At 37.9% G+C, this 72,089-nt stretch overlaps 2 protein-coding genes and 1 long non-coding RNA gene across 4 annotated transcripts; 1 reads left to right on the top strand and 2 right to left on the bottom strand.

Moving 5' to 3' along the window:
* Positions 1-15,623: 15,623 nt before the first annotated feature.
* On the bottom strand, positions 15,624-16,375 carry LOC109217890. The gene is made up of 2 exons (XR_002066700.1): positions 15,948-16,375; positions 15,624-15,820 (listed from the first exon to the last, which is right to left on the bottom strand). It is a non-coding gene; the product is annotated as an uncharacterized LOC109217890 (long non-coding RNA).
* A 17,513-nt stretch (positions 16,376-33,888) lies between these two features.
* LOC109217891 (ras-related protein RABA1d) lies at positions 33,889-38,692 on the top strand. The gene is made up of 2 exons (XM_019382181.1): positions 33,889-34,284; positions 38,053-38,692. The coding sequence occupies exons 1-2, from the start codon at positions 34,064-34,066 to the stop codon at positions 38,483-38,485; spliced, it is 654 nt and encodes a 217-aa protein (XP_019237726.1). The 5' UTR covers positions 33,889-34,063; the 3' UTR covers positions 38,486-38,692.
* A 5,144-nt stretch (positions 38,693-43,836) lies between these two features.
* LOC109217892 (probable WRKY transcription factor 65) lies at positions 43,837-45,598 on the bottom strand. 2 transcript variants are annotated; one of them, XM_019382183.1, is made up of 3 exons: positions 45,276-45,598; positions 44,929-45,075; positions 43,837-44,812 (listed from the first exon to the last, which is right to left on the bottom strand). In XM_019382183.1, exons 1-3 carry the CDS (start codon positions 45,416-45,418, stop codon positions 44,206-44,208), a joined length of 897 nt encoding a protein of 298 aa, XP_019237728.1. In that variant the 5' UTR covers positions 45,419-45,598; the 3' UTR covers positions 43,837-44,205. The 2 variants fall into 2 exon arrangements, with proteins under 2 accessions (XP_019237728.1, XP_019237727.1); XM_019382182.1 differs by having other exon boundaries at positions 44,929-45,078; positions 45,276-45,596.
* Positions 45,599-72,089: the final 26,491 nt, after the last annotated feature.

Raw genomic sequence — 72,089 nt, 5'->3', positions numbered from 1 at the left:
AATTAAACGTGTGATCACGGCCTACTCCGCACTACTATTTAAGTAGCAAGAGAGGGTCGGAGCAGCTTTTACCCGATTTAGGGTCGGGATCGAATCCATAGAGAGCTAGAATTTGGAGTCGAGTATCAATCTAGTGTAGAATTGTGTATGTGTTCTTAATTGAACTTCTATTCATAATTGGGGTTTTTGTTTACTTCTACTATTATCAATCTACAAATGGTAATTGCAACTAAAGTATGCTAAGAGTTATAATGCTACGAGTTGTTCAAATAGGTTTAAAAGGCACTAGGGTAGTGACTACCGCCTAGGCGGTCAATTGACGGGTACTTGAATCTAAGGCATGCTTGACACGTTTGGGGAGTATGTTATAACCGTTGCACGACTTTACCCACTCTACACCTCTCGGTGGTTCGAGTGATATTGCCCGAATTGGCTTTCTCAAGACCAATTGGGTGTGCAAATTTGCACAAGCAACTAGGGTTCAATTCGGGTATTACTCTATCGAGGTTTAACCCTTTAATTGGGGCTATCAATCTCTTGAGTACACCCCAATTCATTGTTGGACCAATTTCGGAGACTTAGGCTCTCTTTCTCAAGAAGATCTCAAGTCAACTCAACACAAACTAGTGTTTGCAACCACTAATTCAGAAATTAACCATGAAATTGGTCCAAATAACAAACACCAATAGTCAAATTAGCCCTAAAATACAAGACCCGTCAATTACCCACACTAGTGTTGAGCCACAACCCTAGCTTAAGGGTCTAGCTACTCATAATTAAAGAAGAAAAATAATAAATAGATGAAGAAAAGCTCATAATAATTAATCACTAAGTTAAATACAAAGATTCAATGATTAAAAGTAGCTAAAATTGCCCAAAATGGCTTAGAAAGTCAAACCCACGAGCGCAGCTGCTTAATTACAATATCTGATACCCTAAAAATGGAAAAAGAAACTATTTATACTAGGCTGGAAAATTTGGACAAAAATGCCCCTGCGGGGTTAGTGCGGACCGCACAAAATGGACCGCGGTCCGCACTGGACTCTTGGCTTCAAAATCCAGCTCTCTGAATTCGGGCTCCGCGGACCGCACAGAATGGACTGCGGTCGCGGAGGCTTCTAGTGCGGTCCGCGTAAAATGGACTGCGGACCGCGGAAGCTTGAAACTCTAAAAATGTAACCTCTCTGATTCTTGGCTCTGCGGACCGCACTAAATCGACTGCGGCCGTATTGCCTTCTGTGCGGACCGCACAAAACCTTGTGCGGCCGCACTGTCTCTTAACTTGAAATTTAGCCTCTCTGAATCTCCTAGTGCGGACCGCACAAAGTGGTGTGCGGCCGCACTAGGCCTGTTTAGCCTGAGCTTGTCTTGTCCTTGGAACTTGTGCAAGTTTTACTCCGTTTGAGCTGATCTTTGACATCTCGTCACTTTGATGAACAAACTCGCAATCAAGCACAACTTGTGAGCCTTTTGGGACTATTTTGTATGAATTTCTAATCAAAGTATAAGCAAGAAGGAGTATAAAATGCGTCAAAATCCCTAGTTATCAATGTGTACTCGTGGATCCAGGTAGCTCGGCTAATATTGTCAGGTCGAGGGCGACAGAGCAACTCGGACTGCTTGACCAAACAATGCCCGCCTCTCGAGTCCTCAACGGATTCAACACGGAAAGCGAAACAACAAAAGGGAAAGCCACCCCACCAGTCAATATGGACGGCACAACCCAAAATACCGATATCTCCACCATCAAAGGAACTGAAGGATAAACAAACAGTGAAATAGTAACCGCGAGGCATGTTCTCGGTTGTACCCGAATGAGAAAACAAAGGATAGTACCGCGTCCTTGTAACAAACGATCAAAACATATCAGGGGCCGAAGCGCCGTCAGCACTAAGGTATGATCACCTCCCTTTGTCAATTACATCTTATACTAACCAAAGTGCAGGTCTCCGATCGAAACAGCTGAAGCGCTTTCCAACTCGAAGGCCTTAGGTTTCAAAAGCATGCGTTGCACTCTTTTTCTTAGATCAGGTTTTTATCCCCAAGAAAGGTTTTACCAGCAAGGTTTTTAACGAGGCAACATCTATATGCTACCTAAGGAAGACTCAACAAGTATTCAAGGATTCTCTCCAGTCAACCTCAAATACTGGTGGCATCCCCCTGGAAGGTCAGCTACTCGGAGAAGCCAAAATGCGCTAAATGGGGTCTCGATAGGAAAACAATATACCGGGCCAAACGATCGAACGAACCGTGCCCGCATAGAATAAATGAGCCCTCAACAGCAAAGAGATGTATACTTGTACCAAGTAATCAAAGAATACTTTCAAAAAAGCATTTTGCGCTTCAAAGAAGCTCGGTATTTCTGCCAAAACGGCTCCTCTATCAAAAACGTCCCGAACACTCAGGGACTGGCGTCGAAAAACTCAAGGTCACATGACCCCCGGGCCGGTAAACTCCAAAATTGTAAGGCCTCAATGAGGCAACACCAAGTGTACAAGTAATGGCTCCCGAGCCAAAAAAAAACCTCGATGACTCGAGGACTATCGCCATAGACTTATCAAAACCCGAGGCCATAAGACCGCATACGGCCAGCCTCGGTCTCATAAGACCTATATAAGGCAATAAAAATATCTGTAAGACCTCCAGCAAGGCATGAACCATACTTGTACCAAGTAAACAAAACTGTAAGACCTCAAAGACATGTAAAACTTGTAAGACCTTACTAAAGGCATAATCCCGATCTTAAAGTTAAGGCTATATATCGAACTTGTAAGACCCCTAAAAAGGTATACCCTCGATATAGATGCCGGAACTACTTCACTCGGGGACTGAAAGGCTCCGGCCAAACACAATGACTACGGTCACAAGGTTGTACCAGCCAAACTAACGCGACTCGGGGACACCCGAATGTCGCTATAAAATCACAGGCCTTCAATTACTTCAAACATACTTTGAAAAGAACCGGTTAAACAGGCTACCCTCGACACAGGCAAAAGAGCTTCGACCATGTCAGCTCCTAACTATAGGCTTCGAGATACTCAACCTTCGAGCCAAACCTCCCGAGGTGCTCGATCATCGCCATATAACGGCTCACAATCGAGGTTTTATCAAACCGTCGAAGATTCGGGAAAACACAACTTGAAAAGTCCTTAACGGGAAAAAATAAAGCCTATATTAGAGGTCGTACCGACCAATGCGTAAGAGCCACTGTCGCCAGCCCATATAAAAGGTCGTACCGACCCAAAGCGTAAGAGTCGCTGACGCTAGCTTACATTAAAAGGTCGTATCGGCCCGACGCGTAAGAGCCTAAGGGCCAGGTTTAAATTCAAAAACTTGAGGGTCAAATGAGCTCGAGTCGAAACCCGACTCGGAGACTGAACCCAAAACAGTTAACTAAGTATGCCTGAGGGCAAAAGCATAATAGCCTAAGACGCCAGCTTACATTAAAAGGTTATACCGACCAAAGCGCGTAAGAGCCTACGGGCCAGCCTAATAAGCCCTAGGGCCATACTATGAATCTAAGGATTCCTTTTAACTTGAAGACCAGTTCTTCTTGCGGATGGCTAACAAACATCGAAGGGTGCATGAAAAACGAAGTCGCAAGATTTCTTTATGTACACATATGTGAAAGAATACAAGCTCCATTTATAAAATACTTTGAAAGTACTATATACAAAATCAAAAAAGGAAAGGCCTAATCTACGTCCCTCTCGGGGACTACGACCCATCGGTCTCTTTCTTGTTATCTTCGGCATCGGATAGAAAGAACTTAGCGTCGTACTCGGCCGCCTTTGCCTGCTTTATCTCTTCCGAGAGTCAAAGCCCCAAACATGGATCTCCTCGAGGGTTTCCCTCCGAGATTTACACCGTGAATACTCCGAGCTTCTGCTCTCACGGTCGAGAGCCCTTCTCAGCTCAGCTCGAGCATCAGCAGCGTCCTTCAAATAGACTGCCACCTTCTGGTCAGCCTTAGTTGGGCTCATTACAGCTTCGGCCCTGGCATCTACGATCTCTGCCTTCATCTTTAAAATTTCCGACTCGAGCCTTGCAATCATGCTAGTTCGGACTAGGTTGTTCGCTCGAACATTTCGGAACTGCGCGTCAAGGGCGGAAGCCTTGGCCAAAGCATCCTTCTGGGCCTCAACCTGGGCTTTTAGCTCGTCGCGCTCACGCTTAATTTGGCCAAATTCGCCCCAAAGTCATTTTAGGTCCTCCGTTTTTCTCTGCAGCTGAAAAAGGAAAATATTAGCCTGCGAAAACAAAGGGTGGAGCATGCATTAGCTCAAAACAAAGGTTACCTGTCTTTCGAGACGATCCTCGTAGTTTCGATTTCGATCCGCATCATAGCGCAGGCGCGCCAGCTCGTCTTCCTCTTTCATAAAAAGAAGCCTAAGGGATTTCTCCCCATCCAAAGCTTTCTGCAGCTTGGCCTCACGGCGAAGCAGCTCGGATTTAAGCTTGTTAAAGGCCTGCAAAAGAAAGCTCGATAAGAAAGACGCGAAACTGAAAGGATCATATACCAGCTACCAAAACTTACCAAGGAGCTAAGCCGCTGAGCCTCAACAAAGGTCGAGCATACATCCGATGGCTTAGTTCCCCCCGAAATGCCTAGAGGGAGGCGCCATATGACCCTCATCCCTCGAAGTAACTTCGACGGGAACGGGAAATGTTTTCTCGAAAGCAGAGGCCTCCGAAGCAGGAAGATCGGCCGACTCGTCTCTTTTGAACCTCAGAGAAGGACTCGCCCCGCCGTGAGCATCCTCACACCTCGAAGACTCTTTCCGTTTATTATCGATCCTCAACCCCGAGGTCAACAATCTCTCCTCCTCCCCTAGGGGACACGGCTTCATCTCGGAAAAACCTCCAACACCTGCGACGGCAGAGTTAGTGCGCTAAAAACAAAGTATCTTTCTGAGGAAACAAGCCACTAAGCACCTACCATGATTTTTTGCCTCACATCTCCCCTTGGACAGGTCTCGCCATTTGCGCTTATCATAGGTCGAGCAAGCTGCCAGCTTACGAGACCATTCAGCCAGGTCAGGAACCTCGTTCGGCAGCCAAGGAATCGCGAAAGAGAATGAAATAAAAGAAAAAAATAATACATATATACGTCTTTACGCAGCCCGCCTCCACTATGGACAAAGCAATAAAATTACAAGTATGCCACTTACGTGCGAAATTCCATTTCTCAGGAAATGGCAAGAATTCTCCAGGGATAATATCGATTGTCCGTGCTCGAACAAACCAGCTCATCCACCCTCGATCCTCATTCTCTTCATCGTTAACGGCACGGGGCCGGGTGGATCAACGTCGCAGAGTAATCAAGCCCTGGTAATGTAGAGGCCGATATAGCCTAACTAGATGGCTAAGGGTGAATTCAAGTCCGGCCTTATCCGCAAAGTACCTTATCGTCAGCACTATCTTCCAAAGGGATGGGTGAACCTCCGCCAGGGTAACCTGATACCTCCTACTAAAATCAAGAACGACCCTGTCAGGGGAGCCTAACGTAAAAGGATACTTATACACATTCAAAAAACCCTCGACATGGGTCATAATGTTCTCCTCCGGGGATGGTACCTGCAATACCACTTCTTCTCCCCATCCGCTGTCTTTCCTAATCATCTCGAGGTATTCTTCCTCTATTGAGGAGACGAACCTCGATGCATGCTCCCGATTCCCTTGAGCGTTGGGAGGTCTCTCCGACGTAAAGTCTCTCCTCGAGACAAAGCACCTCGAGGTTCGCTCACCAGATACCGGCAGTGTACCACCGACCGAACGTGGAACGGAGGTAGAACTCTTCTCTCCTTGATGAACGGATTTCGATGTAGCAGCCATGGCTACGGTAAAATAGGAAGAGGGGGATGAAAATTTGGGCGAAGGCTCTAAGTTGAAATAACGAGAGAACTGGCACAAAGAACAAAAGTTCTATGAGAGGGATAGTTACCCAGAGTAGCAGAATCCCCAGTTAAGAAATGAGCGAATGCATATATAGAGGCAAACGGCGGTTGGTTTCCTATCCAGAAGACCAATTAGGTCTAGCCATGACAACACCACTTTTTGGGAAATGTACAAGTGGGACCACCTCGGGGGCCCCACTGTCGTGTCGCATGAACAATGCTGTCACGCGGTGCTCGAGGAATATTGAGACCGCGAGGGTCTGTACTATTATAAGCATAAACTCTGAAGAAGCCATCGACCTAAACTCGATATGGTGCCCGATCTCGAGAGTTCCGATTGCCCCCAAATATGAACTCCTAAGGGTCGACACCAAAGTTCCAAGACTGAATTTCGCATGATCGCTGAAAAATAAAGAATGCGAGGCTAGAAACAAAAAATCTTTTTCACATTACCAAAAATATGTTTGTACAGGGCACCTTTACAAGATTTGTTTTCCCCGGGAATACATGTACGAAAATAAAAGAAAAAAAAGGCGACACAAGCCTACTCTTCGTCGCCACTGCCCTCTGAGCCATCTCCAGGACCTTCATCCAAAGTGACTAAGAGTGCCAACTCTTCCTCCAAACCTCGGGCCTCTTCGATCTTAGCTGAGAGATCGGCACCTTCAACATTGGCTTCCTCTAAGGCTTGCCTCCTCGCCTTTGCGCGAACGTATGCGACAGTCCGAGTCAGCTTCTGCTCGGCCTCCTCCGATATCTCTCGGGCTAGCTAATTTGCAGTAGCGGCGTCTCTCAGATATGTAGCGGCATTCTCCTCGACCTCGGACTTGGCCGCAGATAGCGCAACAACCTCCTCTCGAGCATTTCGGAGAAGACCCTAGGTCGATTCCAACTCCGAGGACACAATCTCGTTTCGCCTCCTCAGCTCGAAAATCTCCGTATTCATAGCAGCAACTTCTTCCCGAAGTCACCCCGCGAGAATATCCTTATGCCCGATCTGCAAAGGAAAAGATAAGTCGGTAAACATCGAATTATGAGAATGGTGAACGAATTTATGAATAACAAGTTACCCGCTCCCTTATGAATAACAAGTTATCCTTATGCCAGCCTTTTCTCGGAGCGCTCCCTCCAAATTCGCCTGAAGCTCGTTTAACTCCTCCTCCTTCCGGGCAGAGGAGGCCTCCGACTCCTACAATCCCGAGGTGAGTTTCTCAAGCTCCTTCCCACGGCATGAAAGCTCATCTTGGAGCCTAGAGAAGGTGTGATCATACATCTTCTTGGCCTAAAACGAAACAGGAGAATCAGAAAAAACGAGGAAAGGTACTTGAGGCTAGAAAGGTGTACATAAAAGGCTATCACCTTCTGCTAGAACCTCTCCGCTTCCTCGATAGCGTTGGGAGCGTCGAGATCAATGTCCTCACTGACACCATCAACGCCATCAAGGAAGTTGCCAAGCTCATCTCCCCCTCCGAGAGGACCCTCCATGTTGGTAGCGTTTGGATCCTAAGCGTCCCTGTATTCCCCGGCGAATATTGAGGACCCAAATTAAGGCCACCCAAGGCTTAAGTATCGCCAAGGGGCAAATCCTGTCCCCGAAAAGCTCCAGGCCCGGACCTTTTGGAACCAGCAGCAATGGTTTCCTCGACAGGAACTGCACCACGTTCGACCAGGTGCTCAGGGACCGCGTTCGCACCCTCCTCGGGGGTCTCCACCACACGGGATCGACCCAAATCGACCGTTCCTGATTCAACGGCCTTCGGTCGGGATGCATGCGGGACGTCTGCGCCCGGCCTCGTCCTTTGTACCAAACGGTATTCATCATCATCGTCGTCTTCATCCCAGTACTGGAACTTGCTCCGAAACCTGAAGCCGAGGTCCGGGCAGCAGCTCGAGGCCTGCGTGATTTAGGCTTCCTTCCAAAGGAGAATCAGAAACCGCCTTTTTCTTCCTCTTCCTGCCCTTATCAAGCTGCGGAGCCTCTACCTCGCCGTCGGGAGGCAGTCTTTTCTGTACTCCTGCGCAGACATAGTGATCAAAATTTATCAGCACAGAGGATACGGGGAAGAAATATAGAAATATGATATAGGCGGCAAGAAGGATTTTACCATGATTCTTGGCCACCCACCGCATTTTTGCCAGGTCGGGCCAAGACTGCCCGAGAAATGGGAACGAAGCATCCAATTGCCTAATCCATCTCGGCAAATCCTGGACCACTTCGGGATACCAAACGGTAGTTGCATAGACGAAGGGGAGATCATTTTTTGGAAGGAAGGTAAGAAGACAATAAAGCATGTTCGAAGAAGGGGTACTTACGCTGCGTATTCCACTCCTCTGGGAATGGCATCCTTTCGGCCGGGATGATGTCCGAGGTTCTCACTCGGACAAATCTGCTCATCCAACCTCGATCCTTGTCCTCATCAATGCTCAAGAAAAATGGCTTCTTGGACCGAGGGTGCAGCTTAATCAAACCTCGATAAAGTCGAGGGCTATACAATATAATCAAATGGTCAAGGGTAAAGGTCGTACCCGCGACCTTGTTGGAAAAGTAACGAAGCATGTAGACTATCCTCCAAACAGATGGATAGATTTGGCCAAGCATCACTCGGTATTTGTCACAGAAGTCGAGGATAACCGGATCTATCGCCGGAGAAGAAGGGTCTAAGGAATCGACGGGACCCAAAGTGAACGGGCATGTATACACATAAAGGAAGCCAGCCTTGTGGTCTGTTATGCTCTCGTCGGAACGGGGGATCTCAACCAGCACTACCTCCTTCCACCGACAGTCTTTTTTCCTTTTCCTATATTGGTCACAACGCTAATATATCGGGACACGTGTTCGCATCGGCCCAGTGTAGACGAGGGTCTATCGACGAAAAAATTGTTTACCGTTTGAACTCGGTAGGGGTACGCTGTTCAACGGTGGGCATCACTTTGTGTTTGCCTTTGGATGTTCGAGACGAAGAGGCAGCATCCTCTTTTCGAGGCACCGTTTTGAGGTTCTAGCCATATGGTGGAAAGGGCCTTTCTGAGAAAGTAAGAAAGGAATCAAGAACGAAAGAAAAAGGAATGTGAAAGGGGATGGCCTTGGCCTTGAAAGCTTGAAGATGTTGTAAAAGTATGAATTATCAAACGACTGATGTATTTATAGAAGCCATATGGGCAGCGGAAAGGAAGAACCAATAGCGGTTCGTGGGCTTCTCGATAGTCGTATTGACGGCGACCATTGCACGGCTTTTGAGTTATGGCATTTAATGCTCTGGTAGGTTGACGTCATGATGATAACGCTTAAGGAGTAGGAGCTCAAAACCGTTTCCTCTCACTTTGCTCTAGGAAACGCGGGGACTATCTGTATACGGTAGAAATCGACAGGTCGATTTCACGATCATCAAGGCATCTCGAGGGTTCTCAGTGATCGACTTCGAGGTAGTGTAAGTTACGACCGACCTCGATGCAATGTAAATTAATGGTCTCGGTGGATCAATGTGAAGTTCCCTAGGAGCACGGCTAGAGCTGACAAAGTCTAGTAGGCTAGCTCTGACCCGTATCATGGCATTAAATGGATGTACCAGCCCCATATCTTTGTAATGAATGCATTTGTACCATGTTGGGATTCCCCCTCATATATAAAGGGGATCCTTGTCATTTTGTAGACATCTGTTGCTCAATACTAAATACACATGAACACTCTCTCTGCTCTCTAACATATTCTCTTGATCTCATTACTTCCATATATTGCTTATATTCGTTGTGTTCTATTTATTGTTCCTCATTTATTGCTTATTATTGGCCATAAAGAGCCGTCATTGAATCTATTATAACTGTTAGCCCCTCCATCGACTTGCCCACGGCAGGGTATAAGGCTCGACCTCGAGGCCCGAATAAACAAGCTCGAGGCCCCGCTCATCAGCCTATTGGTTTGGTTATCACCTTGTTTTCAAGCTATTATCTCATTTTTCTAATTTCTTACTTAACCTCTGCTGCCTAAACAACTAGCATAAAAATAGATCACGTATTTTTAGAAATACGAAATCAAATTTAATTGTAATTACCATTTTCACGGTAAACAAAATCAAATGCTTATTTTTCAAATTTAATTCATGATCCAGCTTCCTCCTATTTGACGAAGATTGATCTCGATAAGAAGGTATCTCTCCCAGCTCATCTTCACTCTGTGTCTCTGTCTATTGGGCTCGCTAGTTCAATCAATTGTGGCTTGGTAACGGATCTACAGTTGCTAGTTTTGGCACGGCAATTCAATTTCTTCAATATGATTTAACAAGTGTTTCTTCAAGATATATTGGTGGTGGATTCACAGGGGTACGATTCTTTGATGTGCTTGTGTCTTTAATGTCTTGCAATGAAACCAGAATTTGTGCTTTTTTCTTAAGATTTAGTTATAGAATTACTAGTATAGGATTTTGGCTTTGTAAGGCCTAGGGATTACCAGGCCTTTTTTTTTTTATTTCAAGGAGCGCTTTTTTTTTGTCATGATCTGGGTTGGCCCTTTAGGGAGAGGGGTGGAGGGGGCATGGAAGCTACACTTCACTTTAGAAGCAGGGAAGGATATGTGAGAGTTTGCCAATAGTTTTTCTTTTTTTTTAAACCGTTAAAAATGTCAACTTTTTGCATACATTAAGAACCATTTATGTTAAGTGGTATATATCAATGAATCAAAATAGTCCAACACCTATAAATTAATTGTCACGACCCAAAATCCACTAGTCGTGATGGCACCTAACCCAAGGTAAGCCAACTAATAACTATCCAATTTCAATATTGCTAATAAGTCAATTAAACAAAATAAGTTATCTGGATCTATTATATTTCCCAAGAACTGGTAGTACAAATCATGAGCTTCTAAGAATAGAGTTTACAAAGTTGATATGAAGAAAATACATCTTCTGTTTGAAAAGTACATAAACAGAATTTTATAATCTAAGGCTACGGTGAACAAGAGGCAGCTACAGCAGGAACGCAGGTACGCCTTCAAATCCAGCAACGATCGAACGCATCAGCAACGGCATTCAGAATCTGCACGCAATGTGTAGGAAGTGTAGTATAAGTACAACCGACTCCATGTTCAGCTTTTGCACAGTTTTCCAAAAATAGTTCCGTTTTTCAAGAATATCAGTGAAAAGCCAAATCCTTTATCGAAATCATCGAAAAATTATGAGATAGTTTGAAACCAGAAATTTTCCTAAAAAATTATTTCCCCAATAAATAAAAATGTTTCATTTCCTTTCCAAATAACAAGTGTGAAATACCACTCTATGCCCGCATATCAATGTGTGTAAAAAGTCATGAATAATGTGATACCGTACAGTATGAGGAAAATGTGTCTCTATGCATGTGTGTCATATATGCATGCCAATGCCATGTATCTCATAGATGAATCATGAACTCACACTCTCAGAGTACTCAACCTCAATGTATCACATTTTCCACTCATCATACTCAACCACTCGGTACTGTATATGGCTCATACGGCCCAGGGGAATCCATCCCAAAACATATACAACACTGACTAGAAGTCACTCAGTACCGAGGGAAAAAAGGGCAATCCAACCATGTGGAGAAATCCATCTCCAAGTATCAAGTACTTTGGACAAATCCATGTCCAGTGAAATCCATCCCTCAATAATATATAAATTCTCAACCACTCGGTACTGTATATGGCCCATGCGGTCCAGGGAAATCCATCCCGCAATATGTACAACACTGACTATAAGTCACCCAATACCGAGGAAAAAGGGCAATCCAACCCTGCGGAGAAATCCATCTCCAGATATCAAATACTTCGAACAAATCCATGTCCAGGGTAATTCATCCCTCAATAGTATCATCCGCGCTCACTGGGGGTGTGTAGACTCCGGAGGGGCTCCTTTATCCCAAGCGCTATAACAAGCCAATCATGGCATAAATCAATAAAACATGCTGAGGCGTGCAGCCCGATCCCATAACTGTCACTCATAGTCAGGCTCTCAGCCTCACTCAAACATCAATCTCTCAGTCTCATCCACGGGCTCACAATGTCATGAAAACTGACCCAGATTAATGATATGATGTATCAATAAGTAACAAGTGACACTGAGATATGATATGAATGCATGAATGTGACTGAGTACGAAATATCAATGAAATCAATGAGATGACAGCAAGAAACGACCACTAGGGGTCCCAACAATATCAGCATAAGGCCTAAACATGATATCTAGCATGATGTACAGCTTAATTACTTTATCACATGGTGAAAAATACAAATATCAACAAAGTGGGCCACTAAGCAGTGCCTTGGAAACAACAGAGTCACAACTCGCAGGGTGCACGCCCACACGCCCGTCACCTAGCATGCGCGTCACCTCAACACCAATCACATAACATATAATTCGGGGTTTTCATACCCTCAGCACTAAGTTTAGAAGAGTTACTTATCTTAAACAAGCCAATTCCGACACCGAGCAAGCCAAGAGATGCCCCAAGAATGCCATCACGCTCGTAGCGACCTCCAAACGGCCCAACACTAGCCAAAAGCAACACAAATACATCAGATAAGGTCCAAGAAAGCAATTACAAATGATAAAGCTCGAATCCTAAGTCAAATCCCAAATCTGGCCAAAAATCACACCCGGGACGACGCCTCGAAACTCGACAAAACTCATAAAATTCGACAACCCATTCAATTACAAGTCAAGCCATACTAGTTTCACTCAAATTCGACTCCAAATCGGTGTTCAAAACTCAAAAATTTATATTATGAAACTTTAGGCCAAAACCCCCAATTTCCTCTTTAAGTTCATCAACCAATTGCCAAAAATGAAGATAGATTCATGAAAAATAATCAAAGCTGAGTGTAGAACACTTACCCCAATCCTTGTGATGAAAATTGCTCCAAAAATCGCCTCAATCCGAGTCCCACATCTCAAAATATGAAGAAATAACCAAAACCTCGATTTTATAGCTTCTGCCCAGCAATTTCCGCATTTGCGGTAAAAATGCCGCATCTGCGACCTCCGCTTCTGCGGATAAAGAACTCGCATTTGCGAGAAAACCGCTTCTGCGATGGCCAGGACCGCACCTGCGGTCGCGCTTCTGCGCAAATACCTCCGCTTCTACGGACCTCCACCCCTCAGCGAAAACTCGCATATGCCATGCTTGGCTCACATCTGCGGCCATCGCACCTGCGGAATGTCAGTCGCAGGTGCGGAAACACCAGAACCAGTAGCTCCTCAGCAATGAAAACATGAAGAACAATGAGCTGAACCTCGTCCGAAACTCACCCGAGCCCCTCGGGACCACATCCAAACATACCAACAAGTCTAATAACATCACACAGTCCTACTCGATGCCTAAAAACACACATAACAACATCGAAACGATGAATCACACCTCAATTCAAAATAAATGAACTTGAAACTTTAAACTTCCACAACCGATGTCGAAACCTATCAAATCACGTTCGATTGACCTCAAATTTTGCACACAAGTCACATTTGACATAACGGACCTGCTCCAACTTCCGGAAACGAAATCCGACCACGATATCAAAAGGGCCACTCCCGGTCAAACATTCCAAAATTCCAACTTTCGCCATTTCAACCATATTCCACTACGGACCTCCAAATCACGATCCGGATGCGCTTGTAAGTCCAAAATCACCCAACGGAGCTAACGGAACCATCAGAAATCCAATGCGAGGTAAATTTCTAAAAAGTCAAAATTGGTCAAACTTTTCAAATTTAAAGCTTCAAGCTGAGAATCATTCTTCCAAATCAATTCCGAATAACCTGAAAACTAAAACCGACGATTGACATAAGTCATAATACATCATACGGATCTACTCATGCCCCCAAACAACCGAGCGAAGTACAAATGCTCAAAACGACTGGTCGGGTCGTTACATCAATTAAGGACCATTTTGATCATTTTATCGTCCATTTGACATGTCTAACTGGGGCTAAAATTTTGTCCTTCAATCCAATTCTGATGTCATTGCTATGTATCAGGTAATATGGCTGCATTATGGAAAATAGGAATAATATCCGAGCAAGAAAAAAGGTAACCAAAATTATACTATTTGAGTTTATAATAATGTTGAAGTTCAGTTCTGTCTGCAGGATTTTAACCTACGGGGTTGAACTTTAATGCTGAGGGTAAAAGAAATAGTGAAGCAGGAACTACATGTTTCACCAAAAGAAGGTATGTTTTGTTTATGAAAATGATCCGAGAAATTTACCATAGATCTGAGTGCAGTTCTTGGAAGTAGAAGACAAAACTAGAGAATGCAAGAGCTACTCGCTCTGTGAGTTGTGTTGTGACAACATGAGCTACTGGCTACTGCAGTCTAGGTACTAGGCACCAAGAAAAAATTGCCCTATTGTTAATGGCTTTTAACACTGAAGTTACCTAGTTTTACTACAAACAGATTCTATTTTTGTTTCTTTCAAAAGGTGAATGTACAGCTAGCGTAGAAAGATTTCTGAATGAATCAGAGGTATCAGAACTTCCCCAACTGCCAAAATAAATTGATGTGAAATCATCTATATTGAAGATTGAATTTCGGGTTGAATAGTTGGAGTATTAAGCTTGGCAAAGAAGTTTCGAATCTTCACAGAAGTAATAGTACTAGTTAAATTTTTTCTCATCTGCTTGAAGCTCGATCACCACAGAATATGGGGGTAAAAAATTCAAAAGTTGATTCAGTTGTCACATGCATATGTTGCCCCACGAGTATGAGTTGTCAATTTAATACAGGATAGTAGTAGGAAAAAAACAAGGTTGAGTTGAAAATTAAGATATGATACATGTAGGAAACAATAATGGAAAAGGTGAACTTTTGGCGAGAGAATGATTGCATAGTAACACTAGTTCTTTAATTTCTTCAATAGATACATGACAGCCATTGGCAAAATAGAGATGTTCACTTTTTAAAACTTAAGTCTTTCAATAAATATAAACGACAAAATGCAACAGAGTCGTGGAAAATTTTGCAAAGAAGCCATGAATCCTGATCTAGGAGTTATATCCAGTACACCCAGCACTTATTTGTCCGTTGGCGGAGAAGAGCTTTGGAACTCCAGAACATACATGTCTGTAGTAATTAATTGCTTTTATTTGTTACTTCTTGGAATTTCATGTGGAATAAGAGCCAAATTTCTTGTGGATTTAGCAAAAGCTATAATTTTAAATGCACCTTCATGTTGGCTCCCAGACAAAGCCTTTGCTTTTTTCCTTCGGGAAAAGGCATAAATATCCCTCTTAACTTGTTTTGCATTTGCTTGTACTTTGCGAGAGTTCTATTGAACAAAAGCTAGAATTTTAAATTCCCTTCATGTTAGCTCTAGTCAATGGCTTTTTTTTTTTTCAAAAAAGACCTAAATATTCCTCTAGACTTATCTTGGATTTGCAGTTACAATACTTATTTTTTTGAGGGTAATAGAACTTTCGCAAAGTACTTACAAGTGGGTTATTGCAAATATGAGAAAAGTTTAGGGGTTAGTTTCATAAAAGTTTGGGGAGCCCTTTTATGTTTTTTTTTTTTTTTTCGTGAGTGATAATGATAGTGTATAGACCAAATTGCTCGGGTAAAAGTGATGGAACAGTTCTACATGCTAAAAGTAGTCTAAATATCCCCACTTTAATACTTCTTTCTGGCTTTCCTTTTGTTCTTTTTAAAGCTTTATGCATGGAGAATCATAATTCCCATTTCCAACAAAATAAAAAAATAAATTAAGCAACGACATTGAAAAGTTAACCATTCATCTATTTAATAAATAATTACATAAACGCATGTACATTTTAAATTGGACAATAGTTAGAAATTAGAGACCCTCATTGCATTTTCTTAAACTCTATAAATCAAAGACCTCGCAGGATCACTTCTTGTGACATTGAGATCAAAATCTCTTTGGAGAACATAAGCACGCCTACAAATAGAAAATCAACCAAAAATTAATAGAAAATTATCAATCACAAGAAAGTTTTCTTCCCTCAAAAGATCAAAATTATAAAGAAAACTATTAATAAAGCTGAGAAGGGAAAGAAGATTCATACAATGAAGCAACGCCTTCTTATTTGATGTCTTTTCAAGACTTTATTTAACTTAGCAGTCATTTCTCTGTGTGAAAGAATTTGGGCAGCTGGTGAGCTCAACAACACATGACTTCTTTGAATTGGAGGAGACCACAAACCACTCTTTGAATAATCAAAATCAAACTCTGATAAATCAGAAAACTTTGAGAGCAGCCTTTCTGATACTGACTTAGATACCAACTGAATTTTCAATGGAGAGGAAATCATTGCAGTTTCATCTTGCCATGAACATGGAGAAGAGGAAGATAATGAGATTTCAGACATATTGGTGTGCATTTCTTTTGTTTTCTTTAATTCAAAGTGAGAGGTACATAAAAAGGAGACAAGATTTTAGAGAAGAATATAAAAAGGAATGATGCATGATAAAGACGTGTATGGACATATATGCAATAATGGAGAGGGGAAAAGGAGAAAGTGGACGTGGGTTGTATCATTATAAATAGGAATTTTTACCTCCTATAGCAAATGTTAGCACCTTATTTATTTTAAATAAATATCATTTAAAAAAATTATATTCTACAGATACCTTTTAATGTTTATAGCAAAATATCTAATTTTGGTTACCTCCTACTCCTAAGCCACTAAATGCGCTATTCAGTTACACTATTTTCTTTCTCTCTCTACTTTGATACATGCCATTCTCTTCCCCCATTCCCTGAAAATTTGCGTGGTATACCTATATCGAAGACTTCTCTGACTTTCTCTTTGTCTTAATTGTGGCAACACCAGCATTCACATCCTTAGGCACAACATCACCTCTGAATTCTGACCATGACGGCATAATTGCGGGCAACATCGCCACTTCAGGAAGACCCATGCCTAGAATAATTTAGGCGTCTGCTGCCGCTGGAAGCTTAAAGAATCGGAGTTTTATTATGGCAATAATTTGGTGAATCCAAACATGGTTGCCGGGAAGCTAAGGGCTGACCACGGCAGTTGGATTGCTGTTCACCACTTTCGAGGCAAGCGAAACTTTCAGTTTTTTTTTTACTGTACAGGATGCGTGGGAACAATGAGATTCAGGGTTTATGCTCGACGGCGGATTCGCTGGAAGTTAGGGTTTGTTTTTGAACAAATACGACATAGTTTGGGGCTGAGCAACTTGATTTTCTGCTAATATATTTCAATGTTTTTTCAACGTATCACGCTGTATTTTCATGTATTCATTGTCTTTTTTTTCATTGTAATTCAATGTATCTCGTTGAATTCCATGTATTTCATTGTATTCACTGTCTTTTTTCTATTATATTTCAATGTATCCTGCTGTATTCTATGTATTTCATTGTATTCACTGTCTCGCTATATGCCATGAATGTATTTATATGTTATTTTAATTAATATAATTTATGTATTCAGATGTATTATATAATTTTTCTGAAGATTGCTATATTTTTTGGGGTATTTTTCGGTTGAGAATCTTTTGTATAACTGAAAATACAAATTTTGTGTGTTATAATTGAGTTTGTTGAGTTATATTAGGAGTCTATTATGTTAATTGATTCACTTTCCGTTTAAAAACGGTGTAATCCCCTGTTTCACGCCGTGAATACAGTCGAATACAATAATCTGTCCAGCTGTAATCCCATGTTTCATGCCATGAATACAGTCGAATACACTCAAATACAACAACTGATTAGCTGGACTTCCCTGATTCACGCCTATTTTTGCTACTGTATTCATGAATACAGTAGCTTAAATACACCTAATATAGCAAATGGTATACATCTTAATACACTTAATACATCTTATAACAACATAAAACGTATCTACAATCCGTAATATAACAAATGGTATTTATAGATAGCTAATTACCACTAAAAGATAGTGCTTTATGAAAATTTCTCACAAAAATATGTTGAGGCTCATATTTGGTGTTACAATATCAATATGGTATATGGGCGTTGGACTTTGGTGTTTGGTGTAGAATTTTTACCAAGAATTAAAAAAATATAGCACTCGAAGATGCTAAGAAAATTTTCTGTCTGTACATTAAAAAAAAGGAATTAACCTTATAAATACAATATAATTTTCTGATAAAAGGGTTGTCCTAAACAGGCATTTGCACATAAATTAGTTGACAATCAGATTGATAATAAATAGGGAACATAAGGAATAGGAACCAATATTTTGACATCCACACAAAATTAGTGTTTACCTAACTCACGTATGATCTAACGAGTACAATCGTTATCAGTCATTAGTCTATTTCTTTTGGTTAAGCTATAGATAAGTCATTATCAACACATGTATATGTGTACGTACACATCAAGTTATGACAAATTAATTCCTATGTGTTAGAATTTCTCAACTTTCGTGGTCATAAATGATCTTTCACCCATTTATAATAACATACCTACAATTCGTGCCAAGAAACATTTGGTCTTTTTCCTCTGTGCTATATCTATCATAATTTTCTATGCATATCAATAAAGCAACTCACATGGGAGTTAACAATATATTAAAGTGATTGTACATATATACAGACAATACACAATTATATCATTCTGGCAGATCCAAGACTTAGCTATTTTTCTAATCCACATTAAAAGCTGGCTCCTAATTGCCACCTTATTTCTTCGTGCAATTATATTGGAGTTTCATGTTGTTTGCTTTGGCGTAAAACAAACTAACCTCTATAAGAAGTCTGTAATATTAATCCACTCGCGTACGTTGTTGATTATTATTGTGCTCTCGTATATATATGTAATGCATAATAACTAAATAACTTATGCGGTAATCTTTATGATAATTTTGTTAAGATGATCCCACAGTATGTTTTGAACTGAAATGTTTAGAGACTGCTCTTAGTCTTCTTGTTCTTGCACCATATGATAGATTTACCTCCATACTTTAACCTCTTGAGTGAACTCTCTTGTTTTCAAACATTTCTTTTTTTTTTTTTTGAGTAATTTCTTTTCTCATTTTGCTCTTGGATTGAATTTAAGGATTCGTTTGTCCATTAAAAACGATTTTTTTTAAAAAAAATTGTTTGTCCATGGAATTTTGCAAGTTTTTGAAAAAATTTCGAAAATGAGTTTTTCAACAAATAAAAATTCCCTACTCACAAAAATGTAATATTTTTTTAAGCGAAAAACATGTCCAAACATAATTTTAAATTCCAATACCAATTTTTAACTTTTCAACATATTATTTTGTTAAAAAAATATAATTTTTATGTCCAAATACCTACGGAGAAGGTTGAAATTGTCACTAACTTTCTAACATGCGTTCATTTCTATACTTTTGGATATATACTGATCTGACATGTGAGAAATAGTTTCCCATGTTAGAAATTCTAATAAAAAAGGTAAATGTCATTAAATGCACGTTGTAACTTATGGAAAATTGTGTAGCAAAAAGCTTGCCTTAAAGCAGGACAAAATGAAAAGATATTTTGCAGTGACAAAATCATAATGTGAAACTCTTTGTACACTGTCAAAGATTGTGAGTCAGTGCTACTAGAGTATTAATTATGAAGGTACTATTGATGAGACAACAAATAAATGTGACTGAATATAGGTGCAATCACCCTGTTTCATCTAATCCCAACTTACGATTTCCTAAAGTCAATTGTGAGAAAATTAAAACACTTCTTTAAAGTACTTCTAAAACTCTGAAACCAAGATATTTTTTAATTTTTTAATGACTTGCGTGTAGTTTTAACCATCTAAATATTATTTCCAAGTGTCGATTTTATGCCTTATACTACTGCGAGCTCTGGTCAACTTTTTCATAACAAGAAAAAGGACAAACATTTTCTACATAGTTCCTTATTTTTTTTCATCTCTTAAAACTTAGTGGAAATCTTCTCCATTTTTTATTTCTTCAAAATACTGTCTAGGCATTAAATTCAGTAAACAAGATTCTTTCGTGTTCTTTTTCCCCTTCTTATTTGGTCCTCTATATTGGACTTTCGCGGAAGTCTCCCCAAGAAATAGCGTGGAAATATTTTTAGTTCACCGCTTATAATTGAGGAATTTTCAGAAACCACTATTATTTAGTTGTAATTGTTGAAAAAATAATAGATAATATTGACAAGGAACAAGATGGAAAGAAAATAACTTAACGAAAAATACTGTCTCGTGGCAAGCCACTGCCTTCAAAGTGATTTCGGCCCGACTGGGTGCAAATCGTTAAGACCGGTCGCTCCCCAAGCTTCCACAGCACCTCCAAACACGTGCACTCGTGGCTAGAAGTTTGGAATTTGCACAAAACAATTGAACAGAATTCAGTTGAAGTGGAAAAGAAGATGAAGGTGTTTTTCCGTGTTAGATTATTCACAAAGAAGACTGCCTTGTTAGTAAACTGTATTTGTAAACTAATTCTGGAAAAACAAAGCAGAATAATATATAAAGAGAAAACGTAAAGAGATAGAAATCAATTCGAGCCCACTGAATTCATAGTGTTTCCTTAAGGAATTTAATCCCCTCCTAGTACCCAAGGTTATGGATTATTTCCTCCCAGGATAGAACGAATTACACACTGGTGTAGTGGTACTTCAAACCCCAGTGTTTCAGCGAACACAAAGTTCGGTAGCAAATCACACTTATTGTTGCTTTGTTTGATGTTAAAAGTATGCAGAAGAAGGAGGAGAAACTCAGAAAATCATATGAAAATTCTGAGCATAATAGTCTTGTATTTATAGCCAAAGTTGGGCTGGAATCTGAAGAGATGCAACTCTTCAGAATGGCTGTTTATGCAAAACGGCCACAGCATAAATGCCATAACATAAATGGCTATTTACTCAACAATAAAGAGGGAAAATAAAGAGGAAAAATTGAAGAGGGTAGTTAATTTTCTGTTACCAAAACAGAAAAATGGATTGGATTTAATATTATATTTATTTTAATATTAATATTATGTTATTAAAACAATTATTTAATAATATTTATGTTAATATTTTACTATTAACAAATAAACTTGGTCCAAAAAATTAATCAATCAATCATTTGACCAAATCCAAATCCAAATCCAAATCCGAAGCCGAGCCGAGCGAGCAGCGACGACGACGACGCGAGGCTTGCCTTCTTCTCAACTCTTTAAGAGCTAGAAGAAGAGCAATTGCTTATATACCCATAAAAAACTTCTTCCTCTTCCAATATGGGACAATGTCCCTTTGCCAAGGGGGGAAAACTTAAAATTTCACTCAAAAATTTCATTTCCCTCCATTTCCCATTCACCCTCTTTTAAGTATTTAATATACTTAAATACATAAAACCCCAACAATCCCCCACATGAATAGGGAATGGCTATATCAGGAAAACATGCATGAAAAACTGTGTGATTCGCAAGCAAGGATTAATTGCATCTGGATAAGTAGGTTTCCGTTTGAACTTTTCGTAGTGAACTTATGTCGGATATACTCGATCAATCAGTAGATTTGATATCTTTGAACCGTCGAAGTTTGGTGTATACCTAGACAACCATAAGTCACACAACCAACCCTTAACCGTCTTTGGTTCTCATTGTTGTGTTCGTTTCAGCCATGAACACAGCCTGGTTTCATAAGTGCGTAGAGAACTGGCCTTACAAAGTTCTCCTTGAAGCGGCTAACACTTCACACTTACATAGGTCATTCCTAAACGTGTCATCCCGTAGATACACTATTTGATATACCCTGTATCAAATTTAGAAATCATTAAAAAGCCTTAATGTTTTATCCTTGGTACTGAACATTGTCTCATCACGAGAATGTACCAAAAGTTTAGTTGACAATGTTGAACCGTCATTAATGACTTTGTTTGATCTCCTTGGACCTAGATCTTGGGATCTCCAGTCTTCTAGGTAGAGTTACCGCCACTATGACTTATTCTCGGCCACATTCTCATTCCCCTTGATGATTTCTCAACTACCTCTCTAGTTAGGCCTTTTGTAAGTGGATCCGACACATTATCACTTGACTTTACATAATCAATCGTGATAATTCCTCTAGAGAGTAATTGCCTAACGGATTTATATCTTCGTCGTATATGACGAGATTTACCGTTATACATAACGCTCCCAGCCCTTCTAATTGCCGCTTGACTATCGCAATATATGCATATTGATGCCAATGGTTTGGGCCAAAATGGAATATCTTCCAAGAAATTCCGGAGCCATTCAGCTTCTTCGTCGGCTTTATCTAAGGCTATGGATTCAGCCTCCATTGTAGAGCGGGAAATACAAGTTTGTTTGGACGACTTCCAAGATACCGCTCCTCCACCAATAGTGAATACATATCCACTTGTGGACTTGGAATCAGTTGATCCGGTGATCCAATTTGCATCACAGTATCCCTCAATGACTGCAGGATATTTATTGTAGTGCAAAGCAAAGTCCTGGGTATGTACTAAATACCCCAAAACTCGTTTCATAGCCATCCAATGAGATTGACCTGGATTGCTCGTATATCGATTCAATTTAATTATAGCACAAGCTATATCTGGTCGTGTACAATTCATGATGTACATTAAGCAACCCAACACACGAGCATAATCCAATTGTGATATGCTTTGGCCTTTGTTCTTTGCTAATGCAAGATTCACGTCAATTAGAGTCTTTGCAACTTTACAGCCCAAGTGCTTGAATTTTTCAAGTACTGTCTTAATATAATGAGATTGTGACAATGCCAGACCTTGAGAAGTCTTATGGATCTTAATTCTCATAATTATATCAGCAACTCCCAAGTCTTTCATATCAAACTTGCTAGTTAGCATGCTTAGTCGCATTTATGTTGGCAATGTCATTACTCATTATCAGCATATCATCCACATATAAGAAAACAATGACTATGTTATTTGGAACATTTTTAATGTACACACATTTATCACATTCATTTATTTTAAAACCATTTGACAACATTGTTTGGTCAAATTTCGCATGCCATTGTTTGGGTGCTTGTTTTAGTCCGTAAAGGGACTTAACAAGTCTACATACCTTCTTTTCTTTACCTGAAACCACAAACCCTTCAGGTTGTTCCATGTAAATTTCTTCCTCCAGCTCTCAATTTAAGAAGGCTGTCTTAACATCCATTGGATGAATTTCAAGACCATAAACTGCAGCTAACACTACTAACGTTCGTATGGATGTAATTCTTGTAACTAGAGAGTATGTATCGAAATAGTCAAGACCTTCTCGTTGTCTATACCCTTTGACCACAAGTCTTGCCTTAAATTTATCAATAGTGCCATCATCTTTCATTTTCCTCTTAAAGATCCATTTAGAACCCAACGGTTTATTTCCAGGAGAAGATCAACCAATTCCCATGTATGGTTGTTCAGTATGGATTCTATTTCACTATTAACTGCCTCTTTCCAAAACAACGATTCCGAAGAAGACATAGCTTCTTTAAATGTTTGAGGCTCATTTTCCAATAAGAAAGACACAAAATCTGGTCCAAATAAAGTAGACGTTCTTTGACGTTTACTACGTCTTGGATCCTTCTGGTTAAGTGTACTTTCTTTTGTTTCTTCCCGAGGTCGTTTAGATCATTCACCAATCGACTCACATTCCTTTTTATACGGATATATATTTTCAAAGAACTCAGCATTATCTGATTCTATAACTGTATTATTATGAATGTCGGGATTTTCTGATTTATGAACCAGAAATAGATATGCTTTACTATTAGTCGCATATCCTATGAAAACACAATCAACGATTTTCGGTCCTAATTTTACCCTTTTGGGTTTAGGAACTTGCACTTTTGCCAAACACCCCCACACTTTAAAATAATTCAAGTTGGGCTTCCTTCCTTTCCACTTTTCATATGGAATGGATTGTGCTTTGCTATGGGGTACTCGATTTAGTATTCGGCTAGCCGTAAGAACGGCTTCCCCCCACAAGTTCTGTGGAAAACCAAAACTTATCAATAATACGTTCATCATCTCCTTTAATGAACGATTCTTTCTTTTTGCAATCCCATTAGATTGGGGCGTGTAAGGGGCCGTTGTTTGATGAATAATTCCATATTCTAAACATATTTGTTCAAAAGGAGATTCTTATTCACCATCCTATCACTTCTTATCATTTTGATTTTCTTGTTAAGTTGCGTTTCAACTTTATTTTTGTATTGCTTGAATGCGTCTATTGCTTCATCTTTACTATTAAGTAAGTAAACATAGCAATATCGAGTACTATTGTCAATAAAAGTTATGAAATACTTCTTTCCACCGCGAGATGGTATTGACTTCATATCGCAAATATCTGTGTAAATTAAGTCTAAAGGATCTGAATTCCTTTCAACTGACTTATAAGGATGTTTAACGTACTTAGATTCCACACATATTTGACATGTTGATTTGTCGCATTCAAATTTAGGCAATACTTCCAAATTAATCATTTTTCGCAAGGTTTTATAATTGGCATGACCCAAACGTATATGCCATAATTCATTTTGACTCAAGTAAGTAAGACGAAGCTGAAATTTTATTATTATTTGGCAGAATAGCCTAAATGGCACTTATACTTGTGTCACTTTGTCATCCCGGTCCCCAAACTTAATGAAGTTTCATCTAGACACCTCTACTCGTTCAAAAGTAATATTTTAAACCCTTCTGACTGTGTGTGTTCCTCAATCGTCTTACTGTATTATCCACGTCAGATAAAAATATTCCATGTCATTATTTTTATTCACAAAAACTATTTTTGGAAAAGAAAAAGTTGAATCCTAAAGTTTTCTCTCACAAACACATTCATGCCTTTCTCTCTCTGAAAATCAGCCATTAGCAGGGACTGAGTTTCCTTGATTCAAGAAATGCAGGTGGGAAGTTTCAATTTGAGAGGATTGAAGGAATCAAACCCAGATTACAAGTTCTGGAGGAGCATACCGGAAGAAGAAAAGGCAAAAACATCTGGTGAATCAAAAGAATCAGAGCCAAGATTAGCCCACTTGAGCTTCCATGTCCATCCCACCAACACCCCAACAAGAACAACAATCCATATGAACCCCACAAACATCACTAGCTCTAACAATACCTCCCCAAAACTAAGTCTTTCTAAAATCTCAAGCACAGCCGCTACCAAAACCATAATAACAAGCAAAAAGAAGAAAAAGATACAATCCCCCATACCACCTTTGAGCACGGCGGCAAAAGAAAAAAGGAAAAGATGAGAGGGGAAAGGGGTAGAAGGAAAAGAAAACTTGAGATTGGAAGACGCTTGAATGCTTCTCGGTGTTAACCCCCCTTTATTTTTTCTTTTCTTTTTATTTTTTGGTATTTTTAATTAGAATCATAAACCTTTACTCGCTTCTTAAAGCGTGTAGTCACGCATTTTATCCAACTCAGCAAAGCAAATGCCACATAGGCTTGGTCAATGGTCAAAAGGGTTTAAAATATTGCTTTTGAACGAATAGAGGTGTCTAGATGAAACTTCATTAAGTTTGGGGACCGGGATGACAAAGTGGCACAAGTATAAGTGCCATTTAGGCTATTCTGCCTTATTATTTTCAACAACCATTACATTCAACTTGAAAAGGCCCTCAGTGAGGTAACCTTTTCCTACAAACATTTCGTTCTTACTTATTACAACCTTATCGGAAACAAAAACATATTTAAAACCATTCTTAACAAGAAGTCCAACAGAGACTAAATTTTTTCTAATCTCGGGAACATGAAGGATGTTGTTCAAAGTCACCACTTTGCCGGAAGTCATTTTGAGAAATATCTTCCCACATCCTTCAATCTTGGCCTTTGCAGCATTTCCCATAGAAAGCGTCTCATCGGGTCCAACAGGAGCATAAGTAGCAAAAGCTGCTCTAACCGCACAAACATGGCGAGTGGCTCCAGAATCAGTCCACCACTCTTTAGGATTGCCCACCAAGTTGCATTCGGAAAGCATGGCACATAAGTCATCAACATCATCATGCTTTTCAACCATGTTTGCTTGACCCCTCTTCTTGTCTTTCTTCGGAGCACGACACTCCGTAGATTTGTGTCCAGCTTTTCCACAGTTGTAGCAATTTCCACTAAACCGCTTCTTGCTTGGGTTGTATTTCGGTCCAGAAGCCTTCTTCCTCTTTTTGTTCTCTTCAACAATATTTGCTCCTATTATTGTTGAGTTTCCACGGCCTCTCTTTTCAGCAGCTTTGTTGTCCTCTTCGATTCTCAACCGAATAATGAGATCTTCAAGGGACATTTTCTTGCATTTGTGTTTCAAGTAGTTTTTGAAGTCCTTCCACAAAGGAGACAACTTCTCAATCATCGCTGCTACTTGGAATGCTTCATTGATGACAAGACCTTCAACAAGGAGATCGTGAATAATCACTTGCAATTCCTGGACTTTGGTAATAACAGACTTGCAATCTACCATTTTGTAGTCCAAAAACTTTGCAGCAACGAACTTCTTCAACCCGGCATCTTCGATTTTGTATTTCTTTCAAGCGCATTCCACAGTTCTTTTGACGTTTCCACACAACTGTAGACGTTATACAAAGCATCCTCCAGCCCGCTTAGAATATAATTCTTGCACAAAAAATCTGAATGCTTCCACGCCTCAATCACGAGAAAGCGTTCAGTTTCTGGAGTTTCATCGGGCAGCATAGGAACATCTTCCTTGATGAACTTCTGGAGACTTAGAGTAGTCAAATAGAACAACATCTTTTGCTGCCAGCGCTTGAAATCAATCCCGGAAAATTTTCCAGGTTTCTCCGTCGGTGCCAATGATGCCGGTGTTGTTCGGCTCGTCGAGGCATTGGAAGTCACCATTGGAACAGCTTGGTTCACATTATCATTAGTCATTTTTGTAAAAGAATGACACAAACGTTAAAATCACGTAGATTTTAATCTCCAATAGAGTACAAAATCACAAAGGTTTTACTCTCCAAAAACAGTAAGTACAAATACAGAAGATATATTAAATTCCTTAAGTTTGTTAGTAAACTGTATTTGTAAACTAATTCTGGAAAAACAAAGCAGAATAATCTATAAACAGAAAACGTAAAGAGATAGAAATCAATTCGAGCCCACTGAATTCACAGTGTTTCCTTAAGGAATTTAACCCCCTCCTAGTACCCAAGGTTATGGATTATTTCCTCCCAGGATAGAACGAATTACACACTGGTGTAGTGGTACTTCAAACCCCAGTGTTTCAGCGAACACAAAGTTCGGTAGCAAATCACACTTATTGTTGCTTTGTTTGATGTTAAAAGTATGCAGAAGAAGGAGGAGAAACTCAAAAAATCGTATGGAAATTCTGAGCAGAATAGTCTTGTATTTATAGCCAAAGTTGGGCTGGAATCTGAAGAGGTGAAACTCTTCAGAATGGCTGTTTATGCAAAACGGCCACAGCATAAATGCCATAACATAAATGGCTATTTACTCAACAATAAAGAGGGAAAATAAAGAATATTTATTTTAATATTAATATTCTGTTATTAAAATAATTATTTAATAACATTTTTATTAATATTTTACTATTAACAAATAAACTTAGTCCAAAAAATTAATCAATCAATCATTTGACCAAATCTGAAGCCGAAGCCGAAGCCGAGCCGAGCGAGCGACGACGACGACGACGCGAGGCTTGCCTTCTTCTCAACTCTTTAAGAGTTAGAAGAAGAGCAATTGCTTATATACCCATAAAAAACATCTTCCTCTTCCAATATGGGACAATGTCCCTTTGCCAAGGGGGGAAACTTAAAATTTCACTCAAAAATTTTATTTCCCTCCATTCCCTATTCACCCTCTTTTAAGTATTTAATATACTTAAATACATAAAACCCCAACATGCCTTTTGTAGGCAAAGCTGCTGAACAATTATAGATGAAGAAATTAATCTGTAGTTGTTACAGAAATTAAAATGGAGCCGTTACAAAATTAACTACAGCCGTTACAAGAATTAAATCATGGCTGTTACAAAGTAATAAATTGGACGTTACAAAATCCAATTCAAAGAGAAAGAATTTGGACATCTTCTAGTAAGCATGTATTTGGACACTTTTCTGGTAAGCTCAAAAAATAAAGAAATAATTTTAGCAAAATCAGATTTGGATTAGGCCTCACGTATATCTCACGCGCAGGGGGAGGGCAAATTGACCCGTTTTGCTTTCAGGACCAACTTCTGATGTGCGCGAGACCACTCCCTTTTACTAGCTCTTTACAAGCCCAGCAAAGAGTAATTCATTATAATGTGAAGAAAAATACTTTCCACAATCAATGAGGGACACTTTGTCTTTCACAAAAGACAAAGAAGTAAAGAAGAAAAATGGGACTACAAAAAAATCTTTGACTTTGCATTATAAAGTATAAATAACACCAACAGTTATTAACTTCATATAGCTACCATATACATAATTACTTCCTATAGCTACTATTCAGTTGTTATGGTAGTTTATTTGTTGTATTCGCGCTGCTATATTCATGAATACAACAACAAAAAGCGCCTAAAAATCAGGGTAGCCAGCTGTATGCGCATGTATTCACATGTATTCGCGCCATGTATTCATGAATACAACAGCAAAAAGCGCCTAAAATCAAGGCAGTCCAGCTTAAGCACATGTATTCACATGTATTCGTGCTGATGTATTCATGAATACAGTAGTAAAAAGCACATTAAATCAGGGCAGTCCAGCTGTACGCGAATGTATTCACATGTATTCACGCCATGTATTCATGAATACAGCAGCAAAAAAACCCTAAAATCACGGCAGCCCAGCTGTACGCGCATGTATTCGCGCTGTTGGATTCATGAATACAATAGTAAAAAGCGCCCTAAAATCAGGGCAATCCAGTTGTACGCGCATATATTCATGAATACAGTAACTATAATCACCTTAAAAATAGGTATGTAATAGCGTATTTCATGCCTTATTTCATGCCTCAATGGTAGTATATACCATAAATACTTATTTTTGCTACAAAATATAAAAGGTAACTATAGAAAATAATATTTAAAAATGATTTTTTGTTTATAATAAATAGGGTGTATACTTTTGCTATAGAAGGTAAAATTTCCTTTATAATTTGACCTCGTTAAGAAATTTTTTGGAAAATGACCTTTAGTCAGAATTTTAAAATACGCTTGTTAAATTTTTGAAACATCGAAAATCTTGATAATCATCATAACTTGCAAGAGTATGGAGACCATCATAATTTTGTGACGGTTACTATAACTTGCAAAATTATAGCAACCTTTAGGATTCTAATGAATTACCATAACACTTGCCCAATAATTTCTAATCAACATGTTTCAATAATCGAATTAAAAACTATTTTCTTACCAGAGCCAAAATTTAGATAGTGACACCAAATAATCGAAATTTTTTATTTTGTGTTTCACACAACTGGCACTAGTTGTGTGACGTCTCTTTTTTGTCTCACAATTGTATGGGTCCCAGAATTTTGTTGATCCAAATATGTAAGATATGGGTCTACAAATATGTGAGATAAAAAATGCCTCATACAACTATTGTGAGTTGTGTGAGACACAAAATAAAATCACTCCCAAATAATCCTATTTGTGTCATTTGCACTAGTCTCCGTCGAAGGAATTTTGATTGACAAAAAGAGCTTTATGCCTAGTTTTCTTGCAGAGACAAATCATTGTATGAAATCCTTTGCTCAGCAACCAAGATATTAAAATCATTACAATCAATTATGAGGTACCAGTGCGACAAGAATTGATGTATGTAATAGTTAAGGAAGTGAAACCATATTTTCTCGTATTAGTCATCATTGGATTCCACAAAAATCTCGGCCATAAAGCTTTATCTTATTTGTATTTAGAGTTAAAAAATCATTATGTGCAATAGTTAGGGATATATATTTGTATTTATCAGAGTAACTTCCAATAACCTTAAGATATCATTGTCCAAAAGTAGGGGTGGCAAAATGGTTAAAAGTAAACAGTTAACCATCCATATTATCCAGTAAAAATGGGTTGGATAATGAACTTTTTAAAAATGGGTCAACTATGGATAAGTACCATATTATCTATTTACAAAATGGATAACCAATGAGTCTTAACATTTACATTTGCAAAGTCTCAAATTGGGAGTTCCTCAAGTAAGGGAGACTAAGGATTCTCCCAAAAATGATCATATGCATAAAGTCATGGATAATATGTTTACCCATATTATCCGCCGGTTAACCCATATATTTGTATTAAATATTCGTCGGGTCGAATAATTTATCCGTTTTTTCATTACCTGTTTTCGACCCGAACCATATCCGGTCCGTCCCGCCCTGCCCGTTTGTCACTCCAATCCAAAAGGTATCAATAAATTATAGGGATTTTTACATTCCTATGCCATATAGTAAACTATATTACCCTAAATGTTCATGTTTAGTAAATTACCCTACCTACACAAGTTTTGTTTACAAAATATATACATTCCACCTTAAAAGGTTCCCAATCCATTATTAGTGCCTTCAATTAAGGGATTTAGTTACACCTTTCACCTTTTTTTTCCTCCTCTTCTCTTTTCTTATGTTTCCACTCATATGTCACAATTCAGTGGATCTTTAAAATATCTATGAATTTTTCTGGGTCAACTGACTTGGTCTATGTGTTCTTGTTTGACTTTATCTCAGCAGAGACTATTCAACTGTGCATATGCTATTGACTTATTAATGGAAGTCTCAATTGTCTATTGTCTACATGCTGACACCTATCTTTATCGTGCTCCCCACTTTCTTTTGCAAAGATTTGAAATTATTCCTAATCATCTTTATTGTCTTAATCTTTTTATTGGAATAGTCGAAAACATTAGAAAGTTTCCATTGCTTAACAGTGTATAGAGTCTACAGACATTCACCATCTTTAAGATCTATTTTTACAAGTACGATAAAGAAAATTCATTATGCTTGTTTATTTTAATTTCACATGTTATTGAGACTCCTTGTAATAGAAGACTGTTGTATTACCGCTAAATACAACTTAAATATAAATCTTATACAAAATTTATACAATATGTCTTTTGTATATTTTGTATCTGATTTATACATAGTAAAAACAAATTTCATACAACTAATTATATATTATACAACTTATCTACAATTTTCATACATTATTTCTACTCAGTTATATACAACTACAATATAATACCACTTAAATATAATTTTTATACAAATTTTATACAATATGTCTTTTGTATATTTTGTATCTAATTTATACATAGTAAAAACAAATTTCATACAACTAATTATATATCATACAATTTATCTACAACTTTCACATATTACTTCTACCTAGTTAAATACAACTACAATAACATACAACTTAAATACAAACTTTATACAATATGTCTTTTGTATATTTTGTATATGATTTATACATAGTAAAAATAAATTTCATACAACTAATTATATATTATACAACTTATCTACAAATTTTCTACAATTTTCGTACATTATTTGTACTCAGTTATATACAACTACAATATAATACCACTTAAATAGTTAAATGAATAAAAGAAAAATAAATAAACAACAGAATACAATTCTTCTACAATTTTTCTACAATTTTTTTACAATTTCTGCAATATAATGTATGTCATGTCTTCTTCTTCTTCTTCTTCTTCGAGTTTCAATATGAAATTCCGCCAAAACCAAGTCTAATATTCACCAAACCCCTCAAAATTGAGATATAAACTCCAAACCATATTCCCAATTATTTGCAACAACACCCAATCCTAACAAATAATAATTTTGAAAACCCAAATTCGAATTCAAAGCTTCAAAGCTTTTTAATGGCTGTCAATGGTGGAATTGCTGCTCTCTTTTCCTTTGCTTTATATTACTGAAATTTGAGATTGAGAGATAGAGAGAGATGTAGAAAGAATTCTCAATTCTTTGCAACAATATCCAATCCAAACAAACAATGTCTTTTGAAAACCCAAATTCGAATTCAAAGCTTCAAAGCTTTTTAATGATTGTCAATGGTGGAGGGGTTACAGATTTTCGCTGGTTTTAGAAGAGAAAATAGTGGGTGATTGAAGAGGAAATCGTGGGGTGTGGTTTGTACGTGGGTGAGAGGGTGAGATTTGGAGAGAGAAACTTGGGGGGGAGTGGGAATATACGGTAGAGTTAAATTATAAGACTAATTAATACCATTAAAACCCCTAAAATATACATAAATGGTAATTAGGTATATAAAAGGTAATTATATTAAAAGTTAAGCATGGAAGGTAATATAGTTTACTATATGGTATAGGAATGTAAAAAATTATATAAGGGATAAGGGTATTTTGAATAAATAAAAATTGTGTACCCTGTTAACCTACATGTAGTAGACTAGCAAAATCCTTCTTTAAACTTTACCAAAATATGTCACGGCAGATTATAACGTAAAAACAAAATACAACCGTGAAGGTCATGTAAAAGTAAAAGGCAAAATACCTTACCACCCCCTAAACTTGTCACAAATTATTAGTTATAGCCTTAAATTATTCGTGGTCTTAATTACCCCCCTCAACTAGGCCCTTTGAGAGCCATTACCCCCTAGACGCTGATGTGGTAAATTGTGTAGGTGCACTCACCTGCCACGTGGATTTTTCTGTATATGTGACATTTTTTTGAAAAATCAAATATATTTTTACCTTTTTAAGTATGTTACTTTTTTATTGCTAAAAAAAATGTTTCCATAGAGTAAGTTATTTCTTGCAATTGTTCAATCTTTTTATTTCTTCTTTTGATGCAATGACTATTTATTTCAACTGTGTATTTTTACTTTTTCGGGTAAAATATGTAAAAAGTTTATTTTTGAGCAACCATAATTTAGAGCTATATAAAAAATTATAGCCAAAATAATTAATTTCAAACTATGTATTTTTATAACTTTCTAGATGCCTTGACTATTTATTTCAACTGTATAAATCTTTATTTTCAAGTCAAATTTAAAAGAATTTGCCACATTAGCGTCCAGGGGGTAATGGTTCTCTAAAGGCCTAGTTGAGGGGGGTAATTAAGACCACGAATAGTTTAAGGCGGTAACTAATAATTCATGACAAATTTAGGGGGGTGATAAGGTATTTTGCCAAAGTAAAACAATTGAAAGGATTAAATAAAGGAAAATTACACATAAGGCCGCTCGGTATTTTACAAATCGAGCCCAATAGTAATTGGAATTGAGCTTTCCTGCAACGAAGCCTGCCAAACTTGAACTGAAAGCCCATTCTAAGAGCCCAAATATGTCGATTTGGCAAGTTTGTAATTGCACTTGAGGTCTTCAAAGTTGGTTTCATCATTGAGGTTTTAACTTAGACTTGAAGTGTTGAAAACTAATTACCATTAACTAGGCAATCTAGATTTTAATCCAGACTTAAAGATTGTAATCCAAATGTAGCTAATCCTTATGCTTAACTTATTATATAGCAAAACAAGCCAATCTAAGCTATACCATCCTGTGAATTGAGTTTTCTCTCAATGTTTCACTTGCAGACTTGCTATTAACTTGTCATCTTTTAAGTTTCTCTTTACTTTTTTAAGAAATAAATTGAATCACGTATGAAATGAATACAGTTCAATTCTAAAGCGCTTCAAATTGAGAGTCCAATCCTCAACTGTTTTTGCTTTTCTTAACCATTTTTCTCTTTACCTTTTTGTATAGTAAACCGTACATTATCCTTTTAATACTTAAGTGGTATTCAAAAAGTTGAGGGATGTAGGTGCAAAATATTCTTTTCTTCCGTTACAAAAATTTCTCTTAACGTTAATTACTTCTATCAATTAAATGTTGATAATTTTAAACGACAAAATATCACCTTTTTATCTTCAATTTTCAAACATGTTTAGTACACCCCATAAAATGTGGGAGTCATAATCAGACCATTCTCGATTAAAAGACAATACTACCCCCATATCTTAGCTAAATTACCTGAAATAGTCAACCACATGACCTAAATTTCCACAGTCTAAAGGGGCTCTTCTGTCTTTTCGAAGTTCCGCCTTTCAAAAAGTTCCCTTTTCCTATATTTGCTCTGTGGATTTGGAAGCCAGAGCTTAATAGACATACGTCTCCCCAGATTCCTTCTCCACCAAAAAGGGTCAAAAAATTACACTGCTAATTGGAAAAAGAAAAGGGTAAGGGAAAAAAAGAGAGAAAAGATTGGATACTAAAGTTTACAGTGGTTTGAGGCATTCACATTTCGAGAGTAAGTAATGGGTGGGTACAGAACTGAAGATGACTATGACTACCTATTCAAGGTGGTATTGATAGGTGATTCAGGTGTTGGCAAGTCCAACTTGCTTTCAAGATTCACAAGGAATGAGTTTAGCCTTGAGTCGAAATCTACTATTGGTGTTGAGTTTGCTACCAAAAGCTTAACTGTTGATACTAAAGTCATCAAGGCTCAAATTTGGGACACTGCTGGCCAAGAAAGGTACTATTTTGATTCTTTTTTAATGTCTTGCATTGAATTCTTCTCTGATCTGATGTATCTTGGGCATTTCTAGTGTGTGTGTGTATTTAGATTTGGGAAAGACATGTGCTTTATGTTCAAGAATTGCAAAGCCCTGATCTGAATTTTACTTTATGTTCAAGAATTGCAAAGCCCTGATCTGAATTTTGTTGACATTAGCTTTTAGTGATTGGTTTGGGCAATGTGAGTATGATATGCTATCTCTGTGTTGTGCTTTACTGGTTTAAATGTAGGAATTTCAAATAGATCTGGTGTATATTGGATTTTTGATCTGGAGTGGTGGGGTGTTTTGATATTTTGATGTTTGCTTTAGATTGGAGGTAGATCTTCCCTAGATGTATTGGATGTACTGCCACATCTTGCTTTCTTAGTTTTACACTCAATTGACTTCCTTTCTATGGTAAAATTTCCGTGTGTGTACACACAATTGTTGGACCACCGTGACTGTTGCCCAAAAAGGAAGCGTCAAATTTATCACCTTTATGATAAATTCTTCTATGCTACACTTTAGTGAACTTGCAAATGTTTCAGACTTTTTTGCTTTAAAATTTTCTCTTCATTCTGTGAGCTCATTCATATATAGCTGGCGTCAAGTTAAATGCAGTGCAGTGCCCATTATTGCATTGCAATCATAGGATGTTTGTGACTGATGTATTCATGGAACATGTCCAAGATACGACAACTTTTTTGAAAGGTAGTAATAGCTGATTAGTACCTTTTTATTAGAAGAATTTTAGTAACAATCTCACCAGGCATGTACCACGATTTATTAGCCATGTGCAGCTGCATTCTGATGCTTTGGTATAGGCATGGAAGATTGTGTCATGCTATTAATTTTGGTATAAATGGTAGTTTCTGTATTGGTAATGGCAAAAAGGTTGAATTTAAGTAGACCAGTTTCCAAGCTATGTTCAACGGTAGTGTTCTGTGGGAAGATGAAAGTGTTAGTCTCTCAGTCCCATTTTATATGACACCATTATTCTTGCACGATCAAACATTTTTGTTACTAAGACTTTCTCAAACTTTCCCTACAGTTTTAATCTTAAAAAGCTGTTCGTAATAGATGGCTGAATGAACATGTTTATTATCATGCTAAATGTATCCTTTGAATCAACTTCTCTAAAGTTTTCTTCATTGGATCCTTCTAAAAAGGTTTTTTTTTCCTTAGAAAAGAAAAAGCATAGAATCAAGACAATCGAACTAATCATTCTTTTATGCGGGTATTTTGACCTCCAACAACTTTCCACTCTCTAACTCAACAACTCATTTAGAATCTGATACCTCTGATTCCAGATGGTGTGAAAAGGCACAGCGGGATAGCTTTACATGCTACTTTCATCTTGGCCGATCCTCCTCATCTACCGCCTTGCATAGTGCACGTATGTGTTGACTCCTACATCAACAAATACGTGCCCTCTGATTCCAAATTTCCTTTTCGTCAACACAAAATATTCGCTAACATTAATTATTGACATAAAGAGAAATGAGAGGGCTAAAAACAATTGTCACAAATGTTGTGACAGATGGATAACAAAAAAAGAATTAGAGGGCTGAAACAGAGGGATTGATTCAAAGGATTGTCTCCAAAAATTATTTGTTTCTGATATCAGTTTGACATAGAGTTTACTACTTTAGCTGTGGGTGGGGTGGATGGGGTTACCTTGCTAGATATTGTGGTGGCATCACAGATTTGGTGGTTCAAGTGTCATATTTAGGATAAGGACATCGTGATGCTATTCTAATTTTTTTGCATGTGTTTGGATGATGAGCCTATTGTCTGACTATCTTGTTCTTTTTCCCCTTTTCTTTCGTTAGGTAATGGATAACCTGATAATTACAATCACAAATAATATGAAGGAGAAAGTGATATGTTTTTTTTTTAAATTTTTTTTTATCTGTTCTGATTTCTTCCTTGTGATAAGGGAGGGTGGGGGAATGGAGGGGGTGGTTGGAACGGAATGCTGATACAAATTAGATTACGCAGTGCGTTTAGTAACATGAATCTCCGTTGTTTCAAGGACTTCTACTAATTCTAGTCCTAGATCTGTCCATTATTGTTGAAGATTTCTAGCTTATTAGAAAATGAAATAGATGTCTAGGTTAGTTATTTGTTTATTGCAGAACTCAACTAGTTGCAATTTACCTGGCATCAAGAGGGACATATTATTCCCTGTAATTATGCTTGAGGTTGAATGTGTCAGTTATTATCGGGATGAAGCTCATATGAAATCGAATATAGAAATGGTGATTTGATTATTGGCCTAGATTTATATAATTGGGGTGGAGTTGATAGAAATAGAATATAGAAATGGTTATTTGATTATTTGCTCATAATTGATATTCTGTTAATCTCACTTTGCCAATTCCTGATTTCACACTTTTAATTGGACATTTCGGTTGCTACTCTAGTCTCTAATTTATTCACATATTATGTGTTTTCATTTTTCACTTCCCCAACATTGTTGTAAGCTTATACAGTTCTTAGTTTACTAGAGGCATGTTTGGTTGACTGATTGTTAGTTATACTCTTCTACCAGTCAAGAAATAGCACATGTGGATGCCATGACCAGTAGTTTAACCTAACCTAAAATGAGAAAAGGGAGCTTTGTTAAGTATTTCCCGCTTTTTCCCCTCATCTTTCCATTGCCAGCCTAGCGAGTCTCAAGAGCTAAATCCCATGATACTGAGAACCACCTTCAAGCTTTGGCCGCTATCAGTATTGTAACCGAAGATGCAAGAACTATCTACTATCTAGTACCAACTTTTATGTATGTAAAGGATCTAGGTAACCTTTGTTGTTGCTCACTTGTGCACTGCACTCTTAACAACTTTTAATGGTTTAAATTCTGTGGACTATTCAGATCATAAATTTATGTGATGCTTTCTCTATCAAGCCAACCTTCCAATCACTAATATGATGTTCTTCTTCCAGTATTGCTAGTTTAATCTATAAGATGACATCTTAAACTCCATGTTCAGTCAAGCCTAATAAAATCCTATAAAATGGATGTATGGAGTATTATGTTTAATTCTCTCTCTCTCTCTCTCTCTCTCTCGTACTATAGGAAAGCAATTCCTTTTTTTCCATCTAGTCATGAGATTTCTGCCCATTTTTGTTTGTCATATGGCTAACAGTCATCATTAGAGATGGACATGTACTCTGCTAAATAATACTCTGTTTCAGAACCATTTTAGATTGTAAAGCCATGGGATCAGCCACTAAAGCTTGCATCAGTGTTAGCTGCCTATATCACACCCCCTTGCGTGAACGCGGGATATTTCGTGCACCGGGCTGCCCTTTTTCTCTTAGATGTAAAGCGGTCCATCAGGTTCAATTTTTCTTTTTTCTTTTATTTGGGTAAGGAGGGTGGCAAAAAGGGGCAAGAGATGCAATTTTTTTTGTCTATTACAGTGGATATATTAGAGGATTTGAAACTATATGAGATTGTGCTCAACTTATTTTCTGATGCCTCAAAAAAGGACTGGGAAATATATATTGGCCCTAGAATTATCATGTTGCCTTTTCATCAAAAATATAAATAAAAGCATCATTTTGTCATCAATAGTTGCATAATGTGATTCCCGTTCCAAGTGATGTCATTACATGTTTACTGACAAGGTTTTTCTTGTTAGTAACTTAGACTAAGCTACATTTGTCTTCTACATTATTTGGCAATGTTTCTTTAACGCTCACAGAAATGGTAACGGTTGTATTTCTCTGTTCTGTAGGTACCGCGCCATCACCAGTGCCTACTACAGAGGTGCTGTAGGTGCTTTGCTTGTCTATGATGTCACTCGACATTCCACATTTGAGAGTGTTGAGAGATGGCTTAAGGAGCTGAGAGATCATACTGATCCCAACATCGTTGTCATGCTTGTCGGAAACAAATCTGATCTGCGACATCTGGTTGCAGTCTCAACTGAGGATGGGAAGTCTTTTGCGGAAAAGGAATCCCTCTACTTCATGGAAACTTCTGCCCTCGAAGCTACCAATGTCGATAATGCATTTGCTGAAGTTCTCACTCAAATCTACCATGTTGTTAGCAGAAAGGCGATGGAGAATGGTGAGAATGGAAATGCAAACGTCCCTTCCCAAGGAGAAAAGATTGATATAGGTAAAGAAGTATCTGATGTCAAGAAAACTGGTTGCTGTTCAACCTAGAGGTAATCTGTGCTGCTATTTCCCGTTCTAGGTAAACTGATAGTGTAAAATTTTCAAGACTACCTTTATGTTTTGATCACAAGAGCTGCCTTTTAAGTTGGTTGGTACTAAGGAATGTCAATGTTAGAAAACCTTGTCTAATGGAACACTTGTGTAGACCTCTTATGGCTTTAACTTACTGAATCATTCTTTTTCTCTTTTCAATTACTTGAATTCTACATATCTTGACTATTTTAAAAGTACTTATTTCATCATAAATTTAGAGACACGTATTACTCACTGATCATAATTTTCTTACTTAAGAGTATGCTTTCAAAATTTAACGCACCTACATGCCAAATACTTTACCCTTGTAAAGGGAAACTTTCTTGACTATACCAATTGACTTGAGCTATTAATCTGACTCGAAAATTTTAAAATTTCTATTGCATCTAGCGATAGGTATCAATTGTTATTTGTTACATAAGCGAAATCCTGGCAGAAAGGACCTTTGAAAAACAATTTATTAGTTTAGAAATTCGAAGGCAACTTATTACTTGTCGCAATCAGATTAGACATAAGACCTTAATCAAACTTTGGGAGGATGTCTCTATGAACAATCTGTGCATATAGTGTCAATGTCATTTTTAGCTGAATCCAACTCCAATTTCTTATTAGCCTGCTTGGTCAAAAGCGTTTTTTGTTTTTTGTTGCCAAAAGTGCTTTCTTTTTTTTGGGCCAAAAATGTTTTTTTTCTTTCTAAAGTTGAGATATTTTGCCAAGCTTTTAGAAGAAAAGTAGTGTTTTTGAGTAGAAATAGAAGTAGTTTTGAGAAGCAAAAAAATAAAGTTTCTTTTCAAAAATACTTTTTTGAAAATGACTTCCGAATAAATATACTAAGAAGTACTTTTTAAAAGTTTAGTCAAACTCTAATTGCTGCTCAAGAATGCTTTTCAAATTAATTAGCCAAACACAAACTGTTTCTCACCATAAATATTCTTTTAAAAAGCATTTTTGAGAAATTACTTTTCAAAATAAGTTAAATTTAGAAGCTTGGTCAAATATGCTAGTACATTATTTAGGGAAAAAAAGAAAAGAAATGAAGAAATGGATAAATTGGACAGCAAAAATCAACTTCTACTTTTGAAATGTAGAAAGATGACCAGTTGCAGAATATACCTACTACCTAGTACTAGACACTACCTATATTCTAATAGGAGAGTAAATCAACATATAATTGTCGAGAGCTTATTTATATGGTAAACAATTTGATTAATAATTGGAGACTTATGGATTGGTATTTTGATCTTAGCATAGCAGGACAACTTTAAATCTTATACACTAATGATGTCAACACGTAATTTGACCGACTTTTTATCCTCCATTTGTCTTTAGTTGCGATACATATTTAGTGTCAACACATTTTAACGAGTAAAAATTGTGTGGGGTAGCCACTTTTTAAAGTGGTATTTACTTTATCCGTATTTTTAATGCTGAGCAAAAGTAGCCACTAGTCTATTAAAATTAATATGAAAAGGCAGTATTACCTTTTCCTTCCCAAACGGAAATACGCCATTTTCAGATCCATTCCTTACAGCTCCACTTCTCCTTCTGCAATGGCGTTCTGGGGTCCGTATGAGTGTTTCCATTATTTTCATATATGAAACCCAATTTTGAACAGAAGAAACGAAATGCATTAATCATATAAATTTTATAAGCCTCTCATTTTCTTTTGTGTCTGCTTTCAGGAGTTGAATTGCTTGGTTTTACTCATAATAATCACAGCGTGGGAAGACGTAACTTTTGGTTTTCTAAAAGAAGTGACTTTTAAATTTTCTTAAACGACAGATAATTTGGAAAAATATGGTAAAAAGCCAAAAAGTTGAGGACAAAGATAATTGTGTTAAGGACATGTAGTCCTGAAGTCCTAAAGTTAAATTCAAAAGTTAAGGACATGGTCCTGAACATTAGAGTTTCAAGTTCAAAAGTTAAGGAAATGTAGTCCTGAATTCCAAAGTTAAGTTCAATAGTTAAGGACACAAGTTCAAAAGTTAAGGACAGACAGTCCTTAACTTACAGTTACAAGTTCTGAAGTTAAGGACAGGCAGTCCTTAACTTATAGTTACAAGTTCAAAAGTTAAGGACAGACAGTCCTTAACTTACAGTTACAAGTTCAAAAGTTAAGGACAATAGGTCCTTAACTTTGATTTTCAAGTTCAAAAGTTAAGGACAGACAGTACTTAACTTACAGTTACACGTTCAAAAGTTAAGGACAAGCAGTCCTTAACTTACAGTTACAAGTTCAAAAGTTAAGGACGTTTGGTCCTGAAGTTTGAGTTCCAAGTTCAAAAGTTAAGGACATGTAGCCTTGAAGTCCTAAACTTAGAGTTGCAAGTTCAAAAGTTAAGGACATGTAGTCCTGAAGTCCTGAACTTAGAGTTCCAAGTTCAAAAGTTAAGGACATGTAGTCCTGAAGTCCTGAAGTTAACAGCTTGTTTGGATGGTTGTCACCTATCGTATTGTATCGTATTGTTACTTTAAATATAATGTTTGTTTTGATTGTTACTTAAATTTTATTGTATCGTATCATTAAATCCGTCGTTATGTTACGATGAAATGTGCCACTTTATGTAACGATCGATTTGGTGTGGTCGCGTCGTTTCCTTGTGTTTTTCTCTCAATCTCACCCTTCATTATTATTAAATAATTTTATTTTATCATTTACCCTACCTTTTTATATACCGTATCATAATTTTTCTTTATAATATTGCAAGTTTATTCATCATATCACAGGTGCGTGATACCATGAAACGACGCCAAAATGACACAATCCATCCAAATATTGTATTCATCAAACGATACAGTACAATAAATACAATACGATACGATACATTATGAAACGATACGTAACAACCATCCAAACAAGCTGCAAGTACAAAAGTTAAGGACATGAGCAGAAGGGTATTTTCGTCCGGGCAATTAAAGTTTATTAAAGCAGTGGCTAAAGACTAAAGACATTTTAAACAGTGGCTTAAAAGTAAATACATGTATTATTAGTTGCCAACCGTGCACTTCCCCCTTTTAACGAAGCACATCGAAATATAGCCGACAAATATATAATATATGTAAATAATCCATACGCTCTTCAATTTATTTTCTTGTAGTGGTTACTAAAAATAATTGGTCTAAAATACTTGTCATTTTAGAACAAAATAAAAGTAGTTATTTTTTCCTACCTTTATCCTTACTCTAATAAATGCAGTATTAATTAATGTAGTGAAATTAAGAATAGTATTAATTGAGATCAAAAAATAAATAAGGAAATTTAGTTAAATTATCCTTTGTATTTAATATTTTCTTAAGGGGTGTGCAAAAGAAAAACATAACAACTAAGTAATATGGATCGGAGGGAGTATATAATATGGTATACTGTATGTAATTACTAGTTTATACTAATCTATGTGAAGATCCTTTTTCAATTTTTGAAATATGTTCTTTTTATGTTGACGGGGGATAAAGTTTAAAATCATTCAAATTATGGTAGGGCCTTTTACCAAATTTGATTCAACAAAAGCTTTATATGACTGCCAAAACAAAAAAGAGATCAAGTGCAGATCGACTTTTAGCAAGCTTTCACTTTAGGTCATACATTTAAATATATTTATACTTGGCATTTTCGACAAAGTTAATTTATCATAAACAAGAGATAAGATAGCAGAAGCAACAGATAAAGATTCTTAATCTCATCAATGACGTTAATACTACATATTTTCATGTGACGCCATGACTTGCACGTACAACATGTGGGGACACGTATCACTCAAAAAGTTCATTAAAAGCTCTAAGACAACTTGATAACATATTTAAAGAGCAAATATAAAATCCCTAATCGCTACCCAATACCAAATTACCAATAAATTACAATTTTAATATCCTATTATTTACAAATAATGTTAGGGCAATTTGGGTCCCTCATTTAAGCCTCTTCACCTACTCAATATTTTATTTGTTTTAGTCATGATTAACTAACCCTTAATTAATAATTCCTGTATTAGCTAGCTAAGATAAGTTAAGTTGATTCGAAATCATGTGCAACTACCATTATACAAGGAACTTGATGATCATAATCATATGTAACCAATCAAAATTATTGTGGGACAACCCCTATTCAGCCGTGTACAGCTATCATTGGTTAAAAGGTCAAAACTTTGGTTCATTTTGAATTTTGGGGCAGCCAGCTAGTAAAGTTTGTAATTATGAGTCACAACAAATTTATGAAAAGTTATTAATTCGTCCAAATTTGCAAGTTTACATTTAAAATTAAATGTATATATGGACTTTCGGAAATGAGACGTGCCTCACTTTGCTTGCATTAAAGGAATTAAAAAAGAAACTACTACTATAATAAATAGGGTTATTCAATCTGTTTTTGTCTTCTTGTTCTTTTTCAACTAGTGTTTGGGTAAGCTCTACTCAAATTTTTTGCCAGCTTTCTCATTTCCTTTGTAAGAATGGATCAAGGGATTGGATAGCTAAACCAAATTAACTATGATATATTAAACATACTTGTTCAGTATTATATATATCACATGTTTACCACTATTTTCTATTGCATAACCACAATTATATAACAAGTTAATGACTACCGGCTTGTAAGGCTTAAGCAAAGGTTATGTCACATGATGCCATGTTGGTTTAATAGGATCTGACTAGAAGAAATTTTTTTTGACATTCACTTTAGTAATAGATGTATTATCCAAAATTAACAGACTATAGTACGTTACTTCTTTAGATACAAGAACTTAAAATTTTGCCAATTACTCTATGATTATGAAAACATACAACGAATTAGTAAAATCTAGGCTGTTTTCCAGTTTGACATAATACCATATCTAATGGTTGATATATATACTAACAACTGAGGAAAAAAAAGAAAAATCTACGCTTAATATTTGCTGGGAGCTAGGTTAAGATATTTATCACCAAAATTTACAGTTTAATGGAATTAGTGGAAGTATCTCCCACATAATAGGTAGTATGAGTTTAATTATTCTTCGTTTCCTTTTGTTGATCTCTAATGTAATACTCCATCCGATCCACTTTAAATGATTTTTTGACGGTTTTTTCACATATTAAGAAATTCACCTTTTAGCATTGATTAATAATATAATCGACCATATGAACCTTAATTTATTCATTGAAAATACAAAAAATACTCCTAGACTCTTTACTCCAATGACAATTTTGGAAAAAAGAATTTAATTCTTTCTTGATATTTAAAAAAATTAAATATTGTAGACCATAATAAAATGCCAAAAAATTACTTAAAGTGAAGTGGAGGGAGTAGTGAAAATACAAAAGAAAAGAAGAAATAAAAAGGGAAAAAGGTAGATCGTGATTGGCAAAATTCCCAAGACAAACAATAGCATATCTCTTCCTTCTCACTTAAAGTAAAGAGGAATCGATAGGAATTTAGCCGTTGAATATGAAACGGCCGGCAATGATGCTAATTACAATAAGATTGAGACAAAGCCCTCTCTATTGGACAACTTTTATTTTACTATACTACAAAACCTACACTGAAATCTAAGAAAAAGTTAAAAAATATTAAAAAGCAATAAAACCAAATTGCTTTGGTATCTTATGGCGCACGACGCGCAATTTCCTAATGAATTAAAAGAGTTAAAAATATCTTCCTCAAGTAAAGACAAATGTAGAGAAGTGACACGTGTCCTATGATCTCAGCCCGTGGTTCCACACCAAGATGACAAACTCAAGCTATGTCGCCGGCGTTCCTCGTCCCTCTCCATCATTCCACGGCCAAACACCCTTGAACATTCCGGCAACTCTCCGAGATCGGCGAAAAGTGAATCATCTTCTTCTCTCATTAAAGTTGATGACGTGTCAATATCAGTAACTTCGACTTCTGTTAAAATAGGACTTTCTAGCATGGTAGTAGAGGTACACTCAAAATCCGAAAACCATCCAAATTCATTGCAACTAATAAGAGATGATTCACCAAGATTGGTAAATTTTTCGTCCGAATTTGGCTCCGATTGGCTTTCAAAATTGCTCGTGTCTTTTTCACGCTCAAAGTCTGAAACTGCAATATTGGTAGCTGTTATTATTGTTGTTGTTGCGGTTAGTGACGCTAATGTTTTCGTCTTCGTCTTTGCATTATTGGTACATGATGTAGTGGTAGTTGTACGTTGATTATTCCTAGAAGCCGGCCAAGGGTGGTTATGTTCACAAGAATACGTCACCACTAACATGTTAGGGTCTGCACGGCTCCTTTCAACTTGTTTTCTTGCTGGACATCCCTTTGAACTACTGCATCTGTAATATCCTCTGTAATTATCATAAACATTCAATCAATTTCAGACAATTCAGTCCTAAAAGTTTCTCAAATTACGAGAAATTTCCATAACCAATTACTAAAAGGAAAATTCAATTAACTAACTAACCTAGGATAGGGAGAGCCTTTGATGGGCTTTTGTCCATATTTCCTCCATGCCCAAGAATCAGATGGTGGCATGCTTATTTCACCCTTCATTTTTGAACCTTCAACTTCTTTAATTGGCACTGATACCACTCTCTTTTGTATGGATCTTCTGCTGCAATTCAAAGAAATTAATATGTTGTGAGCACATCATATACTTCTCATGCACGCACATGCTTGAAATATCACTAAAATCTCTTAAGCTGGAGTGGTATTTTCCACCAAAACAAGTTAGGTGAAAGAGAAAAAAAAATGAAGAACTCCATCTAAATTCATGGAAAAAAAAGAAGAAAGAAGGTATATAAGACTGACCTTCTTTTAGGGGACGAAGTAGAAGTCATCATCTTATTATCATTGAACATGTCGGAACGCGGCGAATCGAGGCTGTTTTCCGGCGAATTCTCGGAATCTTCTTGCTCATGAGATAGAAAAATGTTATTGAATCTTCCATCCATGTCTATATTGAATTGAAGTACTTTTTCTTTTTGTCTCTTTTGGTCCTAAGTTTTGTAATTTATATATACAGAAGCTGTTGATATTTATGGAAGATAAGAGAGAGATTTCATGGGAACAGGAAAATGGAGGAAGAGAAGCGAATAGTATAAAAAGGGAGAGATAGGGTAGAGGTAATTGTTTATAGAGGACGTGCAAGCAAATGTGAAACTAATCCAAAGGCCAATTATAATATTACAATTTGAAAACGACCTTAACGTTTGTTTTATCGTTATTCTAATCCTATTATTTTATTTATGGGCGCCACCAATTTTGGACTATATGGCTAATGGCTAGATGTCTAAATTTTCATAACTTAGTCCTCATACCATGTTTTTATTTTTCACTTAAAATGATCTGTACACTTTGTTGATTACGCATTGACACCAAACAACAAAAAAACCCTGTTCATATTAACATGGACACCAAGGAAAAGAAAAGGGGGAAGAGAAAGTCTATTTAAGTTTAGAATTGCACCAATGTAGATTTTGATACCTTTATCAAAGCCTCATTGGGTTCACATGCATGTTCGAAATGCATAATGCGACGTACTTTAAAAAAAATGGTTTAAGCACTTGGTATCCGGTACCTATCGGTCAGATTAATAGGTTTGCGTCGTGTAGGGCCCAATAAAAAGAAGTACTAGCTATCAATAGTTCATCTATTCTCCGAAATTATTGATTAAGGATAAATAAATTTCTATCATCCCACCACATTCTTTAAATAAATCTCACTTGCCATTTTGGATGGTGCAAAATCAGACAATTTGAGGAACTTTTTTCTCTTGAAAATGAAACTAAGGAAATTAATCTATTAATTAGATAGTTTATCTAGATTATCAGGAGGGCCCAAGCCTAGTGTCAGCTCAATTCTAGCTTACTATGTGTCTACGGTAAAAATCAAGAATACCCGATTTTACGGGCTCGAGGGTATGTCTCGAAAGTAAGCCGATATCGAAACAAGTTTGGGCTCAGAGAATATGAAGACTAAGGGATCGAGATCAGGCTAAATCGACACCGCAGTAACAGGATCGCGAGATATCCGCGATCGACCACCGATCTCGGTGAGAATCTCGGGACAAATAGAATCAGTAACGGTTAATGATATCAATCATGTATTTTACTTCCGCAATTAGAGTCATACACTATTTAGGATTCCTCTGCTATATAAAGAGGAATCATGTTCATTTGTAGAGGAGGATATCATCACCATTATCATCATACACGAATTATCTCTCACGTTACTACTGAGAAATACAAGCACTCTGCTCTTTTACTTACTCTTAATTCCTGGCTGTTCTTACTGTTCATATTGTTCGTACGATTCTTGTTACTCTTACTGTTCTTGGCACTTGATCTCGAGTCTAATCCAGATCGGGGTCAGTATCTTGCAATTACACGGGTTTGATCCATTTAAATCGTCTAATTCCTTTATTTATCTAGCTATAATTGGCATTGAATTAGATCACATATCCTTATAACTACATTACAAGTTTAATTGTTACTCGTATTTTGAGGTAAACAGTTTGGCGCCCACCGTGGGGCTAAGGATTATATTGATTGTTCAGTGTTAATTCTGGTATAACACATTATTTTACGCTTGTTTCTTGTCAAGTATTTTGTTTTCAGGATAAATCATGTCAAACTCACAAAACAAAGCTACTCATGGTGACAACGGTCTCGGACTCCACGGATAGAACGAGAATATTATAGCTCCAGGAATCGAGGTGCCACAAGCTAACCTCGAAGGAGCACCGCCCATCAACTCGGTCGATGTCGGTTTGCATATTGCTCTAAATATGAACTTAGGCGGGGACACCGATGGAAGCGTACGCAGAGAGGGTCGAACTAATGGTTCGAGGTACTCAAGGCAGGGGAGACTAAGGTGTCAATCTCCAAGTTATATTTGAAATGTTGCAAGCCCAACAGAATGCCATAGCACAGTTGCAAAATCAGCACATGGCACCGAATAGGGTCAAACAAGAGGCTACTCGCCATACCAAGCCAGTGCCCGAAAGATCAGGTGACAATACTTCGACAACTGACTCTGCTATAATGAGAGTGCTCGAGGAGCTTACTAAGAGAATAGAGTCGGGAGAAAAGAAAATCGAGGCTAACGGCAAGAAGGTGGAGACCTTTCTCGAGTCGATCAGATTCCGAGGGCACCACCGATCTTAAAAGGAATGGACTCCAAAAAGTTTGTGCAAAAACCATTCCCTCCGAGTGCAGCTCCAAAGCCCATACCAAAGAAGTTCAGGATGCCCTACCTAAATACAACGGGACCTCGGACCCCAATGAGCTCATTACCTCTTATACATGTGCCATAAATTGAAATGATTTGGAAGACGATGAAATCAAATCTGTACTGCTGAAGAAATTCGGGGAGACTCTATCAAAGGGTGCCTTAATATGGTATCATAACTTACCCTCTAATTTTATTGATTCATTTGCTATGCTTGCAGATTCTTTTGTAAAGGCACACGCCGGAGCCACAAAAATTGCAACAAGGAAGTCGGACCTTTTCAAGGTAAGGAAGAAAAATATCGAGATGCTCAGAGAATTCGTATCTCGGTTCCAAGCGGAGAGAATAGATTTGCCTCCGGTCACCGAACTGGGTTGTTCAAGCTTTCACTCAAGGTCTCAACACTCAGAGTTCCATAGCTTCAAAGCGGTTGAAGCAAAGGTTAATCGAGTACCCGTCTGTCACTTGGGCCGACGTACATAATCGGTATCAGTCAAAGATTAGGGTCGAGGATGATCAACTGGGGACTCCTTCGGTGTCCGTTTTATCCTAGCAGGTCCTTGAATAGGACCAAAAGGGACATCGATCGAGGGCCGAGGTCGAATAGAGATCGATATCAACCGTACAACGGAGATCATAGAGGCAGCGGATCCGGGTAAAGCTTCGCACGAAATGAGAGGAGAAATGATCGAAGTCGAAATTCACGGGGGCTTAATGCCGAGGAAGATCACGTTAAGTATCCAAAATCCAAATAAAGGTACGACCCCAATCCAATCCTTTCTATTTTTTCGACTAACACATGCAGGATATCGACAAGGATCGGCACGAGCTTTGGATCTTAAAGAACGTGTTGCACTCTTTTTCCCTTAGACCGGTTTTTGTCCCAAATGGGTTTTTCCGGCGAGGTTTTTAACGAGGCAACCATTGTTCGTGCTAACTTAGTGCAATTCAACAGTATCCGGGGTTCCCTACAATAAGCCTCGAGTACTGGGGGCATTACCCTCGAATATCTACTTTGTTGCAAGGAAATCACTTCGTGACAGCGGGGTCTCGATAAGAAAATGTTGTAAGGGTCAAACGATCAGATAAACCGTGTGCGTATAGGTTATTCGGATCCTAACATCAAACATGCGCGCATGTATAATCATCTATTGAGAGAAGTATTTTACTTCGAGTCCGAGCAAATCTTCACTCGATCATAAGAGCCCAAGGGCTATCTTAACCCAAGTGCAAGCATACTTCGGACACTCGGGGACTACCTACTCGAGCTATCTAAGTTCGAAATCATAAGACCTCAAAGAGGCACCCTCCAATATACAGGTCAAGGCCATCACACTCGGGGACTAACATTTCGAACAAGTTCGAAATGTTATCGGGAAACAAGCTCAAGAGACATACCCGAAGGCTACGACCATATTAAAGACTACAGTCATATAAAAGGGCTACGACCGAAATAATATGGCTCGGAGACGTCCGACATCCACCATAAAATAAAGGCTTTCAAACACTTCAAAAAACCAGTTAAATAAGGCTACCCTCGGCAAAACAAATGAAAAAGGGCTTCGATAAAATCATCCCTCGAATAATTTAAAGGCTTCAATAATATCATCCTTCGAAAAAGCCTCAAGAGGTTTTAAATTATCTCAACACAAACGAGTTAAGGAAAAATTGGGTTCCGATCGTTGAACCCTCCAAAACCCAACGGGTACAAAAAATACATGCTAAGGCATATTTTTTTACCAAGTATTTTAGCCGAAAAGAGGGAAAAATTATAGTCATTTTTAGAGGCCGAATTGGCCCAACTTAAAGAGCCTAAGGGCCGACCTTAAAGAGCCTAAGGGCTGACCTAAAAGAGCCTAAGGGCCGATCTAAAGAGCCTAAGGGCCAATATAAAAAAGCCTAAGGGCTAACATTACTTCAAGTTCGAGCAAATTCTCACTCGATCATAAAAGCCCAAGGGCTATCCCAACCCGAGCTCGAGCAAACTCTCACTCGGGGACTATCTATAAAGCCTAAAAGCTACTTAAACTCTAGTTCAAATGGTCATTCGGGGTCCATCGATCTCGGTCGATAGAACAAAGCACGGAGTATGGATTTCTTCAAAGGTCTCCCTCTAAGACCGACTGTAACGACCCGAACGGTCATTTTGAGCTCTAGCGCGTCGTTCAGCGGTTTGAGGCCCTGAGTAGCTTCACTTCAGGTATTATGACTTGTACGCATGATCGGAATTGGATTCCGGGAAGTTTGGAGTTGATTTGGAGAGAGAATTCTCATTTCAGAAGCTTTAAGTTGGAAGAATTGACGATTTCGAACTTGGGCGTATGTCCGGATCGGGTTTTGGAAGACCCGGGAACGTTTCGGCACATATTGTGGAAGTTAGCATTTTTGGAAGAATTTTATAAGTTTGGGTTGAAGTGCATTTCCGTGTTATCGATGTCCGTTTGGGATTTTGAGTCTGGGAATAGCTCCATATGGTGATTCTGGTGTTGGGAGCGCGATCGGAAGTGAATTCAGAGGTCCGTGGGTCATTTTGGAGTCATTTGGCTAAAGTTAGAAATTTGAAGGTTTTTGAGAAGTTTGACCGAAAGTGGACTTTTTGATATCGGGCTCGGATTCTGATTCCGGAAGTTGGAGTAGGTCCGTAATGTCGAATATGACTTGTGTGCAAAATTTGAGGTCAATCGGACGTGATTTGATAGGTTTAAACATCAAAAGTAGAAGTTTGAAATTTGAACGTTCATTAAGCTTGAATTGGAGTGCGATTCATGGTTTTAGCGTTGTTTGATGTGATTTGAGGCTTCGAGCAGGTCCGTGTTATGTTATGGGACTGAGTTGTGTGATTGGACGGGGTCCCGGGGGCCTCGGGTGTGTTCGAGTTGTATTGCGTTTTTATTTGATGTTTCAACGTCGTTTCTTTGGGAATAAAGGATACCACATTAAGCAAATGAGCTCCAAATTTAGTTTTTATTGAACCTTTAGATCCGTATCGTAATTACGGAGCCATAGCAAAAAGAATCATCGAATTTGGACATCGAATGAGGAAGTTATGCTCATTTTTGTGTCGGAAAAAAACTGCTAGTTCTGGTGTGGTCGCAATTGCGAACATTTCCATCGCAATTGCGATGCCCAGTTTGCAACTGCGTACTTTTTTTGCAAATACGACCTTTTCCAGCCCTTCCTTGTCCACAATTAAGAAGGCTTTCTTCGCTTTTGCGAGGGTTCGCAATTGCGAACCCTGGAACGCAAATGCGACATCTGCAGCTTGTTTTCAGCTGTGTAACTCGGGTTTTTGCTTCATTTTATCATATTTTGAACCCTAGGTCCAAGAGTGGGTGATTTTGAGAGAGGATTTTCGTATCAAATCATTGGTTAAGTGCTTGTGATTATACTTTAGATTTAACATCAAAATTCATGAGAATCTAAAGGAAAATTTGGGATTTTAAAGAAAAACCTAGAAATTGAGATTTTTGGATTTTGACCATGATTTTGGGCATGGAATTGAGAATAAATTATATATTCGAGTTCGTGAGGTCATGGGTAGACTTTATCTTCAATAAATTTCGGAATTCGGGCACGTGGGCAATTCTGTTAACTTTTCGATCAGGGTTAGGAATTGTTGTAAATTGGACTATAATGAGTAATTGAATATATATTAATGGGTTTATATAATTATTGGCTAGTTCTGGAGCATTTTGCATCGATTTGAGTCTTCAGAAGGGCGTGGAATGCCGGTTATGGAACTTCGGAGCGAGGTGAGTCTCCTTTCTAACCTTGTAAGAGGGAATTAACCCCATAGGTGAACCAAATTAATATATGCCTCTATTTGTGGGGGCTACGTACGCACGAGGTGACGAGAGTCCGTACGTAGCTACTAGCTATGCCTATGTCTAGGTAGGTTTAGGTTTACACCATGCCTTGTTGATATTGTTGTTGATTTATGTTTATTGTTTGCCTTGAGAAGAAGCGGTATCGAGTTTGCTTAGTATATCTCTTGAAAAGAGTTGAAATTGAGGAATTTGAGTTCTTAAAAGTTTTTATTTGAACTTCGTATTTTTGAAAAGAATTGAAGGAATATTATAATAGCTTAAGAAATCTATGTGTAACCGTGTCACATGTATGTTTTGCGAGAGGGATAATTTCCTTAATAAGCTACAAGCTGAATTTTCCTTATTTTGAAAAGAATCAAGAAAGAGATATGATTTTAATGTTAAATTTATATTTGACCGCGTCGCAAGTATGATCCGCGAGCGGGGTGATACCTTAAATTTATATTTTACCGCGTCGCACGTACGATTCACGAGCGGGGTATTCTCTTCTACTACTCTTATGGGATCAGGCCGTACGCCTCGGCAGGATTTATGTACCAAACTCTCATGGGAGCGGTCCATTCGCCTCGGCAGGTTAATAGATGCATCTATGGTTCGCGCCGTTCGATCCTCGGCAGTGCACATTTTACTTTTATGTTGGATCGGACCGTACGCCTCGGCATTTCCTATATATATATATATATATATATATATATATATATATATATATATATATACATACACACACACATCATTCTTATGGGACTCGTGCTTAACACTTGGCTAGCAGCCAGCGTACCTGAGGATCTTTCCCTGATTTGAAATTGTAACAACCATTTTATGAAAGCCACTATACCTTTATGTATATGTTCCGGTTACAGAGGGAACATGCTAGTTGAGAGCTTGAGTATAGTCGTAAAGAAGGGAATTGTTTCACGTATTTTATACATGTTTGTTTAATATGTTTACTCTGCTTCATATTTATTCACTTCTTTACTCTATTTGATGTCAAGTGTCGAAGTCGACCTTTCGTCACTACCTCTTCGAGGTTAGGCGGGATACTTACTGGGTACACGTTATTTTTGTACTCATGCTACACTTGTTGTGCATTTTTGTTGCACATGCACATGTTTGTCTTGTGCTTAGTTCGGCGCAACGGCATGGTTGATACGGAGACTGGGTGAGCTGCATTTCTCGAGACGGTCCACAGCCAGCAAAGTCTCCTTCAAAGTAGTGTATTGTATTTCCTTTACTGTCCAATTTGTATTCCGGACGGTTAGTGTATTACATTGTTCCCTAGAAATTGCTCATGCACTTGTGACACCGGGTTTTGGGATGACTAAGGGATTATTCAGTATTTAGGTTTGTTAAAGACATCATTATTTATTCAGTGGAATTCTTTATTAATTGTTTAATATTTAAAAAGGAATGATTTCAAAATAGTAAAACGAGAAATTTCTAGTTATTTGGTGTTGGCTTGCCTGACAGTGGTGTCCGGCGCCATCACGATCCTTAGTGGATTTTGGATCGTGACATCGACACTTGGTGCGCTCCTTAGCCCGAACCTAAGCGGTTTCCATTTGCGGTACAATTTTAGATGTTTTGGCCATTTTGTTTTCGTGAGCAAGGAAAAATAGAAAGTGGAATATTTGGTATTTCGGGAGAACAAGCAAAGAAGCCTGAAGACTCAAATTCGTTTCTTATTTCATTCTAAGAAACGCGGGGACTATCTGTATATGGTAAAAATCGAGGATACCCGATTTTACGAGTTCGAGTGTATGTCTCGAGAGTAAGTCGATATCGAAGCATGTTCGGGCTCAGAGAATATGAAGACTAAGGGATCGAGATCAGGCTAAATCGACACCGCAGTAACAGGATCGCGAGATATCCGCGATCGACCACCGATCTCGGCGAGAATCTCGGGACCGATGGAACCATTAACGGTTAATGATATCAATCATATATTGTACTTCCGAAATTAGAGTCATACCCTATGTAGGATTCCGCTGCTATATAATTAGGAATCCTGTTCATTTGTAGAGGAGGATATAATCACCATTATCATCATACACGAATTATCTCTTACGTTACTACTGAGAAATACAAGCACTCTGCTCTTTTACTTACTCTTAATTCCTGGCTGTTCTTACTGTTCATATTGTTCGTACTATTCTTGTTACTCTTACTGTTCTTGGCACTTGATCTCGAGTCTAATCCAGATCGGGGTCAATAACATGCAATTACACGGGTTTGATCTAATTAAATCGTCTAATTCCTTTATTTATCTAGCTATTTATCAATTGACATTGAGTTTTATCAGATATTCTTATTACCACATTACAAATTTAATTGTTACTCGTATTTCGAGGTAAACACTATGTCATATTAATGATTTTGAGTTTAAAAGAGTGGTCCATATTGGATTAGTTCAACAAGAAATTTCGATGCATTGAAGAAGAAAGAAAGATAAGATCAAATGCATTTCTTAATTAATCTAATTATTCACTCTGAATTACTTAAGATAATTAGTAGCTTAGTACTATACATATTGATTAGATTATTTAATTTGTCCGTATCCATGTCAACGTCATGCTTTTTGGATAGCATAAACTATTTGCAATAAACTAAAATATTCATAAACGCTATCCTTGATATTTGCAGCTATGAGAAAAAATATTACTAAGTTATTACCATTTTGCAGTTTAAACTGTAAATCCAATTTCACATAAGGAGTATAAACTGAGGACAAAATTAAACCTTTCTTTGAATTAACAAAAAGGATTAATTCTTTTCTAATAAAATGTTTATTATTTGCATAGATCTATAACTTATATATATCGTAAAAGCTGGCATCAGACAATTGACATCAAATTGAGGTTTCATTAATTAAACTGCAAGCATCAAAAAAACCTGTAATGGTATTAAGAATCACATGGTTGCTTGAAGAGAGAGAATCAAAATTCAATGCGTAATCATGGAACCGAATTTAAGAATCATTTTTGGGTTTCTTATTGTCTGCCTATTTTCCACATGACTAATTCACTTTGTTGCCTTAATTTATAGTCTGTTCTTGAGTAAAGGTAAGATTAGCTTGCAGATTATGGTGGAACAGTGACGTTGTAGATCTAAAGATATTAGAATTTTTTAGGTAAATTACAACTCATATGGAAGAAAAATGAAAATCTCCTAACAGCTAAGGTGTTCCAATGTTCATATACCACAAATGCATGTCAAAAACTGAAAAAAGAATAAAATTAAAGAAAATGAATTGAAGTCAAATTTCCCTCCTATTGAATCCCTTCGTTTCAAGAATTAAAAGATAGATTGATAGTATTAAACTTTTCTATATTTTAATTTATGAAAATCTCAGCAATCAAACATAGGCATCAGATGGTAAGTAGCATTAATTAAACTAATATGATGAAGTATGATAATGTAAAGCATCTAGAGTGAATCAAAGTGCTTATAATATTAATTATTGCAGACAAAGAGTTACGTAACAATGCCTTATTGGATGACTTTATTTAATGCTTCTCTTCTTCTGACTTTCTTCATCCTAGCATGTTGCATCCATTCTTTGGCAGTTGATTGAAAGAGTACTATACTAATACTATATAAATGATGCTAAATAGATCTATTATTTAAATGATGTGAAAGTTCCTCTTGGTTTCCTTCTATCACTGAAATCTTCTTCCCCTTCTTTACACTTCTCTTTTTCTTTATTTCGAAGTTTTGACTTGTTAAAGCATCCTACATTATATTAGTCAAACTTTAATTAATAACATAGTTTAATTATTGTAGCAGCCATGTATTATTGGCCAAGCTTTTCTTTATCACACATTAATTTTCTCAAAAGCTTGCTTTGTCTAACTTTTGGGTGCACAAAGGGAGGTTTTAAGACTTTATTTTTTGGTGTCCAATAAGGGGGAGACAATGTCAACGATAAAATCATATAAGGTAAGAATATGGTGTCACAGTTAGGGTAAATATTTTGCATAGCGGGAATGAATATAGTAGATTTGTAGGTTGTTAGCGTTCATTATCTTTTTGAAGTGAATTTACTGCAAAACTTTTCGTTGTTATATGCCTATTTACAGCTAAGCGAAGTACAAAATTTCAGTGTCGTGAGAGTATACATAAACAAACTTACAATATATTTTTTGGGTTCAACTGAATCTATTGCTTTTTGTGGGAAAAAGAATTAATATGGACAAATAAAATAAGATTACTCTAACTTTAAATCCACTAATTCTAGATCTTAGATTTAGAACTAAAGGTACTTAGATATCACAATTGGTTTCCATACTTCTAGCTATGAAATATATAGCTCTTCGTACCTTTCTTGCTTGGATGGACTATTTAACTCTTTTTTACTTATGAACTGAACAAACTTCAAATTATTTATATTAATTAAACATCAAGACCAAATTGACAAAAAGAAAGAGATCAAACGTGAATCTTTAGGGATGGATATAGTTACAAATTCTCGTAGTTGGATAAAGGTGTTAAACTTGTCACCAATCATTATGCCGATCATTACATCGTTATAATTGTCAAAGGCAAAGTCAAAGATGATAAAATCGAGTGATGAGGAAAAGTAGGACAAGATCTTTTTAGGAGTATGTAAAGAACAATAACGTGATCCGTTAATTCGAGTATTAACTTCAGTGCTAGTAATTGCTTAGTAATGTAAGTCAATTTTTTTTTTTTTTTTTTTTTTTTTTTTAAAAAACCCTAAGAATTTCACATTATTTTTAACTTATAGGGTGTGTTTGGTATAACGGAAAATGTTTTCCAAGAAAATATTTTCTTGAAAAATAAGTAGTAATCTTATTCATTTTCCGGTGTTTGGTACGCAAATTAAGGAAAATGACTTGTCAAGAGTATTCATAAATAATTTAGATATAATAAACATGAAGCCATAAACTTTCAAACCAACAACCTTCCGGACCCACAAATTTTATAAACTTTTGAACCGCTAAACTTTCAAAACCGCGAAATTTCGAAACCGTAAACTTTATAATTTCTAAACCCGTAACCTTCCAAACACATAAACCTCCGAACTCATAATTTTTGAACTTGTAAAATTTTGAGTCTTTAAACCGATAAATAATAAAATTAAAACTGAAGAATATATTTAAATTTTTTTTCCGGGGGGAGGGGGGGGGCTGGGGGCAGGGCCGGGGGGCAGTAAAACAAAAAAACAGAAATTTAAATTACAAAAAAGGGGGGGGGGGGAAGGGGGAGGGGGGCTGGAGGGTTAGTAGGGTGGGTGTAACGGAAAAACTGAAATTTGAAAAAAAAAATTTTGGAGAGGGGGTGGGGTGGGTTGGTGAGGGTGGGGAAGGTTGAGAAGGAGCTTTGGAAAATGTTTTTCCTTCTTTTGATAAGGAAAATATTTTCCTCCAATTGGAGAAAAATAAATTGATAAGGAAAATGTTTTTCAAAGCATTTTAGCCAACCAAACATGAAAAAATTGGAAATGTTTTCCTTCCTACCAAACACACCCATAATCTTGATTTAATATGTATAGGTCAATAGGGGCTTAGGGCCAACTCACTTTGTGAACGTGCTCACCTACCATCATGTAGGTGGATGATTCAAATCCTATAAGTGACCTTCCTATTTTCTTTCCTCCTTCCCCTTTCCTTCAATTTGATAATAAATTAAAGAAGAAAATCATCTTATAAAGGAAATATGAATGAGAGACAAACACACACACAAAATGTCATTTTGCTACAAAAATAAGCTTATAGAATTAGATTGGACAAATCACAACAAACAACAAACAACAACAACCCAGTATAATTCCACAAGTGGAGTCTGGGGAGGGTAATATGTACGCAGACCTTACCTCTACCCCACATAGATTCGCTAACGAGTAAGTCTATAGAGTTGGCGAAGATCCTTCAGAAGAGGAAGATTAATATAGCGTGTGTCCAGGAGACTAGCTGGGTTTCCAGGAGACCCTCGGCTCAAGAAAGCAACAAGAGACGATATATTAGTACTAACAATAGACTCATAATAAAATAACATAAAATAACATAGAATACATAATNAAGGGTAAAAAAGGCGAATGACATTTCGCTAAGTACCTTCGTGCTTTTAATATAGTATATAGACACGTTATCCTTAGACAATCATCACAAACATCGATATTATGTAATACTATTTTTAATTGCGTTAAATTTATTTTATGAGGTCAAGAAATGTTATTAGATCAACAACAACAACAACAACGACCCAGTATAATCCCACAAGTGGGGTCTGGGGAGGGTAATATGTACGCAGACCTTACCCTTACCCCGAGGGGCAGAGATGCTGTTTCCAGGAGACCCTCGGCTCAAGAAAGCAACAAGAGACGATATATTAGTACTATCAATTAACTCATAATAAAATAACATAAACTACATAACATAACATAAAATATCATAAAATAACAAACTAACAGCAATATAAGAAATATAGGAAATACGAAAAGGATGGAAGGTATACTAATATCCAGCAGATAAAGCCCTGCATTAGTAGCTGATCAGTAGCATCCTAGGACTAACTCCTAACTGGCTAGTCTCGCTCTAGTGCGCTGTAGAAATATTCACAACTTCCCCCTAACCTACAACCTTAATGCTCGACCTCCACAATTCCATGTTAAGGGCCATGTCCTCAGTAATCCTAAGTCGCGCCATGTCCTGCCTGATCACCCCTCCCCAATACTTCTTAGGTCTCCCTCTACCTCTCCTCGTGCCCACCACAGCCAGTCGCTCACACCTTCTCACCGGTGCATCAGTGCTCCTCCTCTGAATGTGCCCGAACCATCTGAGTCTTGCTTCCCGCATCTTGTCCTCCATGGGGGCCACACCCACCTTCTCTCGAATATCTTCATTCCTAATCTTATCCATCCTTGTATGCCCACACATCCACCTCAACATCCTCATCTCTGCAACTTTCATCTTCTGGATGTGTGAGTTCTTAACCGGCCAACACTCGGTCCCATACAACATGGCAGGCCTAACCACTGCTCTATAAAACTTACCTTTCAGTAACGTTGGCACTTTCTTGTCACACAGGACTCCCGTCGCTAACCTCCACTTCATCCACCCCACCCCTATACGGTGTGTGACATCCTCGTCGATCTCCCCGGTCCCCTGAATAACTGACCCAAGGTACTTGAAACTACCCCTCTTAGGGATGACTTGAGAGTCAAGCCTCACTTCCACTCCCGCTTCCGTCGGCTCGGCCCCAAATTTGCACTCGAGGTATTCGGTCTTCGTCCTGCTCAACCTGAAACCTTTTGACTCAAGGGCATGTCTCCAAATCTCTAGCCTCTCGTTGACGCCGCGTCGTGTCTCGTCAATTAGGACTATGTCATCAGCAAATAGCATGCACCATGGCACCTCCCCTTGAATATGATGAGTTAGGGAATCCATCACCAGGGCAAATAGGAAAGGGCTGAACGCAGACCCTTGGTGCAACCCCGTAACAACCAGAAAATGCTCGGAGTCGCCTCCTACTGTCCTAACCCTCGTCTTAGCTCCATCATACATGTCTTTAATCACCCTAATGTAGGCAACCGGGACCCCTTTAGCCTCTAAGCATCTCCATAAGACCTCCCTAGGAACCCTGTCGTACGCTTTCTCTAGATCGATAAACACCATGTGGAGATCCTTCTTCTTATCCCTATATTGTTCCACCATCCTCCTAATAAGGTGGATAGCTTCTGTGGTAGATCGCCTCGGCATGAACCCGAACTGGTTGTCTGAAATAGACACCGTCCTTCGCACTCTCATTTCTACCACTCTCTCCCAGACTTTCATAGTATGACTTAGTAATTTGATACCCCTATCGTTGTTACAGCTCTGGATATCGCCTTTGTTCTTATACAACGGAACCACACCTCCACTCTTCAGGCATCCTATTAGTCTTGAATATAACATTAAACAACCCAGTAAGCCATTCCAAGCCTGCTCTACCCACACACCTCCAAAGTTCAACCGGAATTTCATCTGGCCCGGTAGCTCTGCCCCTCTTCATCTTATGTATTGCCTCAATGACCTCATCGACCTCAATGTCCCTACAATAACTTAATTCATGGGGGCTGTCGGCATTCCTCAATTCACCTAATACAATATCCTGATCCCCTCCTTCATTTAGAAGTTTATGAAAGTAGGTCTGCCATCTCCTCTTAATCTGGTCATCCCCCATCAAAACTTTGCCGTCGTCATCTTTTATGCACCTCACTTGGTCCAGATCTCGAGCCGTCCTCTCTCTCACCTTAGCGAGTCGGAATAACTTCTTCTCCCCGCCTTTGTTCCCTAGTTCCTCATACAGACGAGCAAAAGCTGCCGTCTTAGCCTCCGTTACTGCCATCTTCGCCTCCTTCCTAGCTACCTTATATCTCTCACTGTTCGCTCTCTTCTCCTCCTCGCCAGTGCTCCCTACTAACCGAAGGTAAGCCGCCTTCTTCGCTTCCACTTTACCTTGTACAACCGCATTCCACCACCAGTCTCCTTTGTGGCCACCGGTGCGGCCCGAAGATATCCCTAACACCTCTCTCACTGTCTTCCTTATACAGTCCGCCGTCGTCGACCACATAGTATTTGCGTCCCCACTACTTCTCCAAGCTCCCATTGCCGATAACCTTCCTTCCAACTCCTGAGCTTTATCCTTAGTCAAGGCGCCCCACCTAATCCTCGGGCGGCCTCGTACTGACCTCTGCTTCCTCCTTATCATAATGCCAATGTCCATCACCAAAAGCCTATGTTGCGTTGCAAGGGTCTCGCCTGGAATAACTTTGCAATCCTCGCACAACCTTCTGTCGCATCTCCTGAGGAGGAGATAGTCAATCTGAGTTTTCGCCACCGAACTTTGGTAAGTAACCAAATGCTCCTCCCGCTTCGGAAAACTTGAGTTCGCAATCACTAGATCGAATGCCTTGGCAAAGTCCAACAGCGAAGTGCCCCCTCCGTTCCGCTCCCCGAAACCAAAGCCGCCATGCACCTCAGTATAACCACCTGCAGACGACCCAATATGACCATTGAAATCTCCTCCTATGAACAACCTCTCTGAAGGCGGAATACTACGAACGATGTCATCCAACCCCTCCCAAAAGCGCCTTTTAATCTCCACATCCAAGCCTACTTGCGGCGCGTACGCGCTAATGACATTTAAAGTACACTCACCCACCACCAATTTAATAGTCATTAGTCTATCATTCACTCGCCTGACCTCTACCACCGACTCTCTAAGATGGCTATCTACCAGGATACCCACTCCATTCTTACCCCTCAGGACTCCAGAGTACCACAACTTATACCCATCCACGTTTTTCGCCCTCGATTGGACAAATCACAAGCATCTCATATTTAGACTTGGGCCTCAATAATCATTATTTGGGCCAGAGCCCACTCGATATAGCTTATTCTTGTCCGAGCACAAGAATGAGGACATGCAATTCTTCCGCACGGTTTTACACAGAATACGACTTATTTAAAACTTATTTAAATAAGTTATAATTAATTTTAGAAATTATATAACTACCGACAATTTATTTTAAAATTTATAAATTTTAATATCCCTAATATATTTTTCTTGAGATTCTCTCACCTAAAGGGCGTCCTTATATCTTTCTCTTGAGATTCTATCACCCAACTATTTTTCATTAATATGTCTGAATTTTGATTAGCAAATTGTACCGTCCATTCTAATTATACAAAAATTTCTCGGTCCTAAAAGATTATTGGATTTTCATAATCGGATATTACGTCAATTACAAGACTAAAGATATATGAATTTCTTGACCAAAGAAATAACTATAACGCCATATACACATAATAGAGAAGAATTTTCCTGCTACCTGAAAATTCACATACAATTCTATTCCATAATATATAATGTATATCAAATATATAAATATAATAATGTAGTTTTATATAATTCTACTGAATATATAGTATACTATATATACCAAATACATCTACTTGTGCATACAATAGATAATGCCTATATTTATAGGTGATCTTTACATAAGTAGCCATCCATATTCATTGTTTACTTTTTCTAATCATATACATAGATTATACATTAATTATATACGATTATACACATATTAAACATATATTATACATATGTTATACCTCGATCTGCTATTTTTAATTTAGGCGATTGAGTCGGCGGCTAATCGGGTTAATTCTTCATATAGTAGCAAATAATACTGGTATATTATATATAGTATAGTAATATAGTAACTAATTATCTTGGCGCTTTTTAGATAAGTAATTATTGTACTTTAAAATGCATTTAATTTGGTTATCATTAATTATAAGGAATCTTCTTATAATTAGGTATGTAGATATTACATCTTTGGAGCTTTTTAGATAAGTAATTATTGTCTTAGAGCTTTTAGTTGTATAATTTGTAATATCAAAGCTAGTTGTAATTTATATAATTAACTCTTATGGATCTTATATTTATGAGACTTTCCCTTACCTTTTCACAAAATATGTAATATTAAAGTTTTGTGGTAACTGCTTTGTTAGTTTTGTTATAATATTTTTTAAAGTTTTACCTTTGGGGATTTCCGTTACTTCAAAGAATGAAGCAAAGAACCAAAATTTTAGTAAGAACATGTCTAACTTGTGTGATTGACAAGTGGAAATTACACAAAATTATTTTCGACGTTGATTTGTTGATCCATTCTTAAACTTTTCTAACTCCTTTTCTAAATCTTACATTCCATACCGAAATAGTGTTACAAAGGCAAAGTTAGATGGGGTTTCATAAATTAATTTTTTTGCTTTAAAATTAGATAGATCAAATTGGCTATCTTCTTAAGTGGTCACCCTCAACAAAACTTCCATGAATATGACATTTTATAAATATTAAATAATTCATAGGTGTTTAATTGGTCATATGTATTTCTCTTTCAAGCAATAAAAATATGCTTTCGATCCCAAGCTTCCGCGTACTAAAATCACCTTTTCCTTTCCACTTGTAAAAAGTTTCAGCCATGGAAATAAAGTTTTCTCCCCGTTGAGAACATGCTTCAGAATATCCTAACTCATTGTACTCTTTTCTTTTATGGGAAATTACCAGCTATGTCCATTTATAAGTAGCTCATTACAAAAATTGGCCAATTGATAAAATATTGCTAATATTAGCCAATTAGCTATTTGTAGCAAAAAAATATCAAATTTTTGCTTTGTTTTGAGTGGGTGTTATTAAAACAGACTGGGCACAACTTAAGGAGCTTGAATCTCAGTTTTGGGATGATTTGGTGAAGTTTTGAGGTGGTTTGAATTGAAAATTCGAAGTAAAAGCTGAACATGAAAAAAATGAGATGTGTATCACACTATGTATCATTTGTGTGTCACACATGTATCATATTTGTATCAATTGTGTATCACATGTATATCCATGTATACCTGTGTGTGAGATACATGCGTGATACATGTTTTGATACATGTGTCGCAGAAGACTTTTTTGAACTCGATTTAATTACGAATTTTGATACAAAACCAGTCCAAATCACCTCCAATCTTCCTCAAATTTTGTATATTGGCTTATCTATATATTTTCAATGAATTTCAACTATACCCATTGAAAAAGTTCCTTTTTTGTTTAGATTTTTGTATTTCATCACCTTATTTGCTACCTCGTCCATGAAATTTCCTTTCCGTCTTGTATCTAATGTTGCTAATCACGCCTAAAAATATGGAAGGTAATTTTTGCATGTGATTCTTTGAGAGAAAGAACCCTATTATTTGGTTTTTCAATTTTTTGTTGGCTAGTTTTGGTAAGTCTATGACTAATGGCTAGAGGTTGGTAAGTTGAGATTTATTTGGGACATTTGTGTAAGTTTCCCTTCTTTTATCGTCTTTCACTCACTTAGCATCCTGTGGCCCAAGTAAATGTGAGTTTTGAAGACTGACAAAGGAACTCAGACTTGGACCAGGTCCATCCTAGTGAGACACAGATATGATCAACTCAAGCGTGTGAGATGCACGTGAACGAGATAAACATAACTTACCGGAAGTGATATCTCCTGATCATGATCGAAAAGGTTGCATATTGGATAAGGAGAAAAACTCCTTACACAAAGAGAACACTGTTTAAGAGACGGATAGAGTTAGAGAATGAGTTCAACTAGAACTCTTCCACCATGGAAGAGTAGCATCAGAATTCTAGTTAATCTCTAATTACTAACTCCATAAATATCAGTGTTGTTCTCTTTTACAGGTAACACACATAAGCAGAAGTTAAACTTAAATTGAGAGCAAAATAATAAGGCAATTTTGCAAGCAATTTGTGTATGATTCAAGCGTGCAAACCTGGAGCTACTTGAACCAGATAGATGAACCAGTTCCAATTGTCTATCTTTTATTCTAGTTCAATTGTAGTATGTGATTTTATATTGTACCTTTCAGCTTATCTAGAAGCAATTGTATTAGGTACTCAGAGTTTTCAAGTTAGAGTTAACTTGAAGTTGTCGCAACAGTTGAGGTTGTGTGCTACAATGGGATTAGAGTTAATCCTAGGTTTACAAAAGAGTTTTTTTGTAAATGCAATTTTTGGCTCAGTGATTTTAGTGGAGAGTTTGGGAAAATCCTACTGGAAAGTAGGTCGTGGTTTTTTCACCTTTTGAGCTAGGTGTTTTCCACGTAAAATCTTTGTGCTCTTTAATTTCTGTACTTAGTATTCTACAACAGTAGTAATTGGAACACAAAGAAGAACCAGGTCCTTCTATAATCAAGTTAAGCGAAAAAGTTGGGTACCACACAAATCACCTCCCCACCTCTTCTGTGGTATTGAAGTATAAAACATCAATTGGTATCAGAGCAGGTTATCCTTGAAGAGGCTAGCACCTTAGGAACAGATCAAGATGAGTGTACCACCTGGAAACTGGGAAGGACAATCCACTGCTAGGCCTCCACTCTTTAATGGCCAAAACTATTCCTGGTGAAAAAACAGGATGAGAGATCACATCATAGGAGAGGACTATTAACTCTGGGACATTGTTACTGATGGTCCTATGGCCACTACAAAGAAGAATGCTGAAGGAATGGATGTGCCAAAGACTAGAGCTGACTGCACTGCTGAGGACTTGAAGAAGTGGGAAAAGAATGCTAAGGCCAAGAAATGGCTAGTGTGTGGACTTGGTCCAGAAGAATACAACAGAATTGAAAGCTGTACTACTGCTAAGGAAATTTGGGACACTTTACAAGTGGCTCATGAAGGAACTCCTCAAGTAAAGAGATCAAAAGGAACATTGTTGTATTCTCAATATGAGAATTTCACCATGAAGGAAGGAGAAACCATCCAAGAGATGTATACAAGGTTCACAACACTAACAAATGAACTTAAGTTTCTTGGAAGGATTATTCTTGAAGAAGAGAAGGTTGAGAAAATCTTGACAAGGGTTTTGCCAGTGACTTGGGAAAGCAAAATCACTGCTATTCAGGAATCAAAGAACATTGCCACTCTCAAGTTGGATGAGCTAATTGGAAGTCTCACTGCCTATGAACTTAGAAGGCAAACCATGAAAATGGATGCACCCAAGAAGGAAAGGAGCTTGGCCCTCGGAATAGCTGAATGTGCAGATCTAGAGGATGATGAAATGGCTATGGTCACGAGGGATTTCAAGAAGTATCTAATGAGAGCAAATGGTTCTTCGAGAGGTGCAACCTTCAAAAAACCAAGGACCCCTGAAAAAACAAACCAACGAGGGCTGCTACAAATGTGGTAAGACTGACCACATGATCAAGAACCGTCCTCAGTGGGAAATTGAATAGAAGAAAGAAAGGGCTGAACGAAGAAACAGGAAGAAGGAACAGGTTCATCCCAAGAAGAACAAAGGATCATCAAAGGCTATGGTTGCTGCTTGGGGATAAAGTTCAGATAAGGATTCAGAAGATGAAGCTGGAGATGAACAAGCACTTATGGCCATTGGAGAATCAGATGATGAACAAGAGGTAAGTGCGATTCATCTCAAAGACAAGATTAAACTTTTGTCTAAAGAAAAGCTATCTGAGTTACTGCTAGATTTTATTGATGAGACTGAGGTCATAAACAATGAGGAGGAACAACTGTATAGGGAATGTGTAATCCTGAAAGCTAAGTGCAAACATCTGGAACTCAGGGCTAGTGAAAGTGATAGTAAAAATACTGAGTTGAAGAATCAGGTTCTTGAACTTGACACCACTGTGCTAGAGCTTAGATCTGAAAATTTAAAACTGAAACTAGGAATAGGTAAAAAGAAAGCTGATCACACATATCTCACCTTAGAAGAAAATTTAGGAAAAATGAAGGATGAGTTGTATAAAAGAGATGAGCAGATAAGAGTTCTAAAAGAAGATCTAGGCAAGGTGATGCATGAACTAGACAGAACTTGCAAATGGAATAAGTCCTCTGATGCACTATCTTGGCTACAAGAACATCACAGTAGCAATAAGAGAGGACTTGGCTATGGGACCCCTGCACCTAAGTGGGATCCCAAAAGCAAGTACATCACACTTTCTGAGAACAAAATCTGCACACATTGTGGTAAGACTGGTCATTACAAAAGTGAATATAATGCAAAAGAAAAGGCCAGTCAAAAGAACAAAACCTTTGTTCAAGGGAAAAATAGGCTGCTAGGATGGGCTAAAAAGAATTTAATTCACCCTTTTGCCTATAGAAAGGGACCCAAACTAGTTTGGGTTCCTAAAACTAACCCCTGATTTCATTTTCCAGGTCCAAGTGAAGGGGATCAGCCAAATATGGTACATGGATAGTGGCTGCTCAAAGCATATGACTGGAAGCAAGAACCAGTTCCTTTTACTTGAGAACTTAAAGGTAGGTAATGTCTCCTTTGGAAATGGTAAGAAAGGTGAGATAATTGGGGTTGGAAAGGTAGGTAACACAGACTCACATTCCATTGAGAATGTCTACTTGATAGATGGCTTGAAATATAGCCTAATCAATGTATCACAATTGTGTGACAGAGGTAACTTGGTAGCATTCACCTCTACCAAATGTTTTGTGATAAATCTTACCACTGATAAGATTGTTTTGCAGGGAAAAAGAGTAATATATATATACATTGTAGATCTGTCCACTCTTTCAGAAAATGAACTCACTTGCTTAAGTGTGTTAGACAACGATCCCCTCCTTTGGCACAAAAAACTTGGACATGCAAGTCTAAGTCAACTCAACAAATTAGTCTCCAAGGACTTGGTGATAGGGTTACCTAACATCAAGTTTAAGGAAGACAAAGTTTGTGAGGCTTATGCAAGGGGTAAGCAGGTAAGATCCTCTTTTAAAAGCAAGAAAGTGGTAAGCACGACCGGGTCGATGGAACTGGTTCATTCGGATCTCTGTGGTCCAATGAGAACATTAAGCAGAGGTGGTAAAAAATATGTGATGGTGCTTGTTGATGACTACTCTAGGTTTACTTGGACATTGTTTTTAACATCTAAAGATGAAGCATTTGACATGTTTACCGCCTTTGTTAGGAAAACTCAGAAACAACTAGGTAATCAACTTGCATCAATTAGGTCTGATCATGGAACTGAATTTGAAAATGCTAAGTTTGCTGAATTTTGTGATGAGCATGGAATAGATCATAATTTTTCTTCCCCTAGGACTCCACAACTAAATGGAGTAGTTGAAAGAAAGAATATGACTCTTGAAGATATGGCTAGGACTATGCTCCTTTCTAGTAAACTGCCCCATAGCTTCTGGGCAGAAGCTGTAAACACTGCATGTCATCATTAATAGGTGCATGACTAGACCTCTTGTAAAGAAGACTCACTATGAATTACTTAAAGGGCGAAAACCAAATATATCCCATCTTAGGGCATTTGGATGCAAGTGCTTCGTGCACAATAATGGAAAGGACTCCCTAGGTAAGTTTGATCCCAGAAGTGATGAGGGAGTTTTCTTGGGATATTCTTCACATAGCAAAGCTTATAAAGTGTACAACAAAAGAACTATGTGTGTAGAAAAAAGTGTACATGTAGTTTTTGATGAAACTAACATTCTTTTTGAGAGACAGGAACATGAAGATGAAGCTATTGGGCTGGTAAAAGAATTAAGTGAAGTCACAACCCAAGCTGAAGCTGCACCAGAAGAAGGAACAGGTTCTTCCATCCAGGGCAACCTGACAGGGGGAACTGAACAAAGAAGAACTGAATCTAATTCCCAAATGGAACCTGTCCATGAGCCTGTTCCTCAAAAACAGAACATGAGAGAAACATCAAACAGAAACCAGTTGGTTGTGAAACCTTACAAGTATCAAAGCTCTCATCCCATTGATAACATAATTACTGATCTAACCTCTGGAATTAAAACTAGATCTCAATTAAAGAATCTGTGTGCTTTTGATACTTTCTTATCTCTTAGTGGACCTAAAAATATTGCTGAGGCTTTGCAGGATGCAGACTGGTAAATGCAATGCAAGATGAACTCAATTAGTTTGAAAGGAGTCAAGTTTGGCATCTGGTTACGAGACCTAAGGATAGATCAGTAATTGGCACTAAATGGGTCTTCAGAAACAAACTTGATGAAGATGGAACTATTACAAGGATCAAGGCAAGGTTGGTGGTTAAAGGTTACAGCCAAAAGAAGGGCATAGACTATGATGAGACCTTTGCTCCAGTTGCAATATTGGAAGCAATAAGATTCCTTATAGCTTTTGCAGCACACATGGAATTTACTATTCACCAGATGGAAGTATAGAGTGCTTTCCTAAATGGCTACTTAAAGGAAGAAGTATTTGTCAAACAACCTCCAGGGTTTGAAAGCAAGGAGTGTCCAGATCATGTATATAAACTGGACAAGGCACTCTATGGACTCAAGCAGGCCCCTAGAGCATGGTATGAACGACTATCCAAATTCCTACTTGAACATGACTACAAGAGAGGTAAGATTGATAGTACTCTATTTTGAGGGAAAAGGGTAAGGATCTACTAGTGGTACAAATATATGTTGATGACATAATTTTTGGGGCAACCACTGAAAAACTTAGTAAGGAATTTGCTAAATTAATGGGGAGTGAATTTGAAATGAGTATGATAGGTGAGCTTAACTTCTTCTTAGGCTTACAGATCAAACAAAACTCAAATGGAATCATGATCCATCAGCAGAAATATGCAAAAGAGCTGATTAAGAAGTTTAAAATGGAGGAATCAAAGGAAATAAACACTCCTATTGCATCAACTACTAAATTAGACATAGATGAACCTGGTTCATCTGTTGATCAGAAGTTGTATAGGGGTATGATTGGTTCACTTTTGTATCTTACTGCTAGCAGACCTGACATTATCTTCAGTGTAGGGCTTTGTGCTCGATTTCAAGCAAATCCTAAGGAATCCCACTTGACTGCTGTCAAGAGGATATTGAGATACTTGAAAGGCACTACCGACCTTTGCCTTTGGTATCCAAAAGATAGCAACTTTAATTTAGTAGGATATGCTGATGCTGACTATGCAGGTTTCCTTGTGGACAGGAAGAACACCTCAGGTATGGCTCACTTTCTTGGTTCATGTCTGGTATCATGGGCCACTAAAAAGCAAAACTCAGTGGCCTTATCTACTGCTGAAGCTGAGTATGTTGCTGCTGCCTCTTGTTGTGCTCAGTTGCTGTGGATCAAACATCAGTTGATGGATTTTGGTATTGAAGTTGGTTGCATCCCTATTTTCTGTGATAACACTAGTGCTATTAGTATGACTAAGAACCCAGTTCATCATAAGAGAACTAAGCACATAGATATTATACATTATTTCTTAAGGGACAACTATGAGAAAGGATTGATCACTATAGAATTTTGTGCTACTGATAAGCAGATTGCTGACATTTTTACAAAAGTACTGAGTAGAGAAAGCTTTGAAAGGAACATGTTAGAACTAGGGATGATTAAGATCACCTAATGAAACCAGTTCAGAATGCACAAGAAAAAAATTTGAAAAAAAAAAGAAGAAAAAAATCTTTTGGTTAGGAAATCGGGAACTTGTGAAAATATCTAGATAAATTTTTGCTCAACTTCATACTGTAAATAGCATACTCATGTGCCATGTGTTGATATGACTCACTGATCGCTAACAAATTTCTCTATTTTGGTAAATTGAGGCATGATCAAGAGGATTCTCAGTAAAGATCCCGGTTCATCAGTACTGGTTCATCTAAATAACGAGGTATGTTTTCTACACTCTGCACAATTAGAAATATTAATATTTAATTCATGAGCAGAGTCCTACCTATGATCAAAAACCTCATAAAAACCTATTCTTTTAAATTTGAACCAGTTCCGTCTCTACTAGAATTCTCACCGCACAAAATGCCTAAAATCTAGGGATGCTAAACCGCACATTCAACCTGAAATTTCAGGTTGATTGGACTTCAAATTGACTGCAAAAAGCTACCATTAGTCATTAATTAATCTTCTCTCTTTAAAAGCCATCATCACCATCACTGCCACTCTCATAATTCTAAAACCGTCGAATTTCTTCTGCTCTCTATTCTCCTCTCTTCCAAAACCCAACTCAAAAAAAATCCTCTTTCAGAATTAGCAAGATGTCTAACCCTCAAGATAACCTAGGTACTCCTCCACAACCTACCCCCTCTGATTCCTTCACACCTCCTCAGCCCAGCACTATCCCCCAACCTAGGAGAAGGCGAGTAAAGATGCTTGCTCTCAAAACTGTGGCTACAGGTGCGCTTTCAAAGAAACTGAATGCACAATTGAAGGCTAGCCAAGCCCAAGACTCTGAAAATTTAGATGATTCCTTCAAATATGCGAGTGAGGGGGAAGGAACTGGGTCTTCTGATTCTGAGAAGGTTCAAAATCCCCCTTCTGAGGTACGCTCCATTTTGGTTGAAAATTTGGATAATAGGTTTGTTTTGGTTGGGTCTGTTATGAATGTGGAAACACTTGAGTCAAGAAGGAGAGGAGGTAAAAATAAAAGTGAAAAAGAAAAGGAGAGTGAGGGTGTGAGTAGTGATGTGAGGGGAAGAGGGATAGAAGTGGCTGATTCTTCACCCACCTCAGAAATGGTTAGACCCGCTATCTGTGGGGCTGAGGATGAAGTTGTAGAAGAAAGTAGCAAGAAAACAGGGGGAAGTGGATCAGGGGAGGCTGCTGAAGGGCTGGTTAATCTAAGTTCACATACAGATGAACCCGGTTCATCTATTGAGGAGACCCTAGCAGATCTTCTGAAGAAAGTAGGTGCTACTTACAACCCAAAGAAAAGGAGAACCCCAACAGCAAAGGTTCCCAGCACTGCAATGAATACAAAGAAAAGAAAGGCTACTTCTCCAACAACTGCTGAGATTCCCCTACCAAAAGGAAGGGCCACAAGAAATATGGTGAAGCAGAGTGAGAGTGAGCTACAAAAGGCTATGGCAGAAAGCAAGAAGAAAAGGATGGATAAAGGGAAAGCTAAGGTTGCAGAGCCTGCTGAAACTGTTGATGTGGATGAGATGGAACAAGTCCATCAGGAAGAAAACACAACTGTGGAGGTTCAGACCCCCAAGCCAAAAAAGACCAAGACTTCTTCCAAGAAGTCTTCATCTGTGTCTAAGACTGCTGAACCTTCATTAGCCAAGAGGACTAAGTCTGCTGTGAAATCCAAGCAAGTTAGAATTACTGAGGATGAGGAATGGAGTGGTGAAGAAGAAAGTGAGTCTGATGCTGAACAAGATAAGCTGGCCAAATTTGGCAAAAGAAACATTTTGAAGGGTAGACTTCTGAAGGATTTGGAGGAACCAGGGATGGTTCGATTAGTTGATGCTCTTGCTGCTCAGGGTTGGAAGGACATGGTCCTTCAATTGGATGGTAGGCTGGCCAGGACTGAGATCATTGAGTTCATGGCAAATGCAGAGGTCAAGGATGGCAGAGTTACCAGTTAAGTGAAAGGAGTTCAAGTGACATTTAATGCAAAGGAGCTGGGTGAGATCTTTGACATCCCTTCTGAAGGGTATGATGACTACACTAGGCGAAAATGGCCAAGTCTGGACTCCCTTCCTACTGCCCTTGCTGTCACTAGAAGGTTTTGTGATGTCCTACATGTGAATGAAGCCAAGGTCGTGTATAAAAGTGAAATGAAGCCCTGCCACAAGGTCCTGTTTGAATTTGTCAACAAGTGTGCTGCCTAGGCAGGAAAGAAGACATACTGCTAACTACATGGACTTGGTGTTGATGGATTTTCTTGAAAGTGGCAGGCATGTCGCGCCCCCTTTTTCCTCGCGGAGTCCGGGAATTTCGACATTCATAGGGAACAACTCATTTCCTTTTGGGAATTGGGTATGGAATTTGAAGAGTCGCCACCTAACGGATTTAAGGTGAGTTAGGGCACCTAAAGCAAGAAACTCATAAAATCGGTTTGCATTACCAGAGATTGGGTAAGGACTCGAAATAACCTTGAGGGGAAGGTGTTAGGCACCCCTCGCGGTCCACAATGGTGGGTCCCGGCCGAACTCAAATTATGTGAATTAGTCTTATAAATAGATAAGCAAATTAGACAAATTGATATTATATATAAAACAAGGAGTAAAGAGGGGTCCTAGGTTTTTTAGCCTACAGGATCACTTCTGTACAATGTTTGGTAATCGTCCC

This window comes from Nicotiana attenuata, unplaced genomic scaffold, assembly GCF_001879085.1.
Source record: "Nicotiana attenuata strain UT unplaced genomic scaffold, NIATTr2, whole genome shotgun sequence".
Classification (NCBI taxonomy): Eukaryota; Viridiplantae; Streptophyta; class Magnoliopsida; order Solanales; family Solanaceae; genus Nicotiana; species Nicotiana attenuata.
Note: the sequence above shows the minus strand (reverse complement) of the source record. Positions and strands in the feature narration are given on the sequence as shown.

Bases quoted from the DNA above. Each gene is read 5' to 3' on its own strand.
- LOC109217891 (XM_019382181.1), top strand. From the start codon at position 34,064: ATGGGTGGGTACAGAACTGAAGATGACTATGACTACCTATTCAAGGTG. The intron at 34,285-38,052 runs GTACTATTTTGA...TCTGTTCTGTAG, and splicing joins GACACTGCTGGCCAAGAAAG to GTACCGCGCCATCACCAGTG.
- LOC109217892 (XM_019382182.1), bottom strand. From the start codon at position 45,418: ATGGATGGAAGATTCAATAACATTTTTCTATCTCATGAGCAAGAAGAT. The intron at 45,079-45,275 runs GTCAGTCTTATA...TTTGAATTGCAG, and splicing joins ACTTCGTCCCCTAAAAGAAG to CAGAAGATCCATACAAAAGA. The intron at 44,813-44,928 runs GTTAGTTAGTTA...TGATAATTACAG, and splicing joins AAAGGCTCTCCCTATCCTAG to AGGATATTACAGATGCAGTA.